This window comes from Hibiscus syriacus, unplaced genomic scaffold (assembly GCF_006381635.1).
Source record: "Hibiscus syriacus cultivar Baekdansim isolate YM2019G1 unplaced genomic scaffold, ASM638163v2 tig00113337_pilon, whole genome shotgun sequence".
NCBI classification, from domain to species: Eukaryota; Viridiplantae; Streptophyta; class Magnoliopsida; order Malvales; family Malvaceae; genus Hibiscus; species Hibiscus syriacus.
The window spans coordinates 1,165,428-1,229,589 of NW_024063456.1; the positions used below are offsets into that span (position 1 = coordinate 1,165,428).

The 64,162-nt window shown below is 33.7% G+C and overlaps 5 protein-coding genes across 5 annotated transcripts in view; 3 read left to right on the forward strand and 2 right to left on the reverse strand.

The window, feature by feature from the left end:
* Positions 1 to 23,762: 23,762 nt before the first annotated feature.
* On the forward strand, positions 23,763 to 27,830 carry LOC120186263 (protein CUP-SHAPED COTYLEDON 3-like). Its single transcript, XM_039190248.1, has 3 exons — positions 23,763 to 24,055; positions 26,381 to 26,646; positions 27,401 to 27,830. Exons 1-3 carry the CDS (start codon positions 23,887 to 23,889, stop codon positions 27,788 to 27,790), a joined length of 825 nt encoding a protein of 274 aa, XP_039046179.1. The 5' UTR covers positions 23,763 to 23,886; the 3' UTR covers positions 27,791 to 27,830.
* Positions 27,831 to 35,114: 7,284 nt separating this feature from the next.
* LOC120186268 (probable methyltransferase PMT3) lies at positions 35,115 to 37,738 on the forward strand. Its single transcript, XM_039190252.1, has 8 exons — positions 35,115 to 35,149; positions 35,298 to 35,650; positions 35,747 to 35,911; positions 36,008 to 36,190; positions 36,268 to 36,862; positions 36,933 to 37,045; positions 37,113 to 37,333; positions 37,411 to 37,738. The coding sequence occupies exons 2-8, from the start codon at positions 35,402 to 35,404 to the stop codon at positions 37,727 to 37,729; spliced, it is 1,845 nt and encodes a 614-aa protein (XP_039046183.1). The 5' UTR covers positions 35,115 to 35,149; positions 35,298 to 35,401; the 3' UTR covers positions 37,730 to 37,738.
* A 1,150-nt stretch (positions 37,739 to 38,888) lies between these two features.
* LOC120186195 (dolichyl-diphosphooligosaccharide--protein glycosyltransferase subunit 2-like) lies at positions 38,889 to 45,495 on the reverse strand. The gene is made up of 20 exons (XM_039190195.1): positions 45,394 to 45,495; positions 45,111 to 45,256; positions 44,359 to 44,551; positions 44,163 to 44,252; positions 43,908 to 43,970; positions 43,683 to 43,752; positions 43,429 to 43,493; positions 43,023 to 43,077; positions 42,691 to 42,818; positions 42,482 to 42,597; positions 42,012 to 42,081; positions 41,486 to 41,590; positions 41,275 to 41,364; positions 41,048 to 41,196; positions 40,754 to 40,865; positions 40,592 to 40,675; positions 40,258 to 40,338; positions 39,945 to 40,169; positions 39,219 to 39,341; positions 38,889 to 39,127 (listed from the first exon to the last, which is right to left on the reverse strand). Exons 2-20 carry the CDS (start codon positions 45,251 to 45,253, stop codon positions 39,011 to 39,013), a joined length of 2,079 nt encoding a protein of 692 aa, XP_039046126.1. The 5' UTR covers positions 45,254 to 45,256; positions 45,394 to 45,495; the 3' UTR covers positions 38,889 to 39,010.
* A 16,548-nt stretch (positions 45,496 to 62,043) lies between these two features.
* LOC120186353 (casein kinase 1-like protein 6) lies at positions 62,044 to 63,983 on the forward strand. The gene is made up of 9 exons (XM_039190307.1): positions 62,044 to 62,048; positions 62,136 to 62,197; positions 62,346 to 62,358; positions 62,498 to 62,579; positions 62,666 to 62,792; positions 62,987 to 63,060; positions 63,146 to 63,209; positions 63,353 to 63,486; positions 63,648 to 63,983. Exons 1-9 carry the CDS (start codon positions 62,044 to 62,046, stop codon positions 63,909 to 63,911), a joined length of 825 nt encoding a protein of 274 aa, XP_039046238.1. The 3' UTR covers positions 63,912 to 63,983.
* A 148-nt stretch (positions 63,984 to 64,131) lies between these two features.
* Positions 64,132 to 64,162, reverse strand: part of LOC120186293 (vacuolar protein sorting-associated protein 2 homolog 3-like) — a 2,777-nt gene continuing 2,746 nt past the window's right edge. The window contains exon 11 of the mRNA XM_039190275.1: positions 64,132 to 64,162. This exon is cut by the window's right edge and continues 201 nt beyond it. The gene's annotated coding sequence lies outside the window, so the exon portion shown is untranslated.

The following is a 64,162-nucleotide window of genomic DNA, read 5'->3' on the forward strand; positions in this document are numbered from 1 at the left end:
TTTATATATATTTTTCTATTGAAAGTCTATTTTCGTCTTAAAATTTCTAAGATCGTCGCTTACTAAAATTTTAGAAGTTCTCCTCCCTATCATAAAATTATGCAGTCGTTCTTATTTGCACACGTAACTACTTAAATCCAATACTTATGAGGATAATAATATTTTTTATCATTAAAATTACTTGATGTTTTTAAATATTTATATTATTTAAATATATTAAAAGACTCTAAGATAATATTAAAATCATAACGTAATATAGATTAAATGACGTAAATACGGAGTACACGTACATCATCAAAGTATATAATATTATTGTCGTTTAGGCAACCGATGAAGAATGAAATGATACAGATAACGACAAATGCTAATTATGAACAAGTGTCCAAGGAACATGAGAGAAAGCCACGTAGAGTTGTGAAGATAAAATAATTGAGCACAATATGCTTACACGAGTTCACATGAACAAACAAAAAAGGATCTAATTAACAATTAGACATTGAAATATATGATGAAGAGAAGGTACCCCAAAGGAAGAAGAGTTACAAGCCCTTAACTTACGGAAGTGTATAAGTAAAATAGGACACACGTTTGAAAGGGATGGATGGAACAAAAACTAAGAAGAAGGGGCTTCAAATTATTGGATTTGTAAAGAGGAATTCGAATCCGTCACTCATTCTCCAACGTCTAACTACACTTGTGACTAACTCAACTTCACCTCATTGGAACATAATTAAACCCTAACCCTAGAAAATTCATTATCATTCCCTTATGCCTCTCTTTATTATTATTGTTATTATTATTATTTGATATATTGATGTAAAAAAATTGACATTTAAAAAAGAAAATGTTACAAATAGACAAACATAATATATCAAAAGAGCACGAATCAGGTAATCTCAGAGATTAAAATGATGATTGTTATCATTAAAGTTTTCATATTCGGGTATTAGTGACTATAGAATATTTGAGCGTTTATTGTCAAAGAGTTGATAGCCTTTAAAGCATATACTATGACTTATAAATACCCTAAATTAATAATAAAAATAATAATATATCAAAAATAAAGAATCTAATAATTAACCAAGTGATTAAAGATATTTTTATTATTTTAATATATGTGAATTCAAACTCTAACATTTGTTTTAGAAATCTAATACCTCTCTATTTAATAAAAAAAAGATTGAAAATCGATTGGGTTAAAACAAATATTATAATACTAAACATAACTTATGATATTTGATAAATGCGGGAAAATTGATATAGACTTTTAAATTCTAAAATTATATTTAATCCATTTTACTTGCTCTTATTTTATTTTTTATTAAGTTAAAGTGATTATAAAATAGTATATGTTTTAAATACTCTTAATTATTTGACAATGAATATTCAATCACCATATTGTAGTCGTTGGCATTCGAATCCGTAATTTCGAGAAATACCAATGATTCCTTTAACCACTTAAGTAAGTTGGTTCATGCACTTATTCTCTATCTTATTAAACACAACATATCATTGCGTTCCATATTATAACATCCGCTCTAATATTTCTCCTTATCACTTCCCAATACATTTAGTTTTATTTGTTATTATATATTTTTTTATTAATTTGTGGTAAATATAAGATATTATATGATCAAAAATAATTATTGACATTGAATGTTTATGCCCTGATATTCTTAATGTTTAAACTCGAGACTTCAAAGAATAACAACAATTCATTTACAATTAAAGTCACTTAATTCATGCTTTCACTTGTTACTACATGAACCAAAAGAATCCTCTTCAATTGATAGCATATAATTTTATTCACTATCATTAAATGAAATATCAACATATTATAATAAATTTTAAAAATTAAATTTGTTTAAATTTAGTTGTGATGATATGACATCATATAATAATGTATAGAATAGAATCATACATTATTAATGAATCAATATTCATCATCATCTTATTATTATTATTATTATTATTATTATTATTATTATTATTATTATTATTATTATTATTATTATGCATTAATCCTTAACGCCATCCTCCCTCCCTCATTACGTGTATCTTAATTTTTGTGTCACGTGTTTTTGCATACGTTTTTGACGTCCCCTTAATTTGATTTTTTTGTTTATATTGTTTTTAATATTGCACCGAATCGTCATTGTTTATTTTCTAATTTTCTGAAAAATTCAACAATTTAATTATATTCGAAGCAAAAGTTTGAGTTATGTTATATGCTTATTACTTTAAGTCATGATTCTCAAGTATATATATTATTCTAACTTTTATTAGAGTTTTAAACTAATAAAGAATGTTAATATTTTGGCATGTTTTTCTATTTATTATTTTTACTTTTTAAAATCTTCAAAATATATCTAAAACCATATCATAATAAATCCAAAAAGAATTAACCTATAGTGATATTTGTGATATGAGATAAGATACTAATCATATATTTAAAGTCGTTAATTCGGAATTAGATGTCATTCTAACATATGAGTCAAGCTTGCTTGGAAGATTTTATATTCAGATGTCAGTAGTTAATCTGTAAGAAAACTCAATGACCTAATTGCTTTTGACTAATCCTTATTCTTTACTTGTTCCCGTTAATCATAAATTCCTTGGTCAAAATATTTTTATTCCCAAAGTCGTTCGGTATACGGGAAACATTTATTTATATTGATGTAAAATTAATTTTACTTCACAGCTGATCCACAATTCGCTTTTTATATTTATTTAGTATAACATTCATATTTAAGGTTGTGTCCATCCAAGTTTAATAAATTAATTATGCTTTAAATTATCATTGGTTTCCCAAAAATAAACGAGAGGGTCCATGGAAGGACAATCTTATTAAAGACTTAAAAAAAGATGTGATTGAAAATATTATAAAAAAATATAATTTTTTTTGTTGCGAATAACATAAAATTAATATTTTTTAATATTTTTCGATTGCAAACATTCTTTATAGTATTTTCGGTTATAAATTTTAAATCTTAAATTAAATTGTGGTACAAACAACTGAACTCTTACTCTTCCTCTCTATTTTCATTTTTTTATTCTATACAATTTGTGTTAATTTTATTGATCAATCCAACTTTTTCTTATTTAATTTTGTTTAACCAGCGGTAACACCGGTTTTGATGTTGGTTGCGACCCGTCAGCTGTCTTTTTTCTTTTAGTATTTTAATAATAATACTTATGTTTTTGTGACATCTTCTATGTCTTTATGCCATGTTTATCTCTGTCTTTGTGATACGTTTTTCATTACCTTTTTGGTAGCTTATGATTTTTTTGGATGTTGTTTTCGTTTATCTTTTTTCTCAGGGTTGAATTTAACATCGCCACGACTGATTAAGATGACACTTATTTATTATCATGGACCCTTGGATTGATTTAAATACGCGTTTTGCGTTCGTGGATAATTTTCTCACGTCGCTTGACTCTGATTTGCGATTTGTTGGTGGTCTTCAGTAGCTTTATATCCTTTTGTGGTTCATTTTCCGATAAAATCATATTTGTTCGTATCTTTATTTTGTTCGAGCATTGGCTAGATTTTTTTAATATTTTCTTTTTTTGGTCATTCTGAGATCTAGGTAATTAATTTTTGTGTCAATAGTTATACGAAGTTATCCTAATTATAATTTAATTTATATTTACGATTATACTTCTAATTCTTTATTATAATTCTAGTTATTTTTATTTTTAATAAAATTAACAACTTTCTATTAAAAAAACTTAACTGCCCTAAATAAACGAACACTCCACAACCCATTTTCATGATTTGTCGCATTCTAGTTCTTCCCGTGATGAGCTTCTAATGCCGAAAATGACCCTTCAGCTTAAAAGCCACCCAACTTGCCCCTCTCACCTTTCACTGCCGACATATTATATTATTTCTTTTAATAGTACACATAATTATAATTATAAGATAACATTTATTTAAAAAAATATTTTTTTAATAACACATACATTCTAAAGATACAATTTCTTAAACTCAAATCTTCTAAAAAAATTATTCGTGGACCTTATTCATTAAATAATTTAATTAATTAATTAACATAATAAGTAATGGAAATTGTGTTTCATTTTTTTCATTGTAATTGAATGTTGTGTTGCTGGCACTCCACTCTTCATCTTCTACCAAATAATATCCCCCAATTATTAGCATCTAATGACACGATAAACAAACGATTTTAATGATAAAATAATTGTTATTATTTTTTAATATTTTAGATTTTAATACTATAAATGCAATAGACATGAGTATTCAGTGTCAAATAATAAAAAATTATCTATAAATAAATAATATCGTATACTCCCCTCATATTAATAAAAAAAGATAACGACACTTACTGTTCTTTCAACCAAAAAAAGAATGACACTTGCTGCGACATATATCCTTTTTTTCCACATTTTCTACTTAAACTATTTATCTTTTTTTTGTCTTTCTCCCAATATCTTTTAGAGGTGTTCAATCATTTGGTTCAATTGATCGATCAAATATAATCATGAAAAAATATTAATCAGTATTTTTTAAATGTTAATAAAATTAATTTTTTTTGAAATTTTTAATTAAATCGAATAAAATTCGGTTGATTAATCGAAATTCATAAATAATATATATTAAATATTAATATTTTTAATTAATTCAATCGGTTAACTCAGTAAAAGTTAAAGTTTAAACACCCCTATGATTAACAAATATATAAATAATATATATATATAATATATAATATTAAATATTTCTTATTAATTTAGTTAATTAACTTATTTTAAATTGAATTAACCAATAATTAAAGTTTAAAAAATTATTAACTGTTAAGATCAAATATAAAATTAACCAATAATATAATAACTTTTTAATTTAATTAATTAATTCGATTAAAACTGAATCTAAACACCCTTATTATTCCCTTGAAATTTCATAAATAAATTTCACAATGGTTATTTTTTTTTTCTAAAAAGATTTCGTAAGCATTTCAAAGATTTCTTTGGCTATTGCAATAAAAAAACAAAGATTAATAATTTTAGGGTAAAATACATAAATGATCGTCGACTATAGAATACTATTTTATTAAATCCCTTAATTATTAAAAGTTACTCTAATAATTATAAAACAATAAAACAAGAACTGTAACACCTATAGCCCATAAACATCTAAGAATACAAATTATAAATATCACATCAAACTGACTAATGTTCACTATTCACAATTTCTTTAAAAAAAATTTGTTTCTTTTAAAACCTTCCTTTTTTCAACTTTTAAAACTAAACTATTTATATTTACTTGAAATTTCATACCATTTAAAAAACATAATTATATATATATATATATGCTTATCATATACTGATAAAACAAACTAATACACATAATTATACATACTACTACTGGTCAAAAGAAACATCGGTAATTTCTTATTGATACTGATAACATAGATGATCTGCACACAATCCTTGGAAGGCTCCTCATAAATCGTCTGTGTCTCAATCCGACCATACGCATAAAAATCATCACGCGCTAAGTATAACTTAGTGAGACAATAATACTAAAGGTGAGAACAAATAAATAAAATATTGAAATATATAAAATCATTAAAAATAAAACAGACATAATTTTCAGAACGTTCAAACCAAATATCTCATGCTGAACTTTATCAGAAACCTGAAAAAAATCATTTGATGATTTTCACAAAATCATAATAAATCATATCATACAGAATGATCAATCAACATTCCTTTATAGTCATATACTTTTCAGAACTTTCATATTTCCTTTTATAGCCCAAAGTATATTTAAGAGAATATATACGTGAGTCAAACGAGTGTGCGCAATACATATCTCGTATCATCAGATCGGAACAGATAAGCACACACAGTGCTATTATATCGGAAATCACGATATGCACACAAAGTGCAATCACATCGGAAATAACAATATGCACACAAAGTGTATTCAGATCGGAATATATATATATATATATATATATACTAGTGTACACTACTATACACCACAGTATATTAGAATCAGAATATAATCACTCCACCTCATTACATGCCAATTGTACCTTTAACTCTCAATATAACATACAATGTGCTTTCAATTTATTTTATACTTATTTTGTAACATCCTCAATACCGGGTTAGTAACCAAATTGAAATATTTCAGAATTTGTTGGTCAAAGTAAAATAGTTGAATAGTTCAATGATTTATTTGGGAATATTTCCAGAAAGTTGTTAGTAATTATTAAAGGAATTAAAGGGCAAAATAGTCATTTGTCATAAAAGATTTTTTTTATCTCTTTAAGAAGAGATAAACACATTGGGGGGAGAGTATCTGGAAAACTCTTCTTCTTCTTGCTTTCTTCTTCTCCAACGTGCTGAGCAAAGATGAGTTTCTATTTAGTTGATTACTTGTTGATTTTATAGTTGGGTTTTGATCATTAGGTGATAACTAAGCTTAAGGAAAGCTTAAGTTATCTTAAAATCAAAAGATGAAGAAGTTACAAAAGATTAAAGAGAAGGAGTTTTTGAATAAAATCTTGAAATAGAGTTGATAAGTTGAATTTGAAGATAAATTTGACTTGTCATCAATCTAGTTAAGACATATGAAGTGTTAGAAGTGGAATTAAATCTTATTGCAAAGTTGGTATAATTCTTGAATCTCGTAAGGAGGATAAGATTTTGGGGTTTAAGATGAAATAAATGAGTATAAATTAGTTTAAATAGGTGTATAAGAGTTAAGAATAGAAAAAGGGATGAAATATGAAGAGTTGAGAGAATAAAGAAGGGATTTTCGTGCTCAAAGTATCATTTCTGGGTTGTGTGCATCGATGCATCTTCAATGTGCATCGATGCACTCTCAAATAAATTAACATCGAATGCATTTGGTGCATCGATGCATAAGGAGTGCATCGAAGCATCCCCTTAAAATGAAAACATCGAAGGTAATTTGTGTATCGATGCATGGGTAGTGCATCGATGCACATATTAAAGAATGCATCGATGCACTTCAAGGAGAAATTGAAATAGACATTTCTTTTGGTCTAAGAAATGATATATTAGAGTATATCAATGAGATACTGATATGTATCAATATATGATTATGTAGATATCGAACATGAACAAGTTCCGAAACGATTATCGAGTTAAGATTCGATCGAAAGAGAGGAAATCATAAAAGTGGATTGGAACTTAGTGAGGCCAAGGAGTAACCCCCTAGACCCGGCCTATACATTTCGACTAAGTCTAGTGGATCACATTATGATTATTAAAGACATTTTTCGAAACCGTTATTCCATCAATATAAAATCACATTATAAATAACATGAAATTATAAACAAATTATACTATCAAAATCCAACTCGTAAATATAGTACCAATAAATAATAATTTAATTTAAAACACGTCTTCAAATTCAATATCACAATAAACCGAGCAGTATTAGCAAAAGAGTTATCATTATAAAATCTGATATTTTAAAATAAGGTCCATGTCACCAAAATAAAGTCAATTTGCCAGATAAAAACATTACAATTTGATTTACTTTAAGAGATATGTTGATCCTCCAAGTGCTCGTACCAAGGTATCTAACCAACAGTATCTGAAAGGGGAAAACATTTTCAAAAGGTGAGCTAGGCTCAGTGTGTCCCAACATTTCCATAAAATCACAATAGGTACAAATCATAGTCCAGTAATCTCACAAATTCGTAAAAGAGTTTAACTTTTTGAAAATCATAGTTTAAACCCCTTTCTGGTACACCATCAGTAGTTGCCAAAATTATTTTCCATATAGCTTACTTTATGCACATAGCAAAAAGAAAGCCGACTTAAGGATAGGCTCTGAAGCTTGTATCCTTAAGCCCAAGTCAATAAGTCCATATAGCTTACCCTAAGCACACAGCAAAGGAAAGCCGACCTAATGAAACATCTTGGGGCCCTCAAGAGTCACATTAAGCCCAGTTAGCTTGATCAGAGCTATTCCATCGTATTTCAATTCCAAAATTCAATTGCACCGTGACATAAATTCCATCAATCCAAAAACATGGTAATCATATACCATTTCAAAACAAAAATTAGATAGCAGCCATATTCCATAAATTGTCACATTAAATTGGTGCATCCATAAAACAATAGCCAATGAATTCGGTGTACCACATATTAAAACCAATAAAACAGTTCAATAATAAGCAGGGAACACACCTCGACAATAGGTTCAAATAGCAAATTTACTGATTGCTGGTTTCACCACGCTCTGCTACAATTTTCGAACGGGTGAATACTGGCACACGTGGTTTAACTGATCTAGAAGAGCTGGGTCGAGCTGTCGAACGATCCGGAGAGTCTCTTGTACCTTCAAACAATAATAATCTATCAGTCCCAAATCCTATTTAATTGTTCAAAGCTAGTCTTCTTAAGTATATAAGCATTTTTCGAGTTTGACTATCAATTTGGGGTATTTCGAGTCTGAATTTGGCCAAACGGATTGCGGAAACGGAATCAGGACGTCGAAAAATATAAAGTATGACTTTTCGGAAATTCAGATTCTTGGTCAAAGTCAAAGTCAACCACTTTGACCGTCGATTTGGAGACCTTCGGGTTTGAATTTGGCAAAACGGACTGCGGAAATGGATTTGGCACGTCGAAAACTATCAGGATAGGTATACTCGGAAAATATTTACGGTCGTTTAAGGGTCGGTCAAAGCCATTTTAAGTTTTAGTCAAAGAAAGTCAACGGTCAACGGTCACGGTCAACGGTCAACGGTCGGGTCGGGTCAACAGTCGGGTTGGGTCAACAGTCGGGTCGGGTCAACCCGGTTCAGATCGATCAAACCGGTTCAAAACTGGTCAAACCGGTTTTCCAGCAGCTCACTCTCCCTACGGCGGCGCGTGCGGCGCGTGAACAGTGCCACGGTGTCGGAAAATTCCTGGAAAAATTTCTAAAAATTATTTTGAGCGATTTCGAGATACTTACAACGATCGGTTCAAATTTTTGAACGGCGGAGAGCTCGTATTTCAACTCGGCCGAATCTTTGACTGCTCCACCTCCTCACGCGCCGCCGTCGACGGCGAACAAGGTTGACACCGGCGGACTCGCAACGACACAAGGAACACGATGGTGCAGGAGGTGTCGTAAACGGAACAACGATCGGCGGTGAATTTAAGTTTTTCCCGACGATAGAGCTAAAAAAAACGACGATGCTTTGACTGAAAATTCCCGACGTTTGGCAGCGTTTCACTTCAATTAATTTGAAGGGTTTGTTCCTTGCTTGATGATGAACACAACGGTGGTTTCAATTTTACGATTGGACGTCGAACGGCGTCGGAATCGGCTTTGAAGTATAGTGCGGGAGGAGGAATTTCACAATTGTTTTCTGTTTTGAAAACAGAAAACCACTCACACGTTTATATTAAATTTTCTGCCGACACTAAAAGGAGTAATGCAGGGCTTGGTCCCTGAATTTCCTTTAACTTCTAAAATGGCCTACAATTTTGAAAACTTCCGATTTAATCCTCAGATTTTGCCAAATTACTTAATTAAATTTTTTTCTCTAAATTTTATTCCGGGTTGTTACAATTCTCCCCCTCTACAAGAAATTTCGTCCTCGAAATTTACCTTATGAGAATAGTTGAGGAAACTGAGCCTCCATTGACTCCAATGTCTCCCAAGTAGCTTCTGAGAGGCCTCGATTACTCCACTGAACTTTGACCATTGGAATTCGCCTATTCCGAAGAACTCTTTCATCTCTTTCTAAAATCTGAATGGGCTCCTCCTCATATGACAAATCCGGTCTCAGCTCTACTTCTTCAACCTGAATAATGTGACCTGGATCTGGACGGTATCGCCTTAACATAGACACATGAAAAACATCATGAATACGACTGAGGTGGGAAGGCAACTCAAGCTGATAAGCAACAGGTCCAACTTTCTTCAGAATACGATACGGCCCAATAAATCGTGGACTCAATTTACCCTTACGCCCGAATCTCAATACTTTCTTCCACGGTGAAACTTTTAAGAAGACCTGATCACCAACCTCAAATTGTATATCTTTCCTTCTCTGATCTGCATAAGACTTCTGCCTATCAAATGCCTCTTTCAAACGGTCACGTATAAATCTGACTGTGTCCTCCGTCTCTCGCACTAACTCAGGTCCCAACGTTTTCCTATCACGCAACTCAGTCCAACAGATCGGAGTGCGACATTTACGCCCATAGAGTGCTTCATAGGGTGCCATACGAATGCTGGTCTGATAACTGTTATTGTAAGCAAATTCAGCCAAAGGCAAAAATTTCTCCCAGCTACCATGAAAATCGATTACGCAACCCCGCAACATATCCTCAAGTATCTGAATCACTCTCTCAGATTGACCATCAGTTTGTGGGTGAAAGGATGTGCTATAATCCAATCTTGTTCCCAAAGCCGTATGTAGCGCCTTCCAAAATCTCGAAGTAAATCTCGGATCTCGATCAGAAATAATAGACAATGGAACACCATGCAATCTAACAATCTCTGAAATATACAATCTTGCCAGCTTGTCCAAAGTATAATTTACTCGCACAGGAATGAAGAGAGCTGACTTTGTAAGTCTGTCAACAATCACCCAAACTGAATCTTTTTTCGAAGGAGTCATAGGCAAGCTAGTAACAAAATCCATAGTAATACGCTCCCATTTCCATTCAGGAATCTTAATAAGCTGTAACAAACCTGATGGATGTTGATGTTCTGCCTTAACTTGTTGACAAGTCAAACACCTCGCTACAAAATTTGAGATGTCCTTCTTCATGCCGATCCAATGATACCTCTCTCTCAAATTCCGATACATCTTATCTCCACCGGGGTGCATAGCATATGGACTACTATGAGCCTCAGTAAGGATAGTCTGTCTCAACTCAGCATCATCAGGCACACAATACCGACCTTTGAAGCATAAAACTTCATCCCGGTCAAGGGCGTAATCTGAGCTTGTCCCCTGCTCTACTTGCTCAAAGATGGGAAGCAAGGAGCTATCAAAGGGCTGCTTAGCCTTGATCTCATCAACCAAGGTCGGCTTAACTTGCAATTTTGCTAACAAAGTGCCATCATCATATAAATTCATCCTGGCCATTAAAGATCTCAACTCCGATACCGTCTTTCGACTCAAAGCATCCGCTACAATGTTAGCTTTACCAGGGTGATAATCAATCACACAATCATAATCATTCAGAAGCTCTAGCCAGCGCCGTTGTCTCAAATTAAGCTCCTTCTGGGTCAGGAGATACTTTAAGCTCTTATGATCCGTGAAAATATAACACTTCTCTCCATAAAGATAGTGTCTCCAAATCTTCAATGCAAAAATCACTGCTGCTAACTCCAAATCGTGAGTAGGATAATTACACTCATGAGGTCGCAACTGACGGGATGCATAAGCCACCACTTTACCTTCCTGCATTAAAACACAGCCAAGTCCTGAGTGTGAAGCATCACTATACACTGTAAAATCCTTCCCGGACTCTGGTTGAATCAACACCGGTGCTTGAGTCAAAACCGCCTTTAATTTCTCAAAGCTCTCATGTTGTGCCTCGCCCCAGTTAAACGGCACATTCTTCCTTAACAACTTTGTCAAAGGAGAAGCAATGATCGAGAAGCCCTCAACAAAACGTCGATAATAACCAGCCAAGCCCAAGAAACTGCGGATCTCAGATACGTTCTTAGGTCATTTCCAATTCATAATAGCCTCTATCTTGCTGGGATCGACCTGAACACCTCGCGCAGAAATAATATGCCCCAGAAACGACACTTCTTGAAGCCAAAATTCACACTTGCTTAGTTTGGCATATAGACGATGCTCTCTCAAAGTCCGCAGAACGATCTTCAAATGCTCGTCATGCTCTGCCTCAGTACGAGAATAGATCAGAATATCGTCAATGAAGACCACCACAAATTGATCCAAATATGGTCGGAACACCCGATTCATCAAATCCATGAAAGCTGCAGGAGCGTTCGTCAAACCAAAAGGCATCACTAAGAATTCATAATGACCATATCTAGTGCGAATAGCCGTTTTTGCAATATCTGATCCTTTAACTTTCAATTGATAATACCCCGAACGAAGATCAATCTTAGAGAATACAATAGCTCCTCGCAATTGATCAAATAAATCATCAATCCTGGGTAGTGGGTATTTATTCTTGACCGTCATCTTGTTCAATTTCCGATAGTCAATACATAATCTTAGCGACCCATCCTTCTTTTTCACGAACAGAACTGGAGCTCCCCATGGTGAAGTACTATGTCGGATAAATCCTCGATCGAATAATTCTTGCAATTGGACTTTCAACTCTTTAAGTTCCCTTGGAGCCATACGATAAGGTGCCATAGAAATAGGTGACGATCCCGGATAAGTCTCAATCTCGAACTCTACCTCTCTATCAGGAGGTAACCCAGGCAACTCCTCCGGAAAAACATCAGGAAACTCGCTAACTGTACGAATCTCCTCGATCGTGGACAATGCACCCTTGGTGTTCAAAATACAAGCAATGAAGGTCTCATATCCCTTCCGGATCATACGATCAATTTCCATCGCTGAAACTATATTGGAGAGATAACCACGCCGTTCACCAATTAACACAACAGTCCGACCATCTGAAGTCTTCAGAGTAGCCCGCTTGTATTCGTAATCCAACTTTACCTTGTGTTTATTCAACCAATCCATTCCAAGAATTAAAGCGAACTCCTCTAAAGGAAGCTCCATAAGATCAGCGAGAAAAATTTCTCCCTGAACCTCGAGAGGACAACGCCGGAATACTTTATTCACTAATACCGCTTGTCCTACTGGACTTGTAACTGTAACAGTATTTTCAGTGTTCTCGATCGGAATCTGAAGGTTTCGAGATACTGAGCTCGATACATAGGAGTGAGTGAAACCATTGTCCAATAATGCAAAGTATGGGGTAGAATAAATAGTAAATGTACCTGCAATAACCTCAGGCTCATCTCTGTCATCACGACGTCTAGTTGCATAAACCAAAGCTGGCTGTCTAGCCTCAGAAGCTGTTGGCCCTCTATTTTGCTGAGGTCGGGCTCTACTGTCTGTCCTGGACGCTGATCCTCGAGTCTTTCCTTGACTACGATCTCTAATTGGGGTCTGTACTGTAGTCTGCGAACGCACAGGAGTTTGGGTAGTGGTCTGCTCAAACGAAACTAACTGAGGACAATCCCTCCGATAATGACCACTAGATCCACACTGATAGCAAAGACCCATCTTCTTACGACACTCTCCTGAGTGCTGTTTACCATAATACTCACAAAGGGGCCCATTATAATACGACGAGGAACCGCCTCGACTGACAGCTAAAGGTGAGGATGCTGCAGGCCTGAAACGTGTATTGCTTCTCTGAGGGGCTGAAGTACGAGTCCTCTTTCCGGACTGTGCTGATGACTCCATCGGGCCTGAAAATTTCTTAGATCGATCTTGATCAACACGCTCTCTACCAGAAGCTAAAACCTCCACCTCTTCCGCATCTTTGGCTCTGCCCACCAGCACATCAAATATCTCATCCTGATGGGTTACAACTTGCCTACGCAGCTCGTATCTGAGTCCAAGGGCAAATTTACGACATCGATCTCTCTCCGTAGGTACCATATTGAATCCATACTTCAGCAATTTCAGGAACTCGATCTCATATTCAGAAATAGTCATGTCTCCCTGAACCAGGTCTTGAAACTGTTGTCGTCTCTGAGCTAAGTAGCGCTCTCCTAGAAAACGACTCCGAAAGCGATCCTTAAAGAAATTCCAGGTCAAACGATCGGTAGGAACACTACTGGTCACTGACTCCCACCAAGTGTAGGCATTACCATCTAACATTGCTACAGCACCCAGATATCTCTTAGTTGAGTCCAAACCCAACTGATCCATGCGTCTCTCTGTATCCTGGAGCCAATCCTCAGCTTCAGTAGGAGCTCCACCAATATGTCCCTCAAAAGTTCTAACTCCATTGGAAATCAACGTCTGTGAAATAGGAACCTCATATACAACACCAGTAGCTCTAACTGCTCCCTGTATTAACTGCAGAAACTGTCTACTAAAATTCTCATCCAATGCAACTCCAGTAGACTCTGACTCAATATCAGTCGCTCCTATGATCGGTGTAGTCATGCCAATACCATCGGTAGGTGGCATATTCGTTGGTGTCGTAGGAGCAGGATCACCTATTGGAGGTGGGGGATCTACTCGTATCTCATCAATCGGATCTGCAAATCTAGTTACTCGACCTCGTCCACGACTAGTTCGACGACCACGTCTAGCACTCATTTTGGTAGATCTCGAGATTACTACAGAAGATAAACTTAAGGTTAGATAAGCACTTGGAGTCTCAAACATAGTTAAAATCTTAATAACTTTGTGACATGGCCTTAGTAACTCGTTTTGTAAAATATTTTAAAACAGTATTTTCAATGTGGACTCATACACAGTCCGAGGGTTAAAAACCAAAAGCTCTGATACCAATAAATGTAACCCCCTAGACCCGGCCTATGCGTTTCGACTAAGTCTAGTGGATCACATTATGATTATTAAAGACATTTTTCGAAACCGTTATTCCATCAATATAAAATCACATTATAAATAACATGAAATTATAAACAAATTATACTATCAAAATCCAACTCGTAAATATAGTACCAATAAATAATAATTTAATTTAAAACACGTCTTCAAATTCAATATCACAATAAACCGAGCAGTATTAGCAAAAGAGTTATCATTATAAAATCTGATATTTTAAAATAAGGTCCATGTCACCAAAATAAAGTCAATTTACCAGATAAAAACATTACAATTTGATTTACTTCAAGAGATATGTTGATCCTCCAAGTGCTCGTACCAAGGTATCTAACCAACAGTATCTGAAAGGGGAAAACATTTTCAAAAGGTGAGCTAGGCTCAGTGTGTCCCAACATTTCCATAAAATCACAATAGGTACAAATCATAGTCCAGTAATCTCACAAATTCGTAAAAGAGTTTAACTTTTTGAAAATCATAGTTTAAACCCCTTTCTGGTACACCATCAGTAGTTGCCAAAATTATTTTCCATATAGCTTACTTTATGCACATAGCAAAAAGAAAGCCGACTTAAGGATAGGCTCTGAAGCTTGTATCCTTAAGCCCAAGTCAATATGTCCATATAGCTTACCCTAAGCACACAGCAAAGGAAAGTCGACCTAATGAAACATCTTGGGGCCCTCAAGAGTCACATTAAGCCCAGTTAGCTTGATCAGAGCTATTCCATCGTATTTCAATTCCAAAATTCAATTGCACCGTGACATAAATTCCATCAATCCAAAAACATGGTAATCATATACCATTTCAAAACAAAAATTAGATAGCAGCCATATTCCATAAATTGTCACATTAAATTGGTGCATCCATAAAACAATAGCCAATGAATTCGGTGTACCACATATTAAAACCAATAAAACAGTTCAATAATAAGCAGGGAACACACCTCGACAATAGGTTCAAATAGCAAATTTACTGATTGCTGGTTTCACCACGCTCTGCTACAATTTTCGAACGGGTGAATACTGGCACACGTGGTTTAACTGATCTAGAAGAGCTGGGTCGAGCTGTCGAACGATCCGGAGAGTCTCTTGTACCTTCAAACAATAATAATCTATCAGTCCCAAATCCTATTTAATTGTTCAAAGCTAGTCTTCTTAAGTATATAAGCATTTTTCGAGTTTGACTATCAATTTGGGGTATTTCAAGTCTGAATTTGGCCAAACGGATTGCGGAAACGGAATCAGGACGTCGAAAAATATAAAGTATGACTTTTCGAAAATTCAGATTCTTGGTCAAAGTCAAAGTCAACCACTTTGACCGTTGATTTGGAGACCTTAGGGTTTGAATTTGGTGAAACGGACTGCGGAAATGGATTTGGTACGTCGAAAACTATCAGGATAGGTATACTCGGAAAAGATTTACGGTCGTTTAAGGGTCGGTCAAAGCCATTTTAAGTTTTAGTCAAAGAAAGTCAACGGTCAACGGTCGGGTCGGGTCAACATTCGGGTTGGGTCAACAGTCGGGTCGGGTCAACCCGGTTCAGACTGATCAAATCGGTTCAGACCGGTCAAACCGGTTCGAACCGGTTAAACCGGTTCAAAACTGGTCAAACTGGTTTTCCAGCAGCTCACTCTCCCTGCGGCGGCGCGTGCGGCGTGTGAACAGTGCCACGGTGTCGGAAAATTCCCGGAAAAATTTCTAAAAATTATTTTGAGCGATTTCGAGATACTTACAACGATCGGTTCAAATTTTTGAACGGCGGAGAGCTCGTATTTCAACTCGGCCGAATCTTTGACTGCTCCACCTCCTCACGCGCCGCCGTCGACGGCGAACAAGGTTGACACCGGCGGACTCGCAACGACACAAGGAACACGATGGTGCAGGAGGTGTCGTAAACGGAACAACGATCGGCGGTGAATTTAAGTTTTTCCCGACGATAGAGCTAAAAAAACGACGATGCTTTGACTGAAAATTCCCGACGTTTGGCAGCGTTTCACTTCAATTAATTTGAAGGGTTTGTTCCTTGCTTGATGATGAACACAACGGTGGTTTCAATTTTACGGTGGTTCCAAGGTGAGTGCATCTTATTTGTATAAGATTATATGGAAATTGTACTTGTGATAAGTCTATTTTCTATAGTAATAGCTTATTAAGTCTTGATTATAAGTATGTTAACAATATGAAGTGTATGCATGTTTGATTATATGAATTGATATGTTTTTGTATGTGCTATGTGGTTTATGTAAAAACACTATTAAGTGTTAATGAGAGAATATAAAATAAGTTGTGAATTATAGGAATATAGAAGATAAGTCAAGAGATGTATGGAAATGGAAATAGATGTTTATGAAGAGTCATAGGAGAACAAATATAAGTCATATGATAATGAAATATAAGACTATGTGAATACATGGTTATGAGATAAAATATGTAATAATAGGAAAATATGATGAAGGTGAGTTCATGAGAAGTGATAGGAACTAGGTAAACATGAGTTGGACAAGTACATAGTGGTATGATCCATTATGAGAATTATTATAATAGAGATTTTTGATTTAATAAGAGTTAAGGGAACTAAATAAGATTGAATTATAGAAAGGAATGTGAATAGTATATCAATTAGGAAACTTGAATATAAAGGGATGTTACGAATATGTAAGATAAGTTATATGCTAAAAATCTATAGAGCTATATGAAAAGATTATAATGAATATATGAAATTGAATTAAGTAAATAGATTAAATTAATAAATAAATAAAAATACTATTAAATGATATATGTTTAGAAACACGATATAATTTATATAATCTAAGGGAATACAAAGAAATGGAGTATAAGGTAGATGATATGATATAAGTTATTATATGCATATATGATATATGTTATCAAGTAATATGAAAGGACTCTGAAAATTTATATAAGCTATGTGAAAGTGTTCTAGGTGTTTCTATGTGTTATATGAAGTATATATGATCATATGTGAACAAGATATGATATGTATGTTTACATGAATACCTGAGAAATGATCTAAGCTATATGATATGATATACGTGATTATATGCAGTTTCGATATATGTTATATAACATGGATCTTTGTGACTACGTGAGAAAGTATATAAGCTATGTGACATGTAAATGTGAATCATATGAAAATGTTCTACGCGTAAGTGAACTATATGTATATATGAATATGTGAAATGACAATGCCCATGTTATGTGTCTTGAGAGCTAGAGGTATAGTTGGCATGCCAAGAGTCGAGGGTCTACGCGGTCCTTCGGGACATATATGTATTCCTTGGAACATGTGTGATGTCTTTTGAGACACATACTTGATCCTTTGTATATGTATATGATTCTTAAGGAATTTTCTACGTGGTCCTTAGGGACACTTTATATGGCACTTCGGTGCAATTCTACGTGGCACTTCGGTGCAATTCTACGTGGCACTTCGGTGCATTTATACGAGCTGTGGTGACAACATTAGTGCACAACCTCCATAGACTCACATATCCATAGTTCTCACATGTGTACATGGGCTAATAAAGAAATAACAACCAACATATAGTACATGTGACTTGTATGCTTTTGTGCTATGAATGATATTATATGATTTATATGATGATATGTGGATTGTATGATTAAATGAGTCAAATGTTGGTTAAAAGGCTAAGTATAAGAGGATATGTATTAAGTGATATAAACGACAATAATATTGATAACGAAATAAGGCTAATGATGGAAATGATGGGTGATGAGTATATGTGTGTGTATATGTTCTTACATGTAATGATATATTGCATAGATGTTATAGGGATTTGTTACATGAATAAGGGTATGAGTGATAGTAGTAATTGGTCATGCATGATTACAAGCTATAGTTTATATTATATGCTTATTTGCCTCACTAAGTCATAGACTTAGCGTGTGATTGTTTCACACGTAGGTTACAGAAGTGAGAAGAGTAAAGAGCAAAGTGGAGCAAGACAGGTCAGTTACTTCTTACCGGAGATCAGATCAGAAAAGATGTATTGAAATTAGATGTATTATGTACATTGAAAATAGTTGGCATGTAATTAATGTTTTGAATTGTATATGCTATGAACGGTTTTTCAAAAACATTTAAGCTCTGAATAGTTCTGGAAATCTTTTGAATAAATTACAGGTATAAAAGTTTTAAATTACTCACTATTTTATACAAGTAAATGTTTTGAAAAGTCAATGTGACACCTCAGACTCGGATCCGGGTCGGGTACGGGTTGGGGGTGTTCCATATTTGATAAAAATCATATCAAAATCAGAAATATATTTAATTCACATTCGTAAAATATGGCATGGGCAGTTCATACCCAGAATTATTCATAAAACTTACTAAAATATTACAGATATATTTCCAAAAATCAAAACATAATTCATATCCTTCAAATAATCCATGTGAGGTTGACTTATCGCAAGTCGTTCTCGATCAAAATAATTAAATAAATAAACTGCACTCACCTTTGCCTCACTATAGAACTGGTATACAATAATCCTAGTCACGAGCCTTGTCCTTTCCTTTCGGATCGTTCGGATTGCTAGATTTATCGTAGTCTGACAATACCAAATTATAACACAAAATGTTCGAACTACGTATTAGTATTGTACTAACATAAGCTGATTTTAACATTCGAAAATCTATAAAAAAATCGAGATTAAATTGATGTCAAACTAGATCATATTTCTTTTATAATTTCCAACTTCTCAAAATACTCATCCAAATCCATGAATATTTAGCATTTCATCTTTTGCTAAATTGCATAAATAAGCCACAAATTGTGAATTCGTTTTTTAGAATTCACCTCAACCTTTCGATTTAGTTCATAATGGTCCTTCACCATTATGACCATTGCATAGTAATTACTAAAATTCCAGAACTTTAATAAAATACTCAAAGCAATACCTCAACATTCAAAACATTATAATTTCAACCCAAACTTTCCTAAACTTTTGATTTTCAACCACCAAACTTTATAAATTTGTAATTCAACTCCAACTCAATATTTAATTCAAAATTCAACATACCAATAAATTTTCCAACATTCAATAATTTACCCAAATAATACCTCTGCATTTAATAACTTGTAAACAAGTCCCCAAGGAATTGGGACCTTTTGAATTCCACCTCTAATTTTTACCAAATTTGCAATTTGGTTCCAACCAACTTTTCAACTTAATTTATAGCATTACAAATATCAAAAATCAACATTGAACCCTTCGAATATTATATTCATACAATAATATCCTACAATTCCAATAGCTTGTGAACTAGCCCCTTTTCACTTTTAAGGTTCCAAATTGATCCAAATCAATCTCCAAATCACGTGAAATACTTCTAATATCATTTATAATCCATAGGAAATTTTTCAACATTTTCCCCAATTTTCTTCCCTATGGCTTAATACTTTATATCACCTAGGAGGAACTTTTAGTTCAATTTCAAGCATGAATTCAACCTCTTATGATCAAATTCATGCATTTCCAATCATCATAACATCAAATTGAATCCAAATACTAATACTTCCATAAACCCTAATTAAGCCAAACCTTATGTATACATGTACAATTAATTTTAATTATCATACATGCTTTACAAATAATCACTAACATCAAAAACATAAAAATCCTCCATCAATTCTTCAAAATCACTAAACCCTCCTTAAACCCTAATCATGAAATCTCATTACACAATCATCTTCACCATGAAATATTGTTATCAAATAATAGAGAATTTCATGTAGATTAATTCTCTGTCTAATAGCTTAATACAAAAATTAATCATATAACTTGAAAAATTAAAATTAAAATCTTACCTAGGGAGGGCTTGTACTTTGAGACAAATGAAAAAAGAAGCTGAAATTGTGTTGATTTTCTTGATTATTCTAGTATATAAAAGATAAAACACATGGCATTTTCTGATTAATTGAATTTAATATCCAATTAATAAAAAATCTCAAAAATACCCTTAATAAATCTTAAAAATTACCAAATGCCATTGTATTATTTTCCATTAAAATATTCCTTGGTCAAAGATGAATCAACTTGGCTTTGAATTTCTAATTTGGCCATGTAATTTTTGAAAATTGCATTTCAGTCACTAAAATTTCACTATTCGGTCAAATCTAAAAAATTACATTGTTATGAACCAAATTTATTTGATCTAAAATATGAAAATAATATTTTCAACCACTTTATAACATTTTCAAATTTTCATAAAATTTCGGTTCAATCCGATTATCCGATTTTAATACCGAAATTTGTCGCTCTATAGCTTTTAGCACACATCCCGTACCGAAAATATGATTCCCACAAAAATCCTTATTTTAAACCAAACTGTTCATTTACGGGCTAAAATATATAACTTTTAAAAATTACAAATTCAGTCCCTAAAATTTTTAGAGTTTATATCTTAACTACTAAACTTTCAAAACTTAGATTTTAATCACTAGACAAAATTTGGGGTATTACAAGGAGACAAATGGAAACAGAATGAAGAATTTTCTTTCGTTGAATTAACAATGTGAATGATACAACTCTAATTATAAACAAAGTACCTTTAACTAACTAACCAAAATAACAAATTTATAATTGATATAACAGCTACAAATGGCTCTTTGACTATAGAATATTATTTTATTAAGTCTCTCGACTATTAAAAGTTATAAAATGACCACTCGACTATTCATTATGTTCCAAACCCATTCATTTTCATTAAAAAAATTGGCAGTTGTATGAGCTAGACGTTAACAAGATGACTGAGATATGATAGTCATTTGAGATTATGTGATCAAATTTTATCATATCACAATCAATAGATTAACGTTGTGCTCAGGATACTGTCAATTTATTAACGGAAAACGATGAGTTTGAAACATAATGAATAGTCGGATGATAATTTTGTAACTTTTAATAGTCTAAGGATTCAGTAAAACAACACTCTATAGTTGAATGATCATTTTATAACTTTTAATAGTCTAAGACTAAATCAAATAATATCCTATAATCGGATACCATTCGCATACTAACCCAAAATTTTATTGCATAACATATATGATTTTTTAATTGCTTACAAACGTCGGGATAAATTCATTCTTTATTTTTTTTAAATTCTCTATCTATCCTATTTATAGTGTTCATTATTGATTTTTTACGTAATTTTAGAAAGTAAAAGATGTGTTGTAAAAAAATAAAAAAATGATAATTTTATCATAAAAAATTAAATTTTATATGGTTGGAAAACTGAAGAAAGGGTAGAAAGGAAATTTTACCTAGCAAAAGTTATTAGTTTTTTTAAAAAAATGTATATGATTTGTGGACCTCATACCAATGACAAGACATCAAGCTAATTGCTTTAGCAGCCATTCAAAAATTGCAGCGATTATTATTATTATTATTATTAAATAACATCCTTACAATAATAAATTGCAGCAATTATTTTAGATTATTTATTATAGTTTGCTTCCTGATTCGCTGTCTCTATTCTTGGGTTACACCAATCAAAAGGTTCACGTGGTCGGGGACATCAAGTTTTCTATTCATCAAGCCACATATGGTTCCCCTAACCCGACCATTTTATTATTTCCACGTATATACGAGGGGTTAAAGACAGTACCATTTTAAAAAATTTATAATTGTACTCCTATGAGTTTTTATTAAAACCTTTTTTACTATTTACTTTTTTTCTTACATAAAATCTTATGTATGCTATTAATATATATATATATATATATATATTAAAATATTGTATGTTTTACCATTTAATTAATCACGTCTAGGAATAAATATTCAATTAAGTTCATTCGCGTGAAAAAAGTTTAAGTTCACAAGTTTTATTTTATAATTTAAATTTTAGTTAATTTTTTAGTGGAGTCGAGTTTATAATATTCGAACTAATTCAAATAGATTTGACTTTTTAAAGTTTCTATTTAAATTTAACATTAAATATTTATAATGTTATGATACTAATTGATTCCAATTTAATCAACTTTTTATAATCATATACTATATATATTCATATGTAGTATACTTATATCATACAGAGCTGAGAGAATTGACTCAAACTTAAAAACAAATCTACTAATTACTAAAAATTTTGAGTTGTTAGAGTCTTATTATATAACTCAAACATTATTTGGTTTTTTAAAAGTTAAGTCAGGTTTATGAAATTACAAGTTGTCTCAAGTATAGTTGAGATTTTTTAGCGTCAAATCTAGTTGATTTTTTTTCAAGTTGAATTTTACTCATCGCTATACAACTTAAACCAATACATAATGCTAAATGATATTTTTGGGTTAGAATTTGACAAAACGAATCAAGATAAAAAAATCAACACGTCGAAAAATATAAAGTCAAATATCAACATAAAAATCAAAGTTAACAATCAAAATTAACAGTAAACGGTCAAACCATGTTAATGGCCCAACCAACAATTTGGTTAACGATATGGTCTGGTCAACCGTCCAGACTGATATCAATATCATATTGAGCTATGAAATTAAGAAAATAATTTAGTATAAGTACTGAGTCATGGTATCAGTACCAAATCGAGTTCAATATAAATACTATGATATATTATATAGATTTTATTTGGATATTTATTGATAATCTCTTTTTGCCCTTAAAATTTTATAAGTTTTCCCCTACTAAAATTTTAGAAATTCACCCTTGACATGAAATCCTGCAACCATCCTCGTTGAAGGGGTGAAGCAATCGCTCTCCTGAAAATTTGAATTTCTCATCTATATTAGGTCTTATATTTTTTTTTATTGATGATATGATTTTATCTCCTCTAAAATTTTATAAATTCGTCTCTATAACATAAGATTTTGTGTCCGTCTATAGATGCACACTCTTATCTTTTGCAATAAATAAAAGTTTTATCATGTTTTTAAGTATTTATTATTTTACACAAATAATCCATTTAAATAAAAGGGGTGTTTTTGGAGTGTTTCTCTAATAAATAAAAAGAATCATTTTGGTTGGTCTTAACCTTATTAAACACCTCAGATAAATAATGAAGATTTCTTGTAACATTGGTTTTGCTTGAAACTTGCCAATTATAACTAACTATAGTTACACAAGCATGGCCCCTTTACATGATAGAATATTGTAAGAAATTCTAGTAGGCAAAGGCACTTAATTGTCATTTATCATGTCCAAAACTATAATGGCTATATATATTTATATACCCAATTCATAAATAAACCTTCCCCTTCCATATAATATTTTCTAGAAAATCATCCCATACCTTCTTTCGCATTCAACCTCATACTGCTGAAATTCATCAAAGATTTTCTTTGCTAATTTCTCCTAAAGAATGGGGCTCAGGGACATTGGAGCTACACTTCCTCCTGGATTTAGGTTTCACCCAAGTGATGAGGAATTGGTGTGCCATTATCTCTACAAAAAGATTGCCAATGAGGAGGTCTTGAAGGGTACTTTGGTGGAAATTGATCTGCATACATGTGAGCCATGGCAGCTTCCTGGTATACTCTCACTCTCTTTTTTTTGCTTTGGAATCTTATTCCATCTAAATTCTAACTCTCCCTATACTTCCATCATATCTAAAGAAAACACTGTCGACGAGATTAATTTATTTCTTCGATCGTTGGTTATTTATCCTTCCTAATTTCGATGGAGAGTTATATTAGGTAAATTAGCGAGTGTTTTTTTGTAGGAGAGATGAAGATATGAGGGAGAAGATAGGAATAAAGAAAGAGAAAAAAAATGATTAAACAAATTAGAAAGGATAAGCCATCAACCGCCGACGAAACAAATTTATTTTCATCAACAAACATCTATCATTGTTTGAGGCAAACCAGCAAGGTGATGTTGTTGGTGTGTTTTAGCATGTCTGAAAGACAGAGAAAGGAAGACAATTATGGAATTGTTCTTTGATCTCTGGATCCTTGTTCAAGGCACTGGAAAGCATGTTTTGCCCTCTGCCACGTTAGCTGTTAGAATTAACTAGAAAGAGAGAGCAATGGGAAAGACGACATGGTTTTCTTAGAATATATACTCACACCGTTTCTCTCTCTCACACACACACATATATAGTAAAGAGAGAGAAAGAGAAGTTCATACATTCAAGTACATGTATACTTACAAATATGATATGATTATCCACCAATAATATTTTATACTATCAGCTAGCTACTTGAGTCTTGTAGGTAAGGGGTTGCTGTTCTTTTCCCCCATATGTCTATGTTTTTGTTTTGTCACATTGCAAGAACTGAACAAAAAATTACGATTTTGTGATTTTATTTAAGTTATATATACATTTTAGTAATACATTCCTTAAAAACCAAATACAAGTGGGTGATTTCAGGTTTCCATCACTGTACACATTTTCTTCTCAAATAGGGTCTAGAACTAAGTCTTTGTTGGGCTGATGGAGTTTGAACTAGTTTTTTCAAAGTAAAAACTTCATGAAAAGTTATAATTAAAATATTCTGCCTAGTGTATGCCATATCTACTAAATTAATGCCACCTCTACACCAAATTTGCATGTTTACGTGGTGGTTATTCATCCGAGTTTCCCTTCTGTGCATTAATCTTCAATATTATTTCTTTTATTTTTTATAGTCATCATGTTCATCAAGAGTAGCATTATTAATAATTTAAGTATTGAACAATTAAAGTGTTAAATTTAAACTATATATTTTATATTTGTTTAAACTTAAATATTGAATATAATTATATTATTTGATAAAAATAGATTTTAAAAGATGATATAATTAAAAGAAATAAAAATTATATAAAAAGTATTAAATATAATTTTCATTAAATGATAAATAGTTACTTATCTACATAATATTTTCTAATTTTGTCATCGAAAAACTCCAACAAATAGTTTTGAATTATTAATTTTCATTGAACTTTTTTAGTGAGTTATCATACAATCATAAATTAGAGGCTTTTTTTATAATTTTTTTTTTACCTTGAACACTGCTAACTCTTATTTACTTTACTCAATAGAGGAGATTATTAGGCGTTTAAATCCTTTCAAATTAACAATCATTTAAAAAATTTCTAGCATACATACCACGTAAGCTAGTTTTTGGGTGTGGTTTTGGACTAACACATTGAGTTAAATAGAAGCCACTCTTCGTTTTTTGTCTCCTTAAATTTCTTTTAGCACTTAATTAGTTCATTGAGGCCTGATTGTTCTTAATTTGTTTTTCTTTGTTTAAAACCGAAAATTTATGCTTCTTGCAAAGATTTCATGACAATATTATTTTTTTAATATATGTATATCTATATAAATCAAACAATAAAGGAAGAATATTAAAAATGAAAAATTGTAATTATCCCTTTAAAAATATTTAAAGTTTTATATCGAGAGTATTCCAGGTCTATAATAAGACAATTCTTTTGCTTTGTTTCGTTGCAATTAATTACTAGGGGTGAGTTTTTCTTTCCCAAAACATCACTTTTAAGTTTTTTTTCTGAAGATTTGTTTGATTCCCTCAGTCATGGCAATTCCTTTGCTTTCTTAGACATAACTCTTATGGTGACAAAGACTTACCAACACTCTTTGTAATTCAAGCAAAGTGAAAAAGATTACTTTTAGGTTCGAGCAGTTGTGTTTACAGAGCGTGTCAATAGATAAGAAAATTCTAAACAGACATTATCTTATAATCATATGATTTTTACAAAAAATAAATAAATTGATTGAACAAAAACGAAATTACATGCCCACCCAGTTTATCCTTTTTTGTTCATGATGTAATTATTTCCATTCTAACTAGGAATGAAATTGATCTATATATATATTTTGTGCATGCACGGTGACATAATGAAATCTGAAGAGGTGGCAAAGCTGAACGCAAACGAGTGGTACTTCTTCAGCTTCCGTGACTGGAAATATGCGACGGGGTTTCGGACTAATCGAGCGACGACATCCGGGTACTGGAAGGTGACAGGGAAAGATCGAACGGTGATCGACCCGATAACACAAGAAGTAGTGGGGATGAGAAAAACACTGGTGTTTTATATGAACCGAGCTCCAAATGGAATCAAAACAGGTTGGATCATGCATGAATTTCGTCTGGAGACCCCACATATGCCCCCTAAGGTCAGTTTTCCCACCCTCGCTGCTCATCTTTTTCAACCCTGGTCATCATATTTCTGCTTATAATGCATGGCCTCGAAAAGGACTGTGAGAGAAAGAAGGGTTGACAATTGAGGCCATTTGTATGTGAACAAAAAATATCGTGTTTTCTCCATGTAAACTTAAACAAAAGCTAGTGGGAATCTTCTACATATCCACTTGCTTTGTTCCATGCGTTTTCATAATCAAGTTCTTATGCATAAAAAAATGGAAATTTCATGGAAACTATATATGTATGAGCAGTGTCACATTTTCATATTATATTATTGTATTCTCTATTTGCGAATTTGAAATACGTGTAGGAATAGATATCACTAAGCTTTATACTTTATATATCTTTGCTTTTATTCCACCTTCTTTTTGGAAATTAATATAGTAATTTCGTCAACTTTTGAGATTCTTTATTAAAGAAATGTAGATAGATAATATATCAAAAAAATCATGTACAGTGATAGATAGAAAGTAAACGGTCGAGAGTAATTGTCTTCTTTGAAAATTTTAAATTTTTATATATTTTAAATATTTTCTTTATATTTTATTTATAATATATTTTCATCCTTTAAAATTTTATAAGTTTACTCACATAAAATACTATAACTTTGTCAATAATATAAAATCTTACGTTCATCTTAATTTACGTTAACTGTAAATAGTAAAAAAACAATTAAAATTGTTTTAGAATTTGCCAAGAAATTGAAATTGTTTTGGAATATGGCAGGAAGACTGGGTATTGTGTAGAGTCTTTCATAAGAGCAAAGAAAGGAGTCCCCACATGATGTACGACGCCTCAACTCAAACAAGCATGGCTTGCGGCGGGCATCAACAAATCAGCTGCTCTTTATCCACCACACCCGCACATCATCATCAACACCATGGCCAAAGCTTGCTAACCCTGCTCCATTCCTCTCAGCTAAAGAACAACAATGACAGCTTCAGCAATCATGAAGTTAGCTCAGGAGTCGTCGACGAAGATTACGAGTTCTTGTGGGACATGAACATAGAAGATAACTGCTTGGAGGATCGCCTTCATGTTCATGGCCATGAGGTGGCAGATTCCAACTTGGAGGATGTAAGATTTGAGAATGACAATAGCATGGTTTTCCTATGAAAATATATACATGATATTTCATATGATTTAGGGTAAAAAAAGAAAAAGAAAACAACCCCATTTGTTTATTTGTGATGTTTGTGTGGTGTTTGCCTTTGGATATACGGCTCATGTTACATTGGATAATAAAAGAATATTGTCATGTGCATTTTTTTCTTTTTTAGGATTAGGGTTCATTTATATTCTGTATACAACATTGGGCATTGTAAAAATTATGTGTAAGAATAAAGTATATAGCATTTATTTTTCACTGATCTTTTCCAAATAAAAATTACACTTGTAATGTATATAAATTAGTAATAAATAAATTATATATGTGTGTGTGCAAACGATTATATAATATTTTTAAAATTAATGTATTGAACAATAATTGTAAGTACAAATATACATTTGATTTTTTTTTAAAAAAAATACAAATATACATTTGTATTTTTGTTATTCGTCGAGATGTGGTCCATTTTAAGCATAGAGATTGCAATAATTGAAGGTTTCTCCTCCTGATATGACCTGGTGGGACCCGGGGGATGCTCATATTACAGTCCTCTGATCTCGACAATTCACAGTAACAAGACATAAGTTTTGGATGCAAACTCTCCTTATCTTATAATTACATTGGCATTGGATTAAATTTAAAGTCTTTATATACAAATTTAAATATTTAAACGTTTTAAAAGTATACTTCTAATATCAACGGGTTGATTCAAGTGATAAATAGTTTGATATTAGTTAAACAATATCTTAAATTTAAGTCCTTATATATGCATAAAATTTCCGTTGGGAGACTCACCCACCAAAATTAATTTGCAACACGAGTCGGTTGAATTAGTCAAGGTAAAACCTTGAAACCGAAAAAAATAAAAAAATATAATTCTAATACAAGTATCTATATCTAATTTATTAATTGACTAATATAAATTGAATATTATAAAATATATTATGAGAGCCGTCTTCTAATCTCTTTTACTTTATTCACAACATTAAAATTTAAATTTATTATCTAATTTAAAAAATTTAATATCTAGTATCACTGTAAAAAAAAAGATAAATAATATGTTATTCACAAAGAGGCACAAAACAAGTGAGCAACGACAGTCCACCCACAAAAATAAGAGCTAAAATAAAATCCAGGACACTTGTATGCACGTCAAAGACAAAACTTAAGCATGAACAAATATAAACTCTGTAGAACAAGAGCGGCAGCCAGCACCCAAAGCAAAAAGGGGCTTATCCTTTCCACCGTGCTTTGAAGACAATGAGTTACAAGACTTGCATCCACTACGCATTCCTAGCCACATGGCCACGGTGGCTAATTGAGAACTAGTAATCAACTTTTGAAACCATGAACACTGATCAACACTATTAGGGTTCATCAACAATAAGAAAAGAGAGGCAATACTCTCCAGATTTTACTGATAAATTCCTGTAACATCTCAATAAAGACCAGAGTAATATATACAGACAAGAGATTTGTCATCAGTTGTGAACAATCTAACAACTATACTAACCAAGAGATAATTGATGCCTAATAATCTAACTTCATCAACAACAGACTCAAGACTATTACATTCATAACACTCACTTTACTATCTAGCTTCCAAAACAACTCGATACCAATAACAAACCATCATCATGCAAAAAACAAATAACACATCAATGCAGAAATATAACAAACAACAATACATGTCACTTACCATCAGTAACCATACGAAGAACTCCCAGTTTATTTCTACATCTAACAAAAAACAAGCCATATAGAGATTTAGTTATAACATCTGCCACTTGTTCACGTGCAAAAACTTCACCACCTGCAACTGTCGTAACGTGACCTTCTCACGAAAAAAAAAGTATTCATCTCAACATGCTCAAACTTAGAGTGCATTACTGAATTTCAAATACAGCTACAACACTCAAATTATTACACCACAACACAGATTTTCCATCAGGAATAATATAAAGTTCCTGCAGTAAAGACTCTAGTCAAATTACCTCAGTCGTTGCGTAAGCCATAGTTCGATACTCTGCTTTAGTTGTAACATATAGTAGACCCCCAACAATATTCCTATACTCGGTGAGATTTAAAACGAGATTCTCACTTTAAGTAGACAATCTGCAACTGATCACCATAGGAGCAGGCAACCCTTTATCTTTCTGAAGATCACATTAAGAGAAACTCATCGATGTATTTCCTCTCACTAAGGAAAAGATCATCTTCAGTGTAACAGACCTAAATTCCCAAAAAATATTTTACTTTTTAAGATTCTTTAGAGAAAAAACAGTGTCAAGATAAATTATGACTCTTTATATCCTATTATAATTATTTTCCGTGAGAATAATATTATCAACATAAATCAAGAAATAAAGCAAAATATCACCAGTGTTCCTAACAAATAGAGAATCATCATATTTTGATACAACAACCTTCATAAACCAAAAAGTCCACGAGTTTCTTAGACCACGCTCGTGAAACTTACTTTAACCCATAAATAGCCTTGTTCAAATGATACGTGACTGTCTTCTTATCACCCTACTCATATCCAGGGTTGAGGCGTATAAGCCTCAGCTTAGTCTCCATTAAAAAAGGCATTATTGATGTCAATTTACCTAAGTCTCAATTTCTTTACAACTGCCACAAATAAAATTTTACGAACAGTAGTCAGTTTAACCACAAGGCTAAATATTTCATGAAAGTCACGTCCATTGTTGTAAGTAATCTTTTGTTACAAGTCTTGTCTTATGTCAAACAACAGAAATGTCATCATTCCTCTTTAACTTAAATATCTACTTGCATCCAACAGCTGTACGATGAGCAGGCAGCTTGGTTAACATCAAAGTATTATTTTTGATTAAGGCATCATACTCAGATTGAGCCGCTTTCTTCCAAGACAGACTCCTTATTGTTTATTAATCATACAAGGTTCATCATCTAACTCAATCACAGTTATCCTATTGGCATAAAATACATTTGATTTTCCAATCTCACTTTTAACTCCTAGTCTGTATAAAATGTTTGTTTTCCGTAACTATATAGGACTGAACCTCACCACTAGGTAAAACATACTTTGAAATGATGATCCCTTTCTGGAAGCTATTACCACAATCACTAGTACCAACAGTATTAAGAGAAGTTGGCTCTAAGAAAACACTCTCAGAAGCACAACCAACATGGGCAGGGGATACAACTGAGAAAGTACATGGAACAACATCCTTAGAAATCTGCACATCACACAAAATTAAAAAAAAATACTCATCATTAACTGTATCAACATTAGGATTTCCTTGAACTAGAGTTTCATCAACAACCACAACTGGTGTGCTCCGAACAAAAACAACAGCAAGAACACTTCTATCAGTAGAGGTAACAACACCAAGGGGAAAATTGCTAAAACACCTATAAAAAATAGCCTTCATTGCCCGAAAATTTCATGTAACATTCAAATCCGATCTGACACGAAATCTGGAGGATTTGAACTTTACACAGAACCAACAAAGTGATTAATCTTTTTTTTTTTTTTTTTGAAATCATTACTCATAATCATCAGAGTTTTAAAAATAGGGAGGTCCCAAAATAACATCTAAAAACCATCAGAGTTGAACAAAAAAAGTTATGGTATACATAAGGTATATGAAGTACATGCCCTCTAAAATAATCGAGACATACTCTGAAGCTCGACGGAATCCATAATCTGACGATAAGCTCCTTAACTAGCACCTAAGAACCTGCAAATGAAAACATTTTTGAACATTGAGCTATGAACCTAGTGTCACACAAATAACTCCACTACATGCATCTAATAAATGAGTATGCCAACAAGTATAGTCATGGAGCAACGAAATGCATAAAGCATTGATTCACAATAAAACAATGAGTGTAGTTCAGAGTAACGAAACATAGTGGCAATGCCATCATATAACTAAAGTGCCTTAACACTGATACTAAAGTGTCTCATCACTGATACGAAAGTGTATTAGCACTGATACTAAAGTGCCTTAGCATTGGAGGGAATATATCTGAATATTTCGCATTCATATACTTTAGACAATCGTTGATCCTTTAAGTAGTTTGGTGTCCTCATTGTTTTTACGAATATCAAACAAAGGCATAAATCTTATGAAATATTACATCATAACGTTCTTATGCTTATCACACAAGTATTATGGTATCTCACTTGATAGCTTTTGTTATTAATGTCATTGATCCTTAAACCCCCCACTCGAATCTCGAAGCTAAACGAACTAGCTCATTTCTGATTCATGATGGTGCTGGTACTCAACCCTCTAGTACTGATACTCCTCTCTTACGGTATTTGTATTATATCGAGTATCAATACCCAAAACACATTCGATGTTTTGAAAGACCTTATAGTATTGATACTTTAATATAGGGTATTGTTACTACTCTCTTAGAGTATCGATACCAACTCTGGGTATTAATACCAAATTTGAATTTGACGTTTAGGAAATTAATTCAATATTGATACTTTTACTTAGAGTATCAATACTTATTCTTTGTGGGGTTTCGATACTGCTCCATTTCAATACTAAATTGGCTACTAGAATTTGCAACTTATCAACGATATCAATACCTTTTCCTTAGTATCGATACCCTACGAACAATATCAATACCTATGAATAGAGTTTCGATACTACCTTACCAAAACCCTTGACTTTGGCCTTCCAGACAAAAAATATCGATACTATTCATCCAGTAGTGATACCTCAAACTTAGAAAACTCTAATTTCTTATGAGAAAGTTACTTCTTTCCTACCCAAAGCCCTTCTAAGGTCCTCAAATGTTATTTAATTCTTGTGAGAGTTTAAGTGGATCATAATATGTCATTTTCATGTATGAGAAACATCAAAACACCCCATTTCTCTCACGAATACAAAGATACCCATTATGCACTCATGCACTCATACAAGCAAGCAATCAACACTTAGTGATCTGCAAGCATTATAGATGAGTTAGGAATGTATTACCTTGATCCTAGTGGCTGGAAAAATACCTCAAGGTCACCCAAGCACATGTTTCTCTTTGTTTTTACCTTTGGAGCTCTCTCCAACTTCCCTCACTAATCAAAAGTAAGGAAACGAATTACTAACTCGTTTTAGGACTTAAAAGGAGTATAAACATGATTTCTAACCGTTAGAAACGAAATGGAATCATCCTACAGCCTTAAACCCCAAAACCCTATAGAACCTCCACCTCCAAGACCAAACCTTAAGATTAAGAGCTTAAAATGAAGTTCTAGGTGAGGAGATTATAGTACTTACCTTCACACTGGAGCCAAGAAAAAGACGTTGTCTAGACCGAAAGTCTAGTGTGTTGATTGAACGGACATAACAACGTGTAACTGGCACAACCGAACACTTGAAAGAGAATAGTTTGGCTTCACGCTAAACTGCACCTCATGAGAGGACTTATTATCCAACATCATAGTTGGAAGTCTGTTGATGCGATAGATAGTTGTAGTAAAAGCATGACTCCACAAATTATTTTTAAAATAATAATTTTTAAAGGTGATTCAATCATACATTAAAAATGGCAAATTTGTTCGGATAATGAGGTGGGAAGAAAATTCCCATCTATTGCACCTTCATAAGTATTCTCTCAAGCAAGGTGCTTTTAACAGTAACATGGGGAAGAAGCATGGAGCAAAGGAGTCTTCACGAAGATACATGAATTACATGGCGTCTTTTGCATAACTCGAGCGATGTAGAGGAAGATAACCATGCAGGAAGCTTTCGGACTAAAGACGTCATGTCGTCTTGACGTCTTCCGACATACATTATATCAATCATCCTACTTGAAAAAAAATAATTCCCTCATACCTTTGATGTATATATAAAAAATTTCTCATCACATCATCAAGGCAATTTTCACCCTTAAAACATAAAGATTGGTGATGAATCTATTAATTTTTACGAAAAATCTATTTGACTTAAGAACCTTCTAAGTATATTCAAATTGGTGATACCATTAATTATTATCGTTAAGACGAGGACAAAAAAATTATAGAAGACAATCTTAATCAGTCAATGAACATGTAAATTTATTATTAATTAGAATATTAATGAATGAATTTTATGTTACATTAATTGTGCGACTGAATGATAGTAAATATCAATATTTTTTTTAGTCTTCCAGTCTCCAAGGTTTTGCCTTAACTAATAACGATCGATTCGAGTTGCACACATGATTTTAGTGGGCGAGTCTCTCAGCGAAGATTTTTTGCATACACAATGACTCAAACTCGAAACTTACTTAAACGATATCAAACTGCTTACCACATGAACCAACCTGGTTAGTACCAACATTAATACTTTAATGATCTTAAGTAAATTATAAAATCATTAATTTAGATATACTAATAACATTTAGTGATTAAATCTCAAATTTTATCTTAATAGAAAAACTAAAACAATTATACCAATACATTTTAAATGAAATAAAAAATAAATTTTCATTTTAATATTTTGTTCAATTTATAAAAAGAGAAAGTAATAATTGTTCCTTCTATTTGTTCATTAGTAAGAGAAAAACGTCTTGAAATTTATCAATTTTTCAATATATATATATATATATATATTAACATCAGCTTAAATCCCCATTCCCCACTACTCTCGATAGCTTTAAGTAGAATTAAAAATGAAATAAAAAGGGAAAGAATTATTCTAAATCTGTAACAAAATCCCCCAAAAGAATCGCCGTCTGCATCTGAAACTAACAAAACGACAATATTCATTGTCGCTTAACTTTGTCTCTGTCCTTTTTGTCTCCTTTTTTATCTTTTTACTTACACTCCTAAAATCTAAAACAGCTTTTAACATTCTGAAAAACCTCTAAACACCATACATAGTTCATATATGTTTCCATTTTTGTTTGTCCAGACGTGATCTTTCCTCTTTTAGCAAATTTCCTTACAGGTAAGTAAAGAATACTAAGCTACACCAACATGCACAAATTCTCCACCTTTTTTCCTTGTTTTAAACGTTACATTTATTAATTAATCATCTCTTCATTATTATTAATTTGAAGCTTTGAAAGATTGAACTGGGAAACTGGACTTGTTTCTCTTAATAATAATTTTTTTTCAATACTATTGGTTCATTATTTATGTCATTTAAGCACCGGTAATCAGGAATGGATCGAGGAACGAGGGGAACAACCACTCCTCTAAAAATTTCAAACTATCGTTTATTTTATTATATATATATATATATATATATTATATTTGCATTTATATTGATAATCTATTTGTCTCTTAGAATTTTACAAGTTCACCACTCATAACATAAAATATGCTACCAATGCTTGTTTAATGGCTTCTATTGGATTCAATGCCCTGTTACAGGATAATGATATAGTCCTTAATGTGGTCTTATTTCATGCATTCATTCATTATAATCAATGGTTTTTATTTCATTAATGGCTTGTGTTAAATACATGTATATATGTTTCTTGTTCTTCAAATAATTATGAATTTTGTATTGCTTTTTTGTTTTTCAGTTTTGGACATGCAACCAAGGAGGGTTCAAGAAAAGATGTTTGAAATTTGAGGTTTTCTGTTTGCATGAACTATTGATTGTTAGTTTGGATGATCTAAAAAAGATATGACAAGGGGAAGAGCTGACGTAAATCCGAAGAAACGGTTAATCACTTGGATTATAGTGTTGGTATTCTGTTGCGGTTGCTTCTATGCATATACTCGAAGCCGCAGTTCATTGGCTCTCGAGTATGGAAGTAAATCTTTGAGGAAATTCGGTTCTTCGTACTGGAGTGGGGAGGATGATACTAATACCGATTCTTCGACTAGAATTGAAGAAGATGCCGATGATAGCTTCATTCCAAAGAGTTTCCCTGTGAGTGAACCCTTAATATTAAGCCAACCTGTTTGAAATTTTGCAGCTGTATTTGTTTATGGAGTACCTGATATCACAATTGTTTTGGTTTCGAAGGTTTGTGATGATCGACATTCGGAGATAATACCTTGCCTGGACAGGAATCTTATATACCAAACAAGATTGAAGTTGGATTTAGCTGTAATGGAACATTATGAAAGACATTGTCCGTTGCCGGAAAAACGTTACAATTGTTTGATTCCTCCTCCACCCGGATACAGGGTTAAGTGTTACAGTCTAGTTTTGTAAAGTTCTTATGTTTGTTATCAGATGCAGATTTAAGGCATTACAGTGTTTTCGGTTCATTTGTGGTTGCAGGTCTCAATCAAGTGGCCAAAAAGTCGGGATAAAATATGGAAAGCGAATATACCACATACTCATCTTGCAACCGAAAAATCCGACCAGAGATGGATGGCTGTCAAGGGTGACAAGATTGTTTTCCCTGGTGGAGGAACTCACTTCCATTATGGAGCAGATAAGTATCTTGCTTCCATGGCAAATGTGAGTAACTTTTGTAAGCTAAAACACTGACTATTTGACATATTGCAATCATCATATTCATGTGTTTCAATTGGCAGATGTTGAACTTTCCGAATAACATTATGAGCAATGAGGGAAATGTCCGAACAGCTTTCGATGCGGGATGCGGAGTTGCTAGTTTCGGAGGGTACCTGCTATCACATGATATTCTTACAATGTCTGTAGCACCAAATGATGCTCATCAGAACCAGATTCAGTTTGCTCTGGAGCGAGGAATCCCTGCGTATCTCGGTGTTTTGGGGACAAAGAGGCTTCCTTATCCAAGTCGATCTTTTGAACTTGCACATTGTTCTCGTTGCAGGATCGATTGGCTTCAAAGGAATGGGATCCTTCTTCTAGAGCTAGACAGGATTCTGAGGCCTGGAGGCTACTTTGCCTTTTCATCCCCTGAAGCATATGCACAAGATGATGAAGATTTGAGAATTTTTCGAGCAATGAGTTCCGTCGCCAAACGGATGTGTTGGAAGATAGCGGTTAAAAGGGAGCAAACTGTTATTTGGGTTAAACCATTGACAAATGACTGTTATATTCAAAGAGAGTCTGGTACTCTACCTCCGATGTGCCGATCTGATGACGATCCTGATGCTGCCTGGGGCGTTCCAATGGAAGCTTGTATCAGTCCTTACACTAATCGTGAGTACTTTTTCCCTCTGCCCCCTTCACTGAAACTAGACACTTATCATGTTGTTTCCGACCCTAACAGAAGTTCATAGAGCAAAAGGGAGCGGCTTGGTTCCTTGGCCTGCACGTTTGACAACACCTCCACCCCGTCTTTCCGAGTTAGGATACTCCGATGATATGTTCGTAAAGGACACGGTAATCTCTCACGAAACTTTAATACCTCTCCATGTCTGTCATGGCTGAGTTGGTTGATGTGTTGCAGGAACTTTGGCAACAAAGAGTAGAACACTATTGGACTATTTTCGGTCCGCATCTCAAGCCCGACACATTTCGAAACGTAATGGACATGAAAGCAAATCTAGGTTCATTCGCAGCTGCTCTGAATAACAAAGACGTTTGGGTTATGAATGTAGTGCCTGAAGATGGGCCCAACACGCTCAAGATAGTATATGACAGAGGACTACTAGGAACCCTGCATAACTGGTATTTAAACCCCTTCTTTTCATATGCCTTGAACTGTTGTATCCGTTGCTAAGAATCGTGTCCCCGGAAACCGACAGGTGCGAAAGCTACTCAACGTATCCTAGAACATACGATCTGATTCATGCTTGGACATTGTTCTCCGATATCGAAAAGAAAGGGTGTAGCATAGTGGATTTGTTGCTGGAGGTGGACCGTATCTTGAGGCCGAAAGGTTACTTCATTTACAACGATAAACGGTCGATAGCGGAGGTGATAAATAAATATTTAGGAGCATTACATTGGGAAGCAGTGGCAATGGTGGACTCCCAGCTGGTTGAGCAAGATGAGGACGATGTAGTGTTCATAATTCAGAAGAAAATGTGGCTCACAAGTGAAAGCCTTAAGGAATCGGAATAAACACTGATTTCAATTCATATTCCTATTCTGAGTTTATATTATTTAGTTTCATTACTAGGGGCTTGTGTTAATGCCAATGATGTTTTTTGTAGCTCTGTTTTGTTCTTTTAAACCATCTGTTTATCTTCTTTTTTGTCTGATTTTTCATCCTTATTCTTTATCAAACTATTCTTTCTTGAGTTCTTAATCAAAAACAATTTATTTCGATAAAATGCTAGTTTTAACAACTTTGGAAGAGTTTCCATGCACCTTTACCTGTTCCCTTTTCCCGATATTATTGTATAAATTCATCCTTGTCCTTGAAAATAAAATACGAAAGGAATTAAGATATAATACAAGTATATATGTTAACTACATGCAAGTTTCTATGAACAATTTGTCCCTAGTAATGATTATCATGTAGTTTACTTTTATATCAATTTAATAATACTAGTCGTTAACAACAACTATATTTGGTTGATTGGTCAAGCTACTCATATTTATTCTCTTATGGAATATTTCCTTAGCTCATGAATTTCAAGCCCTGAGCACTTCCCTTCCTTTCCTTATCCTTTAGGTTTAAAATCTGTAAAAAGATAAATAATAGTAGACATTAATAAAAATATCTGTATATATGTTAATTATATAAATAATATATATTTATTTTGAATATCATTTAATACGTTAATTATATTAATATATGATGGATGTAAAATTTAGATAAATTTCAAGAAAAAAGTTCAATAAATTTTAAACCAATGCCTTTCAATTTAATATTGGAGGTTAATATTATTTAAAAAAAATTGAGAAAAACTTAATAAAAATATGTCATTCAATAATCTTTCGTGAATCAAAAGTGTGTTATCACACATTAAATATTGTTATTAGACATACCCTCCCTTACATTATTTGAGATTACTTGGGAACTGCTCTTAAGCATGTTATTTATTGTTTTAATTGATTTTTTTTAATAAATCCGAACACATTTGAAATGGAACAAATCAAACCATATACTATTTTAATAAAAATAAACTGACATATCTTGATTTTATATTGTATCTAATTTAACCTTCAAAGCTCAATCCGAAATCTAACAAGCTTGAGTTCCAACTCGTTGAAGTTCAAACTCAATTTTAAATTAGAAATATATTTTGGGTCGAAGGAGGGGTTTGCACGGATGTTGCTGTCTTTCAACATAACTAGGACTAGAATTCGTAATATTAAATGCTGTCAAAATGGGCCTACAAAATCTGAGTTAAAAATTGTTCAAAAACCTAATTTATTCTCTCTCCATTCCCAGGCTCAGGCGGATTTCAACTTGGCTGATGCGGCGGCAAGATGTGAAAGGATTCTATGTCCAATAAACACAAGGAAAACTACCAAGAAACCCAATACTTTCAGTGTTTGGAATAGATCCAACTGCACCCACAACATACAAATTTAATGTCTTCAAAAACTATAAATGGACGAATGAACAAAGCAGCTTGTAAGTGCATGATAAAATACTAACCTTTAACCAGAAAAACACGTAGAGCAATAGAACTGCTCCAATGCCAACGTGGAAGAGAAAGGCAAATGCGGCAGGTACGGGTTTGGAGGGAAAGTTCTTCATGTTCACCCCTAGTCGTAATAACTGTCAAAAGCAAGCAACATCAATAACGTTTGAAAATAACAATGACTACATTATTAACGTAAAATATTACTATGACATGCAAGAACAGGACCAGAAATAGTAAACAGTATATGATACATCATTTGCATGTGTGCGCCTTCAAAATTGACTTGATAGCTTAGCAGCTAGACTGACAATGCAATGCCATGTTCTACTGAGACCACTTAACAAGCTCCAAAGAATGCTATTCATCAGAAACCTTTAAATTTTCCAGGACAGATATCAAAGATCCCAATAACCACAAAACCCCTCTTCTATTTTTGTTTTCCAATATCTCTGAAGCAGTCGATGGTTTTCCCCTAGAAAAATACAGCGAACCATCCCAAAACAGAAACACACAGTTATGAGAAGAATACATGGGCCGGGTCCAGAACAATGTTGATTTAACCAATGAATTAAAACTTCCAAACAAGTTTAGTGTATAAGACCAATCCGACCAGGATATAAGGCGACACCAAACAATTTGACTGAGAATAAAAGACTCAAGTAAATCAATTTGAAATTTGGATACCGCTAACTTTCTGGTTCAATGAAAAATATAAAATAGCAAAATACAGGACTAACCCCAATAAAAAATCCAAGCAATGGCAATATGGTAAGACCCAGGAAAGCAAGGGAAAGCTCTTGAGGTGGACGCTTTTCAGGAGCTCTGAAGATGTGTGTTATCTCTGCTTTGGGTCCATATCTTGTGTAAGGATCTATAGCCTGCAGAGGAGGGCGGGTTGCCTTCTCAGGTGCTTGAGGTAGATCTAACTCAATGTATCCAATAGCTACTAAAAAAGAGTTCTCCTGAAGAGGGCAAAAGATGTATATTTATTTGTACGTGTTTGTGGACTCATATAAATTGAACATTTCTAAAAGCAAGAGCAACACTTACCATAGCAGAATCACCAACAGTGAATTCCATGTCATATTTACCTGAGAGATAGAAGAACTTCTCAACCAGCCCAAGAAAATTCTACAAGACAAGCAATATAGGATTATTGGTAATTTAAAGAAAACACACATTGTACAAAGCACATAAACCTGAATATTTTAATCTGTTAGTAAATAGAATAAACTATAGATGTATTCTTGTTTCCAATGAAAATAGGCATATCACATGGCATATGAAGTGAAGAGACATCCAAACTACATTAAATGTCTAATTTTTTTAATCAGTAACACAAATCCAGAAAGATATTCACCCCATGAAATAAAGGATACTTAACTAGAACTATCTCAAAATGTTTTCCAGAGTTTCCGACCACAAAAATGTGCTCAACCTTGCTCTCATGTCTCAACTTGAGAAATGCCTGCAAGCCACAAAATTAGCAACAAACTGATCCAAAGCAAACCACGCATTCAAAATGAAGACAAGCAGAACTACCAACCTGATGTGGCTTAAAAGCAAGTCCACGAGGAGTGGTTAACCGAAAGGATAGACGCATCTTCTGGAGGTGGTTTGCTGATAATGATACAGCATTTTTAGCAGTTAAGTCTAGCCTGTATATTTCGAACATAAGAACATGAATTAAACTTTACATCAAAGTACAGTTGAATAAAAGCTCAAACACTAGGAACTAACTTTTAGAAGTGTCATCAGATGTTCCTAAACAATTATAAATTATATCAATTATAGGTATTAAAAAAACCAACAAAATATGAAAAAAAAAATACAAACATACTTGCTCTGTGATTCTACACTCCCAAGATCACTGTCAAGAACCACAATTTCAGAATTTTCAATTCTGACAAGTCCTGTGACAAATATTGGTACTTTTGTTTGGCTTCCCGTAACATAAACCTTTTCATCGTCAGGTTCTTGAAGCACAACCTAAAAAATTCAAACTTCATATGTCTTAGAAAGACCAATGAACTTAAAGCTTCAATCCAAGAATATATACAATGATACCTCAAAAACAAATGTGTAACTTCCAACATCAATAATCTCTAGCAAGTCGTTCAAGATGTGTAGCCCAGATCCTTGGTCAAACTTAAGTTCCTGAATTTCATAATATTTATAAGCATTAAATCAAACTAAACAGAAATAAAGGAAAATGAAAAAGAAAATTTGTAAGAAAGTACATCCAATAAAATGACCACTACTTGAGGAAACAAAATACCTGGCTTTCAACTAGAGATGCATCCTTTGAAACAGAACTAAAAACACCCACAAGCTTCACAGTTAGAGGTGGTGCATTTGAACCAAGCACTGTAGCAACTCTAACCTGTTTCATTCAACAAACAAAAATAAAATAAAATTCAGAAATAACAAAACCCCAAAACGAGATTAGATAATTTCAATTCTAGCATAATCAAGGAGGGTTAAGTATAAAAGGCAACTGAAAAGCAGGGTCAATTACAGAATAATTGACCAGCAATATGCATCATAAATTGGACACAGAGGAATGAGACTTGAAAACGATTACATTTTGATAAACAGACCAGAGAAAAAAGGCCAGCATATACTCCATCAAATGACACAAGTACCTTCATTAAGATCTAAAACTGCCGTGTACTTAAGAAGAAAATGGAAATGCCACTAATATCAATACCATCAATCCTTGGATGGTAGGTTTCTGCCACTATAGAGGAATTTAAGTATCTACTCACGGTTGTTCATGTTCGGGATTTTAACTTTGGACAAACCTTGAGTGAGTCTTTTTTAGTCAATGAAAGCACAGCTGCTGGAAGTGATAAGATCAATGGGATAGAAACCCTGCATGCCAAGTAAAATTTAAGATCTATTATGCTCCAGAGCGTCGTTATATAAAACCAAAGAAAAATGTTGACATCAGCACACTAAAACTACTGATCTCTCAGTCACAAAAGGCATAAAGCAAGTAAGAAAACAAGTTTACAAAAACTGATCTCAATTCCAGATTATGCAAAATGAAGTTCACAAAAGGCATGTGCATAACTTCTTGCTCTCTTTCGAGGATCAACTACAGAACATATTATTCAAGAGTGACAGAAATTCAACCAAGGTTAAGATTTTACTATCATAAAAGGCTATTCGAATAATTAAATAACAGGAATGGTAGCAAAAAAATAATATCTATCATCAGATTGTATTATATAAATGAAATATGTTAAAACTGCTTAAAGAAAAACCTTGCCTGTTGCTATCCAAACAAGCACAGGCATCTATTTGGTAGAAGAAATCTTTAGCATCACCAGGAACTCCAATACCAAGGAAGAATTTAGCTAATCCGAGCATTTTGTCCCGTGGAAGCTGCAGATATATAAACCAGAAGTACTAGACTGCACTCTGAGAAGAAAAGATAAGTGGGATAAAATGAATGATACTGGAATTCTCTTTACAGACATCGATATTTCCGGTAGTCACTGCAGCAAATGCTGTTAGCCCTCTAAGAACCGAAGATGTGGCTGATAAAGGACCTTTATATTCATAACCATCAACAAGTTTATCATCAAAGTAAAGGGTCCCATCACCTGAAAAGGAGAATTAATAGAAATGAAGAACCAAAAAAAGTACAAACTAAAAAAGAATTACTAAATTGAGTAATAATATTCACTATTTTTTTACTTGAGAGATGATGAATGGAAGTAAAAGGGAATAAAAAGATTTTGAAGAAAATAAGAAACAGAAAAAGACAAAAAACACAACGATTCTAGGAAGAGGAGAGATATACATACCATATTTCTCAATGCTGTCAAAAAGCTTGCTTATATCATTTTTTAGAGTACTAATCTGCCAATAATAAGCAAACATATATTATGAAATGCCCAGACTTGACACACAGACAAGAACAACAAAATAAGAATTGAGATTTTTGCTAATTGAATAAGCATCTAAAAATAAATAAATATCCAGTAACATGTACTAATCCTTGCTAATATTGCTTTAAAAACATGTGTATTTAGATGCATACACATCAATAAGCTAGATATCCCACATGGCATTGCTAAAAGTCCAAGTAAATCATGGTACTAGAAAACAACCAATAAGAGAACATCTTATCGTCCAAATAGAGCTGATAGTGATTCAGAATCATAAAGTAGTCAAAAATCTCAACAGCTGAAAGCAAGAACAAATACTTACCAAAGATTGGTCAAGTTCTGAAGATGCTAAAGAAACAATTCCAGCTAGAGTTTCAAGTGCTATTCCTACAAGAATATCACAAACCTAAATAAGCAACTATTGCACAATTAAAACAAACAATTAATAAATGTGAAGAATGCAAACAACAGCTACCAAAGAGCTAAGACCAAAGAAAGAAAAGAAAGCAATATGGTGCTTGTATCGGACATTGTATTTGAAGGGGGGGAAGTTATAGAATCCAGAAAAATCGTTACCAGCAGCAAAAGCACTAGACTCAAGATTATTTGAACTATAACGCCACCTGCCATCACTCTGGCTGAAAGCCTGAAACATAAAACCAACCATGACAAACATATATTAAGAACAACGTAAATTGGAGCTGGCTGAAGCAGTGAGCGTCCTCCCCAAACCTGGATAGATCTGGGGAGGTCCAGAACTTTAACCTCGCCATAAAACTAAATCTAGTTATAACAACAAACCTTGACTGAGCGGAACACTCCTTCAGCATCAGCAAGTTGAAGATCATCTTTGGAACTCTGATCCTGAATTGGCAAACCAGGCATTAGGAGGTAGGGGCAAAACAAGAAACAACTTAAAAGCTATAGCAGTTATAAAAAAAATAATTCGAATGGATAAAAATCATAAAATTTGTTGGGAGTACTCATAAAACTGATTAAATAACTGCAAAGAAAGAAGTACATCATAATAACCAGTATTTTGAATTCAATCATTACCTTGATAAGTACCAAACCTCCTACTGAATAGTAAAAGTCGAGCAATGAACTTGAACCACTGACAGCAGAATTAAGGCTTGAAATAATGCCCTTTTGCAAATGAGGAAAAAGAAGGCAACAACAAAATTAAGCACCTGGGTTAAACAAAGTGGAAAGCTCTTAAACCACATGTCAGTGTACCAAATTCAAATAATACCTTAGAAGCTTTCGCATGTATCTTGCATTCTGCTATGCTATTTGCTTTTAAAGCATAGAAAAGATCCTTCGGGGTTGATGATAGTGACCCAACAGTTTCAGAAATTGAATGGCAAGCTGCAGCGGTTACATCAGGCTTCTTTTCAATCCCAAGAATCTGAAATGTTCTTAGTGCCTCGTATGTTTCTTCCAAGCTGTTTAGATCAATTATATCAAATAAGATACTTTTCTCATAGGTCTCTTTTCAACTTCCAATTCAAATGAAAGAAAAACCAAGTTCTCATCAATTATACTTTTCTTAAAAAAAATGTTTATGTTTGAATAAGGTGTTATCCATAAACTGGAAAAATAAGTACTAGATTTTAAGTATTGAATTTATAAGCACTGAATTTGTATCATAAAAACATGCTAAACGTATGTAAATGTTGAATTTGATAATTATGAATTCCACAAGTTTAGCTTCATTACATTTTACAATTATACGGGGCGATTTAAAACAAATATTAAAACGTAAATTAAATGTTTCATTCGTTCCAATTAAAGAAAGAGGTCATGAAGTTTTAAACATAAATTTTCCAAAAATGGGGAGTAACATGTTATAAAAAGAGGTAATAATGCATAACCTACTTACGAAAAAATTTTACCACTGAAATATTTCTCTTCTCAACGAGTTATTAAAAATATACTAAATGGAACATTTCCTTCGGATTTCTTTCCTTAACAGCCAACGGAGACACAGAGTTTGAGTAAAACCTTTTGAATGATCCATGGTCGAGAGTGAAGAGCTCAAGAGCGGCAGATCGATGAGAATCGGAGATTGGTTGAAAAAGCGGAGCCGCTTCGCAGATCGATACAACAAGCAACAGAACCAGAAATCTAGCTAGAATTCTGGCCATTTCCTGCAAATTAAATCCATCAACTGAAATATATTTTCAAAAATACTAAAAAATTATAGTATTTAAAAAGATTTCAGAATAGATCGGAAATAACCTGTGAAATTAATAGGGTTTATTAGATCGCGATAAAGAAAACGTACGATAAATGTGAAAGAAATTCGTCTTCTTCTTTTTTTCCTGGGGAAGTCTTCGCAGTCTTCGTTGTGCGGGTTATGGAGTGAGGCCGAGCTAAGAAAGGAAGTAGCAGTAGGGAGAAACTTACAATTACCAGTTTGTCCCACCAATTTTTCAGGCTAGGCCCAAACGTTTAACGCCATGACTTAATTTGGGCATGAACTTCAACCCATCAGCCATTAGCCTTAATTTTTAATATTAAAATATTTTTTTATTGAAACTATTATGTTGTTTTTTAATTTGATAGACAAGAGTAACATTAATATAAAAATATGCTCAATATAATCCAACATTATCCACCAACCTCTCTCATTTTTTTTTTTTTATAATTTGTGTCAATTTTATTGATCAATCTAACTTTTTTTTTTAATTTTATTTAACTGACAGTGGCAAATGCTTTGAAGTTGGTTGCCGCCCTTCGATTATATTTTTCTTTGCCTTTTAGTTTTTTAATAAGAATAATTATGTCTTTTTGACACGTTCTTTACCTTTATGACACGTTTATATTTACCTTTGTGGTATGTATTTCTCTGTCTTTTAGTAGTTTATATTTTTTTCCGTTGTTTTCTTTTATTTTTTGCAGGGTTGTATTTGACATCGCCACGACTAATCAAGATGACACTTATTTGTTATCATGATGATTTTCCCTGCTTTTGACCCTTTGATTAATTTGGATACGCGTTTTGCGTAGTTTTCTCACATTGTTTGACTCTGATTTTTGATTTGTCGGTGGTCTTTCATAGTTTCATCTCCTTTGTGGTTCGTTTTCCGATGCAGTCAGATTTGTTCTTATTTATTTTATTCGAGCGTTGGTTAGGTTTTTTCACTTTTTCCTTTTATGGTCCTTATGTAATATAAGTAGCTAGTTTTGTGTTAATGATTATAGAAAAATATCCTAATTATAATTTAGTTTATGATTATGCTCGTAAATATTTATTATAATTCTAAATATTTTATATTTTTAATAAAACTAGTGATTTTCTATGTGTGTGTTCAATATTTTTTTGGTATAAAAATACCAATGTCTCTTTGATCTCGATAGATATTTTGTTCATCAATTATTTAATATTATTATATTTTTAAAATTTCGAATTTAACGAATCTCATTTTTTAGAAGAAGCAAATTTTTTAAAAGATTATTTTTAATATTATTATATTTGATTATCTTTTAAATTTTTTTCTTATTCTGAAAAATGAGATCCATTAAATTCGAAATTTTAAAAACATAATAATATTAAATAATTGATTAAAAAAAAAACCCTACCATGATCAAAGAGACCTTGGTATTTTTATACAAAAAAAAATATTGAACACACATATAAAGCCGCTAGTTTTATTAAAAATAAAAAATATTCAGAATTAGAATAAAGATTTACGAGCATAATCATAAACATAAACTAAATTATAATTAGGTCATTTTCTATAATCATTAACACAAAACTATCCATCTATATCACACAAGGACCATAAAAGGAAAATGTGAAAAAAAAACCTAACCAACGTTCGAATAAATAAATATAAGAACAAATCTGACTGCATCGAAAAGTGAACCACAAAAGGGGATAAAACTACTGAAAAAACTATCGACAAATCGTAAATTAGAGTTAAGCAACGTGAGAAAACTATCCACGAGCGTAAAACACGTATACAAATCAATCCAAGGGTCCAAAGCAGAGAATATCAACATGATAACAAATAAGCGTCATCTTGATCAGGCGTGGCGATGTCAAATACAACCCTGTAAAAATATAAGTAAAAAAGGATAAAAACCGTAAGTTACCAAAAGGTAAAAAATTGCGTATCACAAATACAGAGATAAATGTGTCATAAAGGCAAAGAACATATCACAAAGACATTATTATTCTTATTAAAAAATAAAAAAATGATAATCGACGGACGATAACCAGCATCAAAACCGATACTATCATCGGTTAAATAAAATTAAAAAAGAAAAAGTTTAATTGATGAATAAAATTGATATAAGTTATAAAGAAAAAAAGAGAGAGATAAAGAGGAGGAAGAAAGGTTTTTTATATATAATTTATTTATTTTAAATCATAATGTAGTTTTGTTTGAGGAATAATGTCAAATCTTCTCACACTAACTAATAATTGATAGTATAATTCAACTTTTTGTTTAATAATTATGGTTTAATTACAATTAATATTTTAAAAATTATATATAATTAAATATATTAAATTAAAATATAATATTTATATTTATATTTTTTTATATAATATAATGATTAATAAAAGAAATTAAATTAAAAATAAATAAATACAAAATCCATCGACCAAATAGAATATTGGCATTCTAACAAATAAAAATAATTGATCATGGTTACTTATTTGTCAATTAAATTCTTGCATCAAAATCAAGCCAATTAACAAGGAGCATGATCCCATGTGGACTGGGTCAAAAAAATCAAATGAGAGAGGTAGAGGAGAGCACGTTTTTGCTACAATAAGGGGGTGTTTGGTTCAAGGAATGTGGGATTCCCATAGGATGGGAATCCCACATTCCCATGTTTGGTTGGCCGGGAATCTCATTCCCGGTAATGTTTTATTACCAATAGTAGATTTTTTGGGGTATATTACCGGGAATGTCATTACCTCCCTTCCCTTAGGTATTATAACATTACCGGCGTTTAGACTAAAATACCCTTAAATTTTTATTTTTCAAAATATCATTTTCTGTCATTGAATAATAAAAATTCTACGAAGGTTAAATTACAAATTTATCCTTAAATTATTTTAGATTTACAAAAAAAATCTATAATTAAAATTTTATATGAAGTTTAGGGGTTAAATTTTTTTTACCCTTTCATTAACCATTTTTTATATTTTTAATTTTGTAAAAAAATTATATAAAATATTATGAATTTAATTTTTTAAAGAAAATATATAAATATTTTACAATTTGTAATATTATACAAATATATAATAAGGACAATTTGGTCAAATATACATTCCAATAATCTTTTATTCCTTTGACCAAACACGGTAATCTTATATTCCTGCTAAACCAACCAAACACAAAATACAACATTCCCAGTAATCCTATTCCCTGGTAATCTTTTATTCCCACTGGTAATCTTACATTCCGTGAACCAAACGCACCCTAAGAAGAAAGCTTAAATGACTAGTCAGACTCAGACTCAGACTCAGAGTCTCAGACAAAAGCCCAAATGTGTTAGGTCAGGCGCCCGACTGAGTAGATTATCTCTCTTTTCTGGTTTGAGTATTTGACATTTTTAATTAAAGTAAGTGCTTAATACTTTCATGTTATTATTTTTTTTCGTTTTTACAACCGGAACATACTTATATTAGATTACCTACGGTATTAAGTTTACTGACAAATCTAGAAATATTTTTTAAGATATTTATATATGTATTAATAATAATAAAATATTTGTACGGGGTGAACACAAATAAAAATTTCAGAAATGACATATTCAATAAAATAAACAACTAACATAAATAAATTCGGATTCCATAATAAACACGTGCCCACCCTAAATTCTACGTACATCCACCAGTAATTATAACTGGGTTGAGATTTAAGGAAGTTGTGAATTTAGGCAAATATCCCAGTGTTCCTTTATCGCATCAAATAGTTACTAAAGCTACATATTCCTATTTGATTTGAAAAATTAAACCTAGACTTTTCAATTAGACGGCCAAAACGTAATCATTAACGGACTTAAAACTGTTTGATTGAGAAAGGAGTTTGTGATACAATAAAATCAATCATTTGAAATTATATTTGGAGTGTCACAAATGAAAAAAGAGAGGTACACCTTATTAGCTTGAATGATCTACAACAACCCGTTCAGCTTAATGGTATATGCTCGAGGAAGCTAGATCTCTATAATAAGGCTCTCCTCATGAAGCTAGGCTTCTAACTAGTTGCATATGTGGATAAACAGTAATGGATCCAGAAATATTTTTCAAGGCGGACACACATATATTAATACTATAAAAATTGTATACAGGTTGAACACTAATAAAATTTTAGGGTGAACACAATTTATAAAAGAGAAAATCGCCTCAGTGACCAAAAATGCCTTATAATATACGATTTTAACCAACTTTTTTTGGATTTGCCAAAATGACCAACAAAATCGCAACGCGATCCCCAGAATCGCAAATCAGTTTCCAAAATCGCAACGCGATTCTTGACAATCGCAATGCGATTTTCATATTCGCATTGCGATTTTCCATAATCGCAACGCGAATATGAAAATCGCAACGCGAACACATAAATCGCAACGCGTATCCGTAAATCGCAACGTGTATCCGTAAATCGCAACGCGTATCCGTAAATCGCAATGCGTATCCGTATATCGCAACACGTATCCGTAAATCGCAACGATAATCCGTAAATCGCAACGATAATCTGTAAATCGCAACGATAATCCGTAAATCGCAACGAGAATCTGTAAATCACAACACTGAAATTTTGGGTATATAACTACGCAACAGCAGCAAATCATAAACTAAATCCCTAAATCGCAACTCATTCCATCTCCATCTATCACTCTCTCCGGCGACATCCGTTCCTATATCCAACGACATCCTTCCCAATCCGGCAACAGGTTTTAGTTTCGCAGCTCGTCTGTTTAGTAAATTAATTTACAACCATGAAATCATCTAATGTTGATCATGTTTGGATAGATTTGTGTTTTGGAGGGTCATGGGATAATGTTCATGGTGTTTTACAATATATGCCTTTACCCATGAATCTTCAACTAAAATTGTCTTTACAAAAGTTAACTTATGAAACTCTAATGCTACGTGTTTCAAATAAATTGAATTTAGAGCCCTAAGTGGATTTAGGCTATCTTATCAGAGAAATGGTAAAGTTTATTTGTTAACCGACAATGAAGATGTTGAACGATTTATTGCTTACATTAGTGTTTCACAAGATGATGTTACATTGTATGTTGTTGAACCTAGAAGTAGTATTGTTGGGTCAGTAGCGGGTAGTAATCAACTAAGTTTTTCTCAAAACCCACAACCTTTCTCTAATCCAAATCCCATAAAACTTTCAGCACCAAATTCCGGTTTTCGTATTGACCAGTTAGACGATGATGAGCCAACAGAAAAAATTGTGAGTACTAGTCAGTATTCGAATTTGGTCTTGGTCAATATCCGGACTTTGATATTGGTCAATACACGGATTTTGATGATGTTTCAGAAGAAGAAACAGACCCTGCGTGTAATGATTTTGATATTGGTCAATACCCGAATTTTGATGATGAAACAGCCGTTGCCGAAGAATGTATTGTTGATGATAATGAGGAGGAAGTTACGACTGTGAATGAACATGTTGAACATCCATTCTGTAATTCATATAATCCTGAAGAAGAAAAAGAAGAAGAAAAAAGTCCCCGAAGAAAAGAAAATGCCACAGGCGTATAACTGGAATATGCCAGAATTACTTCAGATACCGGAAGAAGAGTTGGTAAAGAAAGCAGTTGATTGTTACACAAAAGTTATTCGTATCAAGAAAGATGATTGTTTTTGATACAAAGGAAGACTTGAAGATAGCTTTGTATACGAAATGTGTGGAAGATGGCTATCAACTAAAAGTTAACAAATCAAGCAAAGATCGTTTCGAAACAAGGTGTATGATTGACAAAAACTGTACGTGACGTATGATTGCAAAGAGAATAAAAGATTGCGAAATGTTTCAAGTTAGGACTTTTATTGATAAACATACATGTTCAAGAACCCAAGTTTTTCCTCACCATAGACAGGCAAACAAAAAGGTGTTGGGTGGTTTTCTGGCTGAGTTAATGTTTTGAATGGCAGGGTATATCGGGGACATGAAATTATGACTGACATGAATGCTCGGTTCAAGATTAGTATATCATATTCTCAAGCTTGGAGAGCCAAATGTTATGCCTTGGAATTGTTGAGGGGGTCGCCATAAGCATCGTTTGCCCAACTGCCGGCTTATTGTCACAATTTAAAGCTGAAAACCCTGGGTCGGTAACTCATATCAAAACAGATAGAGATTGACGCTTTGAGTTGCTGTTTATCGCCATTGGTGCTACGGTTAGTAAATCAATATAATTTTGTTGACTCATTTTTGTTAGTTACATGCATTTCACATTTAAATGATTATATTTCTTGTGTATATTATTTTGTAGATTCGTTCGTTTATTACTTGCATGCGCCCAGTTATTATAGTTGACGGAGCACATTTGAAAGGTCGATACCTTGGAGTAAACTTATTAGCAGTAGCCATGGATGCTAACAATGGGTTGGCAAATCTGAAACCTCTGATTCATGGACATGGTTTATGGGGCATCTTAGGATTGCATAGGTCCTATTAGCAATCTGACAATCATATCCGATAGGCAAACTCAATTGACAACGCTGTTAGAAGGTGTTTCCCAGATGCTTTCATGGACTTTGTGGTGTTCATTTGTATAGAAATCTAAAATCAAGGTCTGCTGGTATAAAAAGCAAAATGGACATACTGGAAGGCTGTAAAAGCTTATCGGGAAGTGGATTTCAATAAGCTATAAATTGTTTAAGACGTGTTTTGCCTCAGTGTCCTCAAACACTAGAAGATGTCGGGTTTGAAAGATGGTCAAGAGTACATCAACTTGGAGCAAGATATGGTTTCATGACGTCTAATAGTGCAGAATCAATCAACGCTCTAAGTCGTCATTCCCGGAAATTACCCATTACTATGTTAATGGAGTTTTTTCGAGCCTCTATTCAACAGTGGTACTACAAAAAGAAACCATGCAGGTATTATTTCTTTGAATTCGTAACTTATCATATTTATATTTTACTAAGTATTGTTTATTTAAATTTACAGGAACATTGGAACATCGTGTTACACCATGGACTGAAAAAAGATAACGAAACGTGTTGTGAAGTCAACGTCATGGAGAGTTAAACCATGTTCAAACACTTTGTTTCAAGTACTGGATAATAACTTAAATGGGCTAGTCGATCTAAATGCAAAGACGTGTTGTATGAAATGGCAAACATCTGGTTATCCGTGTGGCCATGTTATAAAAGTTGCTCTTCATTTAAACCAAGATGATTCAAGCGCATACGCTATGGATTGCTACACTACAGAAGTTTATCGACAGACTTATGTCGAGATTGTCTACCTTATTCCACATCCTTCTGAGTGGGACATACCAGATGACTTACAAACAGTTTTGCCACCAGCCATGGACAGAAGGCTACCTGGCCGACCAAAAAGTCACGATCGTATACCGTCTAAGGGTGAAGAGAAAGAGATCGACATGTAGTCGGTGCAAGGAAAGTGGTCATACAAGGTTGACATGTGGATCACCAGTGCCATCAAAATCATCTTTTCCTCTACCAAATATGGATCCTCATCAAAATCCAAAGCTATGGTGTCAAGCAAAAGGCAATCATCTTTAAAATCCCAATCACAATTGGCTTCACCTTTTGGGACTGTTAACTTAGGTGATTTTTAAATTTAAACGTTGTATTATGTGGATTTTATGTGTGAACTTTTAACATTTTCAGTTGAATTAATGACTCAGGCCAACCATTTTGACTTAACCAACTCTTGTTATTCAGTTGTTATCACTTATTAGGCATGCATTTGACTATCGCAACACGGAAATTACAATCGCAACGAGAATCGCAATGCGAAATGAAAATCCTAACAAGAAATCGCAATACGGAAATGAAAATCGCAATGCGAAATGAAAATCGCAACGAGAGAATCGCAATGCGAAATGAAAATCGTAACGAGAGAATCGCAATGCAGAAATGAAAATCGCAATGCGAAATGAAAATCGCATTGCGATTCTCTCGTTGCGATTTTCATTTCCGCATTGCGATTTTCATTTCGCATTGCGATTCTCTCGTTGCGATTTTCATTTCGCATTGCGATTTTCATTTCAACATAATGCAGATTGAAATCAACAAAATCAACCATTACATTTCAATCAATTAAACAAGTACAAATAAGAATTATGTTCGCATCAATTACACAAATCAACTTTTACAAATCATCTTTTACAAATCAATTAAACAATAAAAAAATAAGCAATATTCTTATTTCCAATCATCTACTATTGAATCAACTTTTACAAATCAATTAAACAATCAAAAAACAATCAATTAAACTATTGAATCAACTTTTGCAGCCATACATCATTTTCACGCAGTTCACTTCTGAGATTAACCTGCAGAAACCAAACATTTGCTCAAACAACACTTTCTACACATTTAAAACCTACAAACAGCAATTATTCTATTCTATGTACTTAACCAAACATTTTCAAACCAAAAGTCTATAAACTTACCAATTGTTTATGGACATTTTTATAACGCGGATGCAGGTAGGCAGCGTCTCGTATATATCGATTTAGCCATATAATGCCGAAACCACAAGCCTACTGCAGCTATATCTCTATCGGTGGGAGGTAGATACTTGGTGCTTCCCGTCGTCAAACGCTCCAACGCCAAGCATACGAGAGGACCACAATCTCCTCTGGCTCCTCCCGTTTGTTGTGGCGCGGTCTCGTCTCTAATAACTGTAATATTGAGCTTTTTTGGCTTCTTGTTTCCAGAACGAGTCCAATAATTGATCGCATCCAAGAATTTAGCCAAATGAGAGCTCCATCCCTTAATAATCTCTCTTAAATCAGCCAATGATATGTAATTTATCATGTTGTCATACACTATTGTCTTAAGGGATGGGAGCTGAAGCTCGACGAGAATCCAATGTTTACGTTCCAAAACAGGGATAAACACCTGCAATCATAAGTAATATTCATTCATTTGCGCACTTATTTCATAAAACCTTTAAACTCAATCTAAATAAATACTAACCTTATCGACCTCCCACCATGCAGGATAAAGTTTAGCTTGTCCATTGCCCAAATCAAATGATTCATCTCGTGCATTCTTCAAGTGAACGGCGTTAAAAGACGTCGGCATAATTGTATATCGTATATTTTTTTTTCTTAAGTTTTCTTATTATTAGAAGACGTGTCACCCACGCATCGATATGCTGTTTTACAAAAAAAGACATATATTAGTGACTTACATAAATTTTAAAAAAAAAATTAATCAAATTGAAATATAAGAAAAATATAAGACTTACCCCCCATCGAAATAGCCATTGTCTTCGACCCCTAATAATACGCCCCACCAAGACCGATCAAGCAACAAATAGATATCATCGGTGAGCTTGCATATGTCAGTGAAACACCCCTGGCTCCGCTCATGTAGATAAAAATCAACTGCGGTCTTAGCCCAAAGGGTGTTATCCAGAATTGTGTCCGGTAGTTGTTTCCTCTCCTCTTCAGATACCGGTATGGTACTGGCCGGTAACTCATACGAGAGCCAACTTGAATCCATCATGTCCGGCACGTCAGAGGGTTTCTCAAGAAGCCTACATATGACGCCATGTGAATCGGGCTCTTGAATGGTGGGAGGGACCTCTTCAATGATGACAGTGGCCTCTTGAACGGTGGGAGGGGACTCTCGAGGAATGATAGGGGGGCCTCTTCAACGATAGGAGTGGACTCTTGAGGGATGACAGGCGAGTCGGGCTTCTTCTTGCGGTGTCTTCGCACTATTGGGGTGTACGGAGACTTAATAGCACGCGCACGCTGTCTGATGCGTGAACTCCGTCGTGCAAGCATAACCCGACGTAAAGCATCCACTCTATCGGGCCGCTAAATAATTAAATACAAAATCAGTAAATAAACATACATGATATTTAAACAGTGAAAACAAAGACAAATATGTTTCAAACTTGCATTGTATTCACCCAAGTCATTATTCTATCATAGTTCACAAAATGCATCAGATAAGAAAAAATATGTTTCAAAAACTAATACCCTGAAGTTAGTATTTGTCTTTGTTTTGTCTATTGGTTGAAGTAATGCAATCCATTCAAGTTTCAATTTGCAGAAGAAGAAATATTTTACTTTCGCACACGAAACTTAAAATCGCAACGCGAAATGAGAATCGCAACGAGAAACCAAAATCGCAACGCGAAACCAAAATCGCAACGCGAAATGAAAATCGCAACGACAGAATCGCAACGCGAAACCAAAATCGCAACGAGAGAATCGTAACGCGAAATGAAAATCGCAATGCGATTTTGGTTTCGCGTTGCGATTTTGTCGTTGCGATTTTGGTTTCGCGTTGCGATTCTGTCGTTGCGATTTTCATTTCGCGTTGCGATTCTCTCGTTGCGATTTTAAGTTTCGTGTTGCGAAAGTAAACTATTTCTTCTTCTGCAAATTGAAACTTGAATGGATTGCATTACTTCAACCAATAGATAAAACAAAGACAAATACTGACTTCAGGGTATTAGTTTAGCAGAATTGGCAGCAACCGAACAAATTTACTTTCAACCAAAAGACAAAACAAAGACAAATACTATTTCACAGTGTTAAAGAATACACAGTTTAGCAGAATTGGCAGCAACCGAATAAATTTACTAAGCAATCTAAGTGAAATGGCTAATCTAAGTGAAATTACGAGTAAATTTATCATTAAGTTAAATATGGAAAATCTTAAACTTACCTCGTTGCATAGAGTATGAACCTCATTCTGCAACGATACTATCATCTCACGTAGAGCGGCAACCTCACCACGTAAAGTTGACACCTCCACACGCCATGCACCATCGTTATCGCGTAGAGTACCGATCTCCTCACGCAAGGCATTGACCTCATCACGTAACTCCCTTGACTCATCCCGTGGAGGTGGAGAACAGGGAGATAGGAGTCGTGGCATCTTTGCCGGTCGCCTATCATGAGGTGATGGTGGAGAAGAGGCTCGATGATGTGACGGGATAGGTGATGGCTCTCGTTCTAGAGGTGTATAGGTCGATCGGTGATGGCTCTAGGTGAGGTGATGGCTCTCGAATTGGAGGAAGTGGATGCTGCTCATCATCCGTGCCATCAAAAAACTCTGACTAGCTTGGCACCAATCAGTGGCAAGCTCTTCCTCCGTGGGTGTCAGTCTTTGTAATGGAATGTTGGCCTCCTAACAATATAAAACTCAAACAAAGTTAAACGTCTACTATTAATAACTTGTTATATATATATAAAAGTATTTGTGTTAACTTACATTATTTATTGTCGCATATGGTATTAAGTCTTCCCAATCCAACAGATTTTTCCTCTTCCAGGAAATAGCCCTGGGAATATCATTTGACGTTTTTATTGCATATGTACGCATGCTGGGGAAAGCCTCGAATATCCAAATCTACAAACAATATAATAACAAAATTAGTAATTGTTAAATAATTAATTATAATTTTAGAAACATTATATAGAAATTCTTACCTTAAAGGCCCAAACAAAGCCTGACAAAGTGTATTTCGACCCATCGCCACGCAAACTTTTGCGGTCATCAAAGGCAGTAGACAACTTAGTCCAGGTAGCTTTCCATATATACGAACCCCATGGAAACAGATTCCATGCATTCAGGTCCTCTACCAATATTATTAGCTCCCGAGGAATAGGTTGTCTGGCCTCTCTGCCTAAAAAGCCGGCATACACAAGTAGTAGAAGGCATACTCGGACAACATCGACGTCATCCATCCGAGTGAAACCAGCTTTCTTATTAAACAATTTCTTCAGGTCGTCGACGTGTAGGTTCGGCTTCTCCATTGACTCATCCGGAAAAACCCGGGATAACCATGATGGGCGGGCGATATGACGAGTGTACCGGCCTACATCATCGTGTCCGAATCGTAGACCAGTGATTAAGCAGAACTCCTTCCGCCCAAAACAAGTATACGCTGGTGGAAAATGAAACCATATCTCTTCCTCACCACGTTGTATACTGTCGGGTAGATTTGATGTCATGGTCTGAAGCCACAAATGGGTCAAATTAGCATCTCCACCCGGATGCTGTACTCTCAGCCATGGCCCGAAGCAGGTTTCCTCAAATAATTGTCTTTGTGCAGGTGAAAGCTTCGAAGCAATTGTAGTGGCTAGGCTGACTTTATTCCTTAATGTCAATGAAGCCGAAAAAAATTTCTACAAAAACAATAAACATACCAAGTTAGATATACCAAAAACTACACTGTGAAGATATACCAAAAACAATAAACATAAAAAGTAGTAGTTTATTCTTGAAACTAAAATTTGCAACACTGTTTTGTCTTTTGGTTGAAATGAAAATCGCAACGAGAGAATGACTGTCGCAACGAGAGAAATGAAAATCGCAACGAGAGAATCGCAACGCGAAATGAAAATCGCAACGAGAGAATCGCAACGCGAAATGAAAATCGCAATGCGATTTTGGTTTCGCGTTGCGATTCTCTCGTTGCGATTTTCATTTTTCTCGTTGCAGATAGTCATTTTCACGTTGCGATTTTCATTTATCTCGTTGCGACTCTTCTGCAAATTGAAACTTGAATGGATTGCATTACTTCAACCAAAAGACAGAACAAAGACAAAGACAAATACTAACTTGAAAATCGCAACGAGAGAATAGCAACGCGAAATGAAAATCGCAACGAGATAATCGTAACGCGAAATGAAATCTAAGTGAAATGGTTAATCTATTATTGAAATGACCAGTAAACTTATCATCAGTTTCAATATGAAAAACCTACAATAATGCAAAAATTTCAAAATAAAAATAATTAAAAAAACTAACCCTCGGAGGTTGATTTTCCATTTCTGAATATTGTGAGGGATTTCTGACCGTGAATGGTTGTGAGGGATTTCGCCGGAGATGGGGACGGAAATCTTCGGAGATGGGGACGGATTTCGCCGTAGAGAGTGAGAGATGGAGATGGGACTGAGTTGTGATTTTAGGTTTTAGGTTATGAGTTGCGATTACGAGATTTTGTCTTAATATTCGTTTTTGTAATTTGAAAATAAAATACGCGTAGCGATTATAATGGCGCTTTAAAAATCGCGTTGCGATTTACGGATACGCGTTGCGATATACGGATACGCATTGCGATTTACGGATACGCGTTGCGATTTACGGATACACGTTGCGATTTACGGATACGCGTTGCGATTTATGTGTTCGCGTTGCGATTTTCATATTCACGTTGCGATTATGGAAAATCGCAATGCGAATATGAAAATCGCATTGCGATTGTCAAGAATCGCGTTGCGATTTTGGAAACTGATTTGCGATTCTGGGGATCGCGTTGCGATTTTTATTTCGCGTTGCGATTTTGTTGGTCATTTTGGCAAATCCAAAAAAAATTGGTTAAAATCGTATATTATAAGGCATTTTTGGTCACTGAGGCGATTTTCTCTTTATAAAATCAATAATAATCGAAGTAAATTCGGATTTCAGGATTGCACGTGCCCATCCCTGAAACAATGAATATGCCTTATACGAACCTCCCAATCTCTTTGAAGCAAGGCTTTTATCACAATGAAAGAGCATTTCCCTGCTGGTTCGCTCTAGGATTCAATATACCGCTGACAGCCTCAATATTATCGGATTCCAACTCGATTTGTCTGTAACCAAGTCTCCAAGCATGTCGGAGAGCATCACAAATTGCCCACAATTCAGCATTCAGAACTGAACACTTACCTAAGCTTCGGGAAGAGCCAAATATCCAATCACTTTGGCTGGAATGAAATACACACCCTATGGCAGCATGATCGTCTGCAATATTAACCGCAACGTCGATATTTACCTTGATCCACCCTTCCTGAGGCCTCCTCCAAGATAAGATGTTTGTGGTTCGATTATCAGTAGGAGAAATACACCCATCCGAGAATCGAGTAGCAGTATGAATCTCCTCCAATACCCTTTACTCAAGTTAACAATATCGTGTATTTCAATGAATTATGGATCAAACAGGATTTTATTCCAACTGTTCCATAACATCCAACAGATATTGGGAAAGTGAGCTGACCAATTATCATGATTATCCACAAAATGATTTGGCCGTTGAATATTCTGACGGACCCAATCCACGATCGACAAAGAATAGAATTCATGAATAGTGTCTCGGCGTATCAAAGCATTCCAACAATTTCGAGCTTTCAAGCAATCTCGTAAAACATGCAAAATATCTTCCGAATAGAGATTGCACACGCCACACTTGGTGTTGGAAGTCATATGACGACGAGCTTTATTCACATCCGTGAGGAGACTACCTCTCAAAGCAAGCCACGTAAAAACACGAGAAATACGATTCAACTATTAAAAATATTTTATCAACCATTCAAAACGAGAAGTTATTAGATTGACTTAGTTCATCACGTTATTTATAATTTCAGTTGATAAGATTCATTCATTACAAAATATCTTTTAAATAATCATTTCTTATTTATATGTATAAAAAATATAAAGATTCACTTTTAAAAAAATATATAGATTTTATTGTTTGAGATCATCTGATGAATTGAGTTTATTTAATAATTTTTCATTCAAAACATATCACGTGACATGTTTATAAATTTTTATTTAAAAAAATTAAAATTAAAATTATTTAAAAAATTTATTTTTAAATCTAAAAAAATTGAAATCTCTTATCTCAAAGCACCAACCCCATCGTTGTCGTTCTCATCCACCGTCTACCTGTTTATCATTGGACTTCCGATGTCAATCATATCTTTATAATCATCTTACTCCATATATCCCCAAATCTCTAAATTCGATACTAAATCCATAAATTAAAAAAATCAAAATCCTAAATCACAATCGAATTACCTTCCTAAGTCTCGCCAAGCCAATGTTGGTGTGCTTACCGCTTTGTTAGGCGATCGTCGATCGTAATGATGACTGTTAGCGGAATGACTTTTGAGGTTAGAATATTCTTTTTATAGATAAATTGAATTTTATTACCTAAAGAAGTAGAGAGTCTGCTACAAATCAAATAAAAGTGTATAGTTACAATCCGATCTAATAATATACCGAAAATCAATCCAAAAAACGAATATTGAAAAACTGGATCCGATAAAAACTTAAACTGAGCCGATAGATGACGTGCCCACGCCATAACTGAATATTTCTTCTGCGAAAGATGTGGGTGAATAAGTTCTCACGCCTTAAGTAGAGAATATTTTAGGTTATTTCAGGATTTTATGAATTTAGAGTTTTTTTATGAAAAATAAAAATATTTTTTTTGAAAATTTATTAATTTCAAATTTTTATAAAAATAATTAAAATTAAGTCTCATGCCAAATATTAATTAATTGACTGATTTTTAATAAATTTTTTAACGAATGTAATATACTAGACACCTAAAATAATGTTAGAAATATTAGCATATTTTTAACTAAAAAATTATTTAAACACCTATGCAATAAAAAGTATATGATGCCAAAATATTTATTTTAGTAAATGTTAGGAAGTAATTTTTACATTATACCTTTTTGAAAAAAGCCTTCTTTTTAATTTTCCCCATTTTTATTGGGTTAATCCATTTATTAATAAATAATCTGAACTTAAAATTTAAAAGCATATTTTTTTCTTCATTTTTTACCAGTCAATTCTGTCGTCTGTCTGTCTGTCACTCTTTTATTTACTTTTCTTGTGCTTTCGTCGTTAACAAACACCTGAAATACTATTATTGTTTATTTTGATTTTACTTTTATCTCGATAAACAGTTTAGCTTATTTCATCTGATTTTTGGTTTTCACCCATTTTAGATTTTGCAACCTTTATTTTCTTTACAGTTGGATTCTTCTTCTTCTTTTTGGCAGCTGATTCATCCTCTGATAACTTTCATATCAATGTAGCAGTGTTCTTCTAATCTTCTCCTAAATTAGAGATTTCGTTTCAAATTTTGGGGGTTTCACTATCAAACTATGAAGTTAAGGAAGCTGAATTATTTCTAATAATCATAAGATCCTCTTTCTACTTTTTCTGCGCTTACATTGAAATCTCCATTTCTTTTCTTTAGATTTTTAGCATTATTCTTCATAGTACTCCTCTCTCTTTCTTATTCTTTTGGTCAAAAGCTTTAAAAAGATTTGGTACTTTCCCCCCTGCTGATTAGTAAAGAAAGCTACCTCATTTCTTTGAGTTGATTTATTGAAGGCTACACTGGGTTGGTACAGACCTGAGTATGAACTGAATATGGCTTTAGATTAAGCTCTTTGGGGTGTAGGACATTATTAAAGAAGGTCCATTTTTTTTTTTGTATGCTTGAGAATGGATCATGTAATTGGTGGCCAGTTCAAGCTTGGAAGAAAGATTGGCAGTGGCTCTTTGGAGAGCTTTATTTAGGTATGAAAATCCAAATCTCATACATGGATTTCTCTTTCTTCTTATGGAAAAAAATCTATTATACCTTCCTCAGAAATGTACCTTTTCTATTCTAATTTGTTGTTTTTGTTGAAGGGGTGAATGCTCAAACTGGAGAGGAAGTTGCTGTCAAACTGGTATGTGACATTTTTTGATGATTTGCTTTTTGATAGTCTAATTTTTTGGTTTGCTGCTGATGGATTGGTTCCTGTTGTGACTGTCAATTAGTAATGGTGATTTTTTCTGTAGTTGAATGCCTATAAATAAAGCTATCTTTAGAATAAATTGCCAATTAGTCTGGCCAAAGCATGTTGCCTTAGCGTCTCTCTCTCTCTCTCTCTCTCTCTCAAGTTTCTTTCTTTCTTTATTTTCTCCTTTGTATCTATTTATGTAGTGTTATCTATGCGGTAAACGCGTAATGAGTCTTCGGTTCTATCCAAACTAGGCCAAAGTGCTTTTGTTTGTGAAACAACTCACCAATTTCTTTGCTGCAGAGAAAATAAGAACCTAACCGGCACAGCGCGTTATGCAAGTGTGAACACTCACCTTGGAATTGGTACGTAATGTTACTTTATGACAACTAGCAACAGTATATTCTTAGATGCAAATGCAACTATGCGAGCTTACTTGATTCTTCTATTGACAGAGCAAAGTCGAAGAGATGATTTGGAATCCCTTGGTTATGTGCTTATGTATTTACTGAGAGCCGAGAGGAAGGTTGTGCATATCGTGGCCACATGCTCAGTTCATTTAGTGTTTTCTGCATTCCGGATAATGTTTGATTGTTGTTATTGGATCTTCTTTCTTAGTTCTTCACATTGATTTTGATTCAATTTGTTCAATTTCATTGCATCAGCCTTCCCTGGCAGGGGCTAAAAGCTGGTACCAAAAAGCAAAAATATGATAAGATTAGTGAAAAGGTGTCCACTCCTGTAGAGGTATGATCGCTTATGCCTTAGACGGTTTGTTCCCTCTGAGAGATCCGGTTCGTCTTTGGTCTGAAATATTCATGTGTGTTTAACAGGTGTTTTGTAAGTCGTATCCATCTGAGTTTGTGTCTTATTTTCACTACTGCCGATCTTTGCGGTTTGAAGATAAACCAGATTATTCATATTTGAAGGGGCTTTTCCGGGACTTGTTTATAAGAGAAGGTTAGTTATCATCATTGCGGATGCCTTAATAATGCTCGTCGTACAATATTCCGATGTCCGTCACTCTCTCACACATACATGTTCTTGCACATACAAACACACAGGAATTTACCAAATTAATTTCTCCTCAAATGCCAACTCAAATGTTGTTTTAACATTTTCCTTGTATGGTTCTGGAATTTGCATTGCTGCAGGTTGCCAGTTTGACCATGTCTTTGACTGGACCATGTTGAAGTACCCAAAGATTAGTGGCAGCTCGAGAGGGCGGGTAAGTACCGCTTGTAACCTTCTACTAGCTCCTGGTTATTGTTATCTTGGGAATATTTTACTCAGCGTTTTGATCTGTATCTCAGCATTCCGGTGGAAGGGCAGGTTTAACTGCAAGTCCAACCATTGAAAAACCAGAAAGAATCTCAGGTTTGCTCTCAAAACTAGATTCCTCCTTAGAGAGTTGTCACAGCTGAATGTTTTTTTACTAATTATGATGGCATGCGCTTGCCTCTTTGCATTCGATTTCCGGAATGCCTTATGGGTTTATTGTCCTTGATTACAACATACAGTGGGGCGAGAGATTCGAGATAGATTCTCCGGTGCCGTCGAAGCATTTTCCAAAAGAAATATTTCAAGTAATAGTCCTCATCTTGATCATTCTAGACGCAAGACTGTAGATGAAGTCACTTTGCCGAAGCATGCGGTGAACTTGAATTTCCATCAAATTATTTTCTTTTATTATAAACTACACTTTTCTGTACGAAAATCTCTCCAAAAGCGAAATCATACTTGTCAAAAAGGTTTATTAGCTACCAATGCCATTTTTAGATTATGAACAATCTTACCTTTGGTTTGAACTTTCAGCTCCCTGTGTTGGAAAAAAGACGCAGTTCCTCTCGATATGGTAGCACTTCAAGAAGAGCTGTAGTAGCAAGCAGGCCCAGTTCGTCTGTTGAAGCCAATGATGTTCTGCAAAACCGGCTAGCATTGAGTAGTGGCTTCATGTCTACCCCACAAAGAATCCAAATAGCCTTTGAATCCAAAAAATCTAATCGTGCCACCCCTGTTCGAGGAAGCCATGATGATCATCCTCTTCAAAGTTTTGAGCTCCTCTCCATCAGAAAATAATGGGGTTGTATGTCGAATTGTCAACCAATATTTTCTAAGAACTCATAATGTCACTCTGTATATAGGATATTTCACCAGTTCACTGCCTTTAACTTCCCTTGCCCAAACTTCTTTTACCCCATTCACAATACAAACGTAATTCAAGTTTGTCATTGGTTAATTACAAATGCAACAATTGCAGGTGATATGATTTCCTAGAACACCCAGTTTTCAATCTCAATTCGAACAAACATTTCAAGAGTTTATTTGCA

What these genes read in the sequence shown, in the direction of transcription:
- LOC120186263 (XM_039190248.1), top strand. Translation starts at nt 23,887, where the DNA reads ATGGGGCTCAGGGACATTGGAGCTACACTTCCTCCTGGATTTAGGTTT. An exon ending in TGAGCCATGGCAGCTTCCTG is followed by an intron (nt 24,056 to 26,380) that starts GTATACTCTCAC and finishes TGAAATCTGAAG; the next exon opens with AGGTGGCAAAGCTGAACGCA. An exon ending in CCCCACATATGCCCCCTAAG is followed by an intron (nt 26,647 to 27,400) that starts GTCAGTTTTCCC and finishes GGAATATGGCAG; the next exon opens with GAAGACTGGGTATTGTGTAG.
- LOC120186195 (XM_039190195.1), bottom strand. Translation starts at nt 45,253, where the DNA reads ATGGCCAGAATTCTAGCTAGATTTCTGGTTCTGTTGCTTGTTGTATCG. An exon ending in GTTACACATTTGTTTTTGAG is followed by an intron (nt 41,197 to 41,274) that starts GTATCATTGTAT and finishes TGAATTTTTTAG; the next exon opens with GTTGTGCTTCAAGAACCTGA. An exon ending in TGCTTGGATTTTTTATTGGG is followed by an intron (nt 39,342 to 39,944) that starts GTTAGTCCTGTA and finishes TGCTTTTGACAG; the next exon opens with TTATTACGACTAGGGGTGAA.
- LOC120186353 (XM_039190307.1), top strand. An exon ending in GGACTTGTTTATAAGAGAAG is followed by an intron (nt 62,793 to 62,986) that starts GTTAGTTATCAT and finishes GCATTGCTGCAG; the next exon opens with GTTGCCAGTTTGACCATGTC. An exon ending in TCACTTTGCCGAAGCATGCG is followed by an intron (nt 63,487 to 63,647) that starts GTGAACTTGAAT and finishes TTGAACTTTCAG; the next exon opens with CTCCCTGTGTTGGAAAAAAG.
- LOC120186268 (XM_039190252.1), top strand. Translation starts at nt 35,402, where the DNA reads ATGACAAGGGGAAGAGCTGACGTAAATCCGAAGAAACGGTTAATCACT. An exon ending in CTCCTCCACCCGGATACAGG is followed by an intron (nt 35,912 to 36,007) that starts GTTAAGTGTTAC and finishes TTGTGGTTGCAG; the next exon opens with GTCTCAATCAAGTGGCCAAA. An exon ending in TATCAGTCCTTACACTAATC is followed by an intron (nt 36,863 to 36,932) that starts GTGAGTACTTTT and finishes CGACCCTAACAG; the next exon opens with AAGTTCATAGAGCAAAAGGG.